The 71,830-nt window shown below is 43.7% G+C and overlaps 4 protein-coding genes and 1 long non-coding RNA gene across 9 annotated transcripts in view; 3 read left to right on the top strand and 2 right to left on the bottom strand.

The window, feature by feature from the left end:
* inhbab (inhibin subunit beta Ab) overlaps positions 1–1,313 on the top strand; it is a 4,341-nt gene extending 3,028 nt beyond the window's left edge. Inside the window, exon 2 of the mRNA XM_022218945.2 lies at positions 1–1,313. This exon is cut by the window's left edge and continues 81 nt beyond it. Within this exon, the coding sequence (XP_022074637.1) occupies positions 1–707 (707 nt within the window). The 3' untranslated portion in view covers positions 708–1,313.
* A 12,797-nt stretch (positions 1,314–14,110) lies between these two features.
* On the bottom strand, positions 14,111–67,826 carry si:dkey-181m9.8 (E3 ubiquitin-protein ligase RNF31). Of its 5 annotated transcripts, XR_007944354.1 has the most exons (23): positions 67,426–67,826; positions 67,153–67,243; positions 66,561–66,626; positions 64,003–64,169; positions 63,133–63,263; positions 62,983–63,050; positions 56,758–56,889; positions 51,281–51,492; positions 50,998–51,180; positions 49,982–50,164; positions 49,264–49,362; positions 46,723–46,812; positions 46,507–46,609; positions 46,293–46,411; positions 28,678–28,791; positions 28,500–28,566; positions 28,332–28,425; positions 27,259–27,430; positions 25,743–26,033; positions 25,486–25,659; positions 25,041–25,101; positions 22,842–22,889; positions 14,111–16,393 (listed from the first exon to the last, which is right to left on the bottom strand). XR_007944354.1 is itself a non-coding variant. In XM_051953782.1 (19 exons), exons 1-19 carry the CDS (start codon positions 67,468–67,470, stop codon positions 26,531–26,533), a joined length of 2,259 nt encoding a protein of 752 aa, XP_051809742.1. In that variant the 5' UTR covers positions 67,471–67,821; the 3' UTR covers positions 26,160–26,530. The 5 variants fall into 5 exon arrangements, 4 of the variants coding, with proteins under 4 accessions (XP_051809742.1, XP_051809740.1, XP_051809743.1 ...); XM_051953782.1 differs by lacking the exons at positions 14,111–16,393; positions 22,842–22,889; positions 25,041–25,101; positions 25,486–25,659; positions 25,743–26,033 and adding an exon at positions 26,160–26,656 and having other exon boundaries at positions 28,332–28,422; positions 67,426–67,821; XM_051953780.1 differs by lacking the exons at positions 14,111–16,393; positions 22,842–22,889; positions 25,041–25,101; positions 25,486–25,659; positions 25,743–26,033 and adding an exon at positions 26,160–26,656 and having other exon boundaries at positions 67,426–67,815.
* mplkip (M-phase specific PLK1 interacting protein) lies at positions 20,618–22,733 on the top strand. The gene is made up of 2 exons (XM_022218946.2): positions 20,618–21,074; positions 22,326–22,733. Exons 1-2 carry the CDS (start codon positions 20,754–20,756, stop codon positions 22,428–22,430), a joined length of 426 nt encoding a protein of 141 aa, XP_022074638.1. The 5' UTR covers positions 20,618–20,753; the 3' UTR covers positions 22,431–22,733.
* LOC127535606 (uncharacterized) lies at positions 34,363–35,223 on the top strand. The gene is made up of 2 exons (XR_007944485.1): positions 34,363–34,560; positions 34,858–35,223. It is a non-coding gene; the product is annotated as an uncharacterized LOC127535606 (long non-coding RNA).
* A 583-nt stretch (positions 67,827–68,409) lies between the features above and the next one.
* c9h7orf25 (chromosome 9 C7orf25 homolog) lies at positions 68,410–70,378 on the bottom strand. The gene is made up of 2 exons (XM_022221570.2): positions 70,235–70,378; positions 68,410–69,775 (listed from the first exon to the last, which is right to left on the bottom strand). The coding sequence occupies exon 2, from the start codon at positions 69,766–69,768 to the stop codon at positions 68,539–68,541; it is 1,230 nt and encodes a 409-aa protein (XP_022077262.2). The 5' UTR covers positions 69,769–69,775; positions 70,235–70,378; the 3' UTR covers positions 68,410–68,538.
* Positions 70,379–71,830: the final 1,452 nt, after the last annotated feature.

Raw genomic sequence — 71,830 nt, 5'->3', positions numbered from 1 at the left:
TCCTGAAGATGTTGAAGGTTAACAGAGTGAAAGGCAAAGTGATGCTGCGGCTGCTGCAGCTTCATCATCGTCGGGACGGGAACGAAGAAGAAGAGTGTGTTTCAGAGAAGATGGTGGACACCCGTCGTAGTGGCTGGCACACCCTCGCAGTTCCTCGCAGTGTTCAGAGTCTGGTGGACAACGGCGGCAGCTCGCTCAGCCTGCGGGTTTCCTGTCCGCTGTGCGCCGAAGCCGGAGCTTCACCCGTCCTGATGCCGGCCGACAGCGAAATGATCACAGGACGAGATCAGTCTCACCGGCCGTTCCTCATGGTGGTGCTACGAGCTCAAGAGGAGGCTCAGCGGAGAGTCAAACGAGGTCTGGAGTGTGACGGGAAAATCCACATCTGTTGCAAACGGCAGTTTTACGTGAACTTTAAAGACATCGGCTGGGGCGACTGGATAATTGCGCCGTCTGGTTACCATGCCAACTACTGCGAGGGCGACTGTCCGAATCACATGGCGAGCATCGGCAGCTCCTCTCTGTCCTTCCACTCTACCGTCATCAATCATTACCGCATGAGAGGCTACAGCCCGTTCCAAAACATCAAGTCATGCTGCGTGCCGACGAGGCTGCGAGCCATGTCCATGCTCTACTACAACGAGGAGCAGAAGATCATCAAGAAGGACATCCAGAACATGATCGTAGAGGAATGTGGCTGCTCATAAGCTGCCAGCCTCTAGAGACGCTCAAACACTTTGACAACCTGCTTCGTGCAGGAAAAACATCCGATTAGCACTTTCCCAGCAAGGACAAGTATTATGTTTGTGACAAAGCACGGGCTTTGTTTTAGGGAGACTCTTTTCCACATTGGAACGAGCTGAGAACACTATGCAACAATACCACTAAGTCCAACTTCATCCATCTTCATTCATAAATGTGTTTTTTATTGTTTTCTATCATTATGGGAAAACATGACTCAGTTATTAATATGGTCCACTGAAGTGTAAAGAAAGGAGTTCATCCTGGAGCCAAACGAGGTCCTTAGAGTTGTTATTAATGAGGAGAACGGAGATGTTTGCACAGTGAATTAAACTCCTTTATTCCACAGCCCAACTCTGGAGCTGAGAAGATTCAGATGAAAGCCAAAGACAACACTGATTCGAGTTTTGTTTATTTTCCTAAAATCTTGCTGAGCTGTGAGATACTGAAGTTAAGTTATTAACAGACTGAAAACAGTTTTCATCAGCTTGGTCCCTGTTGTTGCCAACTTTCTATAATTTATTTGAATTTTTTGTCTTTTTTGTTTCATCATTAAACAAACTGTGAGTCAACTCTTTGGTACTTAGTGTCTTTCTTTTGAATTCAGTCCTCAGATAGATCTCTAAACTCCACATCAGAGCGATGCTTCTTTGCAGTTTAATGACTCCATGAGCTCTAGTGCCACCCTCAGGTCTAACCTTACATTGTCAGATCCACTGCAAAGCTTACAGCCCATAAATCATCAGATGCTGATAATTATGTTATAGGATGAGTTCATGTTGAACATCTTGTTCAGAATTTAGCAAAACTACAACAGGATGAAGGCTGCACAGCGGTGTAGTGGTTAGCACTTTGGCCTTGCAGCAAGAAGATCCCCGGTTCAAATCCCGGCCTGGGATCTTTCTGCATGGAGTTTGCATGTTCTCCCTGTGCATGCGTGGGTTTTCTCCGGGTACTCCGGCTTCCTCCCACAGTCCAAAAACATGCTGAGGTTAATTGATGACTCTAAATTGTCCGTAGGTGTGAATGTGAGTGTGATTGTGTGTCTGTATATGTAGCCCTGTGACAGACTGGTGACCTGTCCAGGGTGTCCCCTGCCTTCACCCGAGTCAGCTGGGATAGACTCCAGCACCCCCCATGACCCTAGTGAGGATATAGAGGATGGATGGACAACAGGATGAGATTTTAAAGTAAACTCGGAGCAGAAAGAGTTTTCATTTATACCACTAGGAAGTCGCTCATCTGAGATGATCTTCACTAACTTGTGGAGTGTTTGTCGTCAGAGATCAGGATCAAGTTATTTTTGTTGTTTTATTTGTGACTGTATTCGTGTGCGGATGGTCAGTCAGAGGTCTCCATCTCTGTTTGATGATGTTCATGATGCAGACATTTTGGCCAAGACCGACTCACAGACCATCATCATCGTCATCACCATCATCTTCATTATCATTTTTATCATCATCGTCATGCATCAACTACTGCAGTTCCATCCTGGCTTCCAGTCGCTGCCGGCAGAAAATTCAGAACTCTGACACTTACATTCAAAACTCCAATGAAAACATCTTCTCCTACCTGAACTCTCTCCTCCAGGTCTACACTTCCTCCCTCCAACCACAGCTCCACAACAGGCTGGTCCAAAGCTGGACTCTCCTCCTCTTCATCACCTGGGTGGTGAACGAAGGTGAACCGTATGTGATCAGCTACAGGTCACTGTAGGTCTGACATCAGTTTTTTTCAGAGATAATCAGTCATTGGAAGACACTGAACAAACAGTCAGAGTTCATTCACCTGCAGCCGGAAACATCCTGAACCTGACGCAACGTTGGAGGTACACAAACCTCAGAGTTCCACTGGAGGACAGATGCTCACTGCACTGGTTCCACTGGTTCTACTGGTTCCACTGGAGCACTCAGTCTGAACCAGCACTTCCAGTAAAATCAGTTTTTTGTCTGTGGTTTTGCAGCAGACCTCAGGAACTGAGATAAGTTCTGATGGTCAGACCTACAAAACCTCAACAGGCAGTTTGTCAATTTTAGCAGATTAAACACTTTCAATAAAAAAGGTCACAAAATGGATTTACTCTTCATGCGTGTGTTGATCTAATAACTGGCTTCTTGTCTTCACTGCTGAGTGCTGATGGAGTGAATCAGTGGTTTCCTGCAGAGTGAAGCTGGTTTTATGCTTGACGTGTCAACGAGGTGCAGGTTAGGGTTAGGTGTTAGGATTAGTAACCTAAGCCTCATGTAAACTACCACATGTATGTATAATACCACATACATGTAAACTACCACAGGTATGTAAACTATTACATGTATGTAAACTATTACATGCATGTAAACTACCACAAGTATGTAAAATACCACATGTATGTAAACTACCACATGTATGTAAACTACCACATGTATGTAAACTATTGCATGTATGTAAACTATCACATATATGCAAACTATTACATGTGTGTAAACTACCACATGTATGTAAACTATTGCATGTATGTAAACTATCACATATATGTAAACTATTGCATGTATGTAAACTATCACATATATGTAAACTATTGCATGTATGTAAACTATCACATATATGCAAACTGTTACATGCATGTAAACTACCACATGTATAAACTATCACATGTATGTAAATTATCACATGTATGTAAACTATTACATGCATGTAAACTACCACGTATGTAAACTATCACATGCATGTATACTATCACATGTATGCAAATTACCACATATATGTATACCACCACATGCATGTAAGCTACCACATATATGAATTCTACCACATGTATGTATACTATCACATGTATGAATGCCACCACATGTATGTATGCTACCACATGTATCTATACTACCACATAAATGTATATAAACAGCCACCTTAATTTTCTAATGGACAACAGAGAAATCCTCATCCAAGACCGTTTATCTACGTCCAACCTCCATCTCAGCCTTATTACTTCTCCTCTTACCACCACATGTATGTATGCTATCACATATATACTATCACATGTATGTAAACTATCACATTTATGAATGCCACCACACGTATGTATGCTACCACATGTATGTATACTATCACATGTATGTAAACTATAACTTTTTTGATACGTAGATTTTCTTTGTGCTTTTTTATAAAATAGAACAGAAAGCAAAACATAACACTTAACAAAACAAACTTACAGTACAACAAACAAAATTGCCAAGCACTATGCTATGCATACATTTCAGTCCCAGTTGGTAGATGTGTACAGAGGCATATTTATACAATCATATCAAAACATGTGTCTAATTTGTATGACTGATAAAAACATGCAAAAGGTGGACGGTGAATGACATTTACAGAGAAGTTTCATAACCATGAAGAGGGGGCCATCAACCACACTCCCTATCCTGACAAATATTTGATCCATTTTGTCCATCTTGCAGTGCATACATCCTTTCTCAGTCTCAGAAGGAAGGTCAGTCTTTCCATCTCATGAATCTCCTTAACAATTTCCTTTCAATCATCTACTGTAGGTGGGATGGCTTGTAACCATTTACGCGTGATCGTTGTTTTTTTTTTTTTTTGCTGTTATGGAAAACATTTTCAAGAGGTATTTATTGTTTCCTGATATTCCTTCTGGTAGATCACCCAAATAAAGTGACATGCATGTCATTGGAATCTGTTGACCAAAGATCTGCTGCATAATTCTCCAGATGTGTTACCAAAGTATTTGTATTTTAGGGCAGCTCCAGTAAATGTGCTGATGACCCACCCCTTCCTCCCCACAATCTCTCCCACATGTACATCTTGTTGATATTTAGTGTGCTTTCATTTTAGGGGTGACAAAAAAATGAATAAGATTCTTCCAGCCAAACATAGAACAGGATGTAGAAAAACAATTTCACACATATTCTCCCATTGCTGACTGAATATTTTATCATTTAATTCTTTCTCCTATCTCTGCTTGATGTATGTTGTGGTAGTTCCTCTGCATTTTGTGATGTTTTGAATACTACAGATTTAGGCCCAGCATTGTATGCCTGTACCACCAACTGTATAATGCCACTGAGTTAATAGTACTGGCGTAGCTGCAAGTATCTGTAAAAGTCATAATTTTGTAAATTGTATTTTCCCTTGAGCATCTGGAAGTTATGCGAAGTGTTTTTTTCCATCGTAGTACAATAAGCAGTAATACCCTGATTTGTCCAATATCCAAATCTAGAATCTATGCTGTTTGGTTTAAATTCTGTATCATATCTTAGCCATCTGAGTGCTTTTAACTGGGTCCACAAATTTAATTGTTTTATAACCTCGAACCACGTATGTAAGGTAAGTAAGGGTATGGAATTCAGATGGTGTTGATAATTTGGCATGAATTTAAAATCTTGTATTGGGACACCCTTACAATCACTCTCCTTCTCCTTCCATTTAGTCTCATATCCACAATCACACCAACCAATTATTATTCTTAATTGGGCAGAATAGTAATAATCTCTCAGGTTAGGGAGAGACATACCCCCTCCTTCCTTACAGATCGTCAGTGTACTGTATTTAATTCTTGGTTTCTTTCCATTCCAAATAAATCTGGAAATTTGTTTATCCCATTCTTGAAACTGACTGGTTGGCACTTTAACTGGTAGTGACACAAATAAATACAGTAATCTAGGTAAAATTGACATCTTTACAATGTCAATTCTTGCACTAATGGACAGTAGGGATGTTGACCAATTACAGAGATCCTCTTTAATTTTCTTATTCACGCTTTCGTAATTTTTTTTATACAATGCATTAGGACAGATTGTTAACCAAACTCCAAGGTATTTGATTGCTTCTTGAGACCATTTGATTGGTAGTCTTTGTTTTACCGCAGGTGCTGGGTTGTAATTAAATGTTAATACTAGCGTTTTTGTATATTTAACTTGTATCCTGAATATGTACCGAATATGTGCAGGAGATCTAAAAGGGGAGGAAGGCTGAGATCTGGATTTTGGATATATAATAAACATCGTCGGCATATAATGCTATTTTATGTTCCTTATTATTCATCCAAACTCCCTGTATATTACATGCATTCTCTATCCACCGCTTTATCCTCACTAGGGTCATGGGGGGTGCTGGAGTCTATTCCAGCTGACTCGGTGAAGGCAGGGGACACCCTGGACAGGTCACCAGTCTGTCACAGGGCTACATATACAGACACACAATCACACTCACATTCACACCTACGGGCAATTTAGAGTAACCAATTAACCTCAGCATGTTTTTGGACTGTGGGAGGAAGCCGGAGTACCCGGAGAAAACCCACGCATGCACAGGGAGAACATGCAAACTCCTGTATATTACAGTCCTCTCTTATTACTTGTGCCAAGGGTTCTATGTAGAGTGCAAAAACGGCTGGTGAGAGAGGGCATCCCTGACAAGTAGATCTTTCCAATTTTATGTGGTCAGTAAGTTGTCCATTTATCCTGATTCTGGCTGTAGGAGCTGAATATAGGGTTTTTTAAAATATTAACAAACTTTTCAGCAAAACCGAGTCATTCCAAGACCAAAAACAAATATTCCCAATTCACACGATCAAAAGCTTTTTCAGCATCTAGGCTGATTAACACAGCATTTCATTTTGTTTTTCTGATATTTTCAACTATATGAAGAGAACATCTAATATTATCTTGTGTTTGGTGTCCCGGGACAAAACCAGTTTGGTCACCGTCAATTAGATCCGGGATAAAATCTCCTGGACATGATGGACGCATACAATTTGTAGTCCTGATTTAAGACTGAATGAGCTACACAGAGTTTTGTTCTTGCACTCTTTTGGGATGATAGAGATGACAGCCTCTCTCCACAAGGGAGGGGCTGACATTTCATTAAGAGTCCAATTAAAAACATTCAAAAGTACTGGAGTCAGCTCTTCTCTAATAATCTTATACCATTCAGCTGGTGGACCGTCGCTTCCTAGTTTCTTATTGCTTTTTAATTTACTCAATGCAGTCTCCAGTTCCTTTCTTGTAATTTGTGATATCAGGTTTTCATTCTGATGTTCTCCAATTGAGGGCAAGTCCAGCGAACTTGGAAAAGATTTTATATTCTCTTTACTTTCTTTCACTGATTTTGTATATAAGGCCATATAGTATGTCTGAAATGCAGTATCAATTCTATCTAGATTGTTTACTCTTTGTCCAGATTCAGGGTCTAATATTTTGCATACTGATTGTGAAATCTGTTTTTTTTTCGTATTTTTGTGGCTAATAATGTTGTAGCCCTCTAGGATCTGATTCCTAATCGCTTTCATTTTAGTCAGTATCTGGGAGTCCGAATTCTCACTGTGTTGTCGTTACAATTCCTTTAGGTTGATTTCAAGCTGTTTGAGTTTACTTTCTTTTGCTTTCTTGAGTGCTGTGCTAAACGATATTAATTTACCCCTGATAACAGCTTTTAAGGTATTCCATAGTATACTTGGATTCACATCCCCATTGTCATTAAGATCAAGAAAGGTCCTAATTTCAGACTTTATTTTTTCATTTCTAACTGTTTTATTGTTGAGCAAGCTTGTGTTTAGTCTCCAAATTGTGTTTTTTGGTCTACTATCTAATTGTACTTTTAAATACATTTTAAATACTCTAGTTCCTGTATCACATTCTAAAGCCCTGTACCTATCATTTTAAAACATAAAATATAGTCTATTCTTAAGGATACAACACGTGGAGCAGAATAGTAAGTATAGTGTTTGTCAGACGGATGTAATTCCCTCCAAATATCAAGTAAGCCCATTTCATCCAAACCCTTTCTCAGCAATTTAGTCAGAGGGGACGTATTTCTCTTGTTATTAGATGTATCCCATTTACCATTTACTGCTGTATTATAAGATCCTAGTGACGATAAAGCGGTGTATAGAGGGAGGATGGATGGATGGATGGATGGATGGATGGATGGATGGATGGATGGATGGATGGATGGATGGATGGATGGATGGATGGATGGATGGATGCTGTATTAAAATCTCCGGCACATATTAATGTGCCTTGTGATTGTGAGGAAAGTACTTTTTTCATAATTTTGTGATCACTTTGTGGGGGTAAATGTACACAGAACAGGGTTAGTCAGATTGTTTTCTATCTTGCCTTGCACCAGTACACATCTGCTCTCACTATCCCTGATCTCCCCAGTTAATTCAAAATTAACAGAGTTATGTAATAATATTGCAACTCCTCTTCTATGACCAGATTTAAAAGTGCTGTAAAATGTATTCTTGTACCCAATTTTTTTCAATTTTTCATGTTCATTTTGAGATAAGTGTGTTTCCTGGAGAAATATGATTTGGTGGTTTTCCCTTCTCATTTCTGACATTACTCTGCTCCTCTTAACTGGGTTATTTAAGCCATTCACATTCCAACAAGCTACTTTTAAGTTACAGAACCCCATCACAACAGGTAAATCTGCATGTGTAGGCAAAATAAACATATGTACAACAAGAACAAACTGTACTAACAAAAACATTAAAGAACAACATAAAGAGGACTTCCAAACTCAGGGTCTTACACTGCCCTGTCATCTTCACAATACCTTTTAATCTCTAGTGGAGAATCAGTCCTACCTCAGATAGGGGCTCCGTCTTTGCAGTGCAAAGTCTCTCCTTCTCGAGCCAAACAGTCATTTAGTTTCTTCCTGGTCAATGTGTTATTGTCCTTCAATTGTACAATCAGGAAAAAGGTGAAGGGGAAAAAGGAAAAATAAAAGAAGAGCGGCGAACTCGATGGTTTGTGTGCACACATGTAAGGTTACATGTGTGCATGCATTTACTTCTGTGGGTATGTTAATAGTCTAGGTACCATTTGTAGAACAAGAAGTTGGACCAATAATACCTGCTGATTCCCGTTAACGATGTTTATACTTGTTGTCGTTGGAAATCCTTGAGTCTCCCTAGGACTTGGTCGGAGCGGTCTACATCCTTCTTATTCCATGTGCACCTTGTGTTCGCTTCTGCTCCCATGTGGTGTGAGACCTTTTCGGGAAATCCAAGGTGTAGCCTCTGTTCCTCATGTCATTGGCTGCTTCTGTAGTGCTGTTGTACAGACGGGGCCCGTTTTCCCAGTGAATTTTCATCCTAGCAGGATATGGCGTCTGGAAATGTATCTGTTTCTCCTTAAGGATTTTCTTTATGTCTTTATAGTCTCTAAACTTATTGTTCGCTTCAGTAGGCAGGTCATGTGCAAACGCCACCAACTTTCCCTCGCAAGTGATTTTCTTTGCCAAGGCTGTTTTCATTATTTTGTCTTTAATGTCATATCTCTGGAAGTTCACCAGAATAGATCTCGAAATGGCATCATCCTGAGGTTTAGGGTCGACTGACCAGTGTGCTCGCTGAATTTGCAAATCCGCGTTCCTGTTGAGCCCCAGCTCCGCCTTCAAAACGTTATCAATGAACGTTAGCATTAATCTCCCCTCTGTGCCTTCCTTAATGCGAATGTTATTACGGTGTGATCTTCCTTCAAGGTCGGTTACCTTGGCCTGTAGGAGTCTTTGCTGTTTGAGGGAATGAAGCAGGGTGTCTCGTAGCTCGGTATTAGCGGACAGCGTCCTCCACTCGCTACTCTGCTTCAGTTAGCTGCACACCGTGGTTACGAACGTCCCCAACAACATTTTGTAGCTTTTGGTTTATCTCCATCTTGAAACTGCCAAATTCTTGTTTGATGTCACTTCTGAAGTCATTTTTGAAGTCCGTTAGTTCCTGTTTAAGTTTCGTTTTCAGGCTTTGTGTATCTCTGCCTAGGTTTGGAATAGCTTTAGCGGTGGTAATGTCCCCCTCCTCGGCGTCATGCTCCATGTTCCCCAAGAAGGTTGTGTTGTCGGTCGCCACTCTTTTTCTTTAGCCTCACTGTCTTTGCTTCTTCCTGAAACAGTTTTCTTGTTTCTAACTCCTCTCATTCCAAGTAATTTGGTATCCTGTAAGTACAGCTCACGTGTCTCACGTGGAGGAGTTTTCTTAATAAGTTGACCAGGAGAGTTTTGACTTACGTCGCCATCTTCAACCGCTCACCCGGAAGTCGGGACTGATTATGTATGTAAACTATAACATGCATGTATACTACTGTCACATGTATGAATGCTATGTTTGCAAAGTATCACAAGTATGTAAACTACCACATTTATGTAAACTACCACATCACCTGTACACTGGCAGTTCTTCATTCAAAAACCTCGAGCAGAACCCGGCCCCCTATATAGAGCCGGGTTCTGCTCGAGGTTTCTTCCCTGTTAAAAGGGTGTTTTCCTGCCACTGTCTCCTTTGGGCTGCTCTGGGGGTCAGGCATATGGGTTCTGTAAAGCGTCTTGAGACAATTTGACTGTAATTGACGCTATATAAATAAAATTGAATTGAATTGAATTGAAAACATGATGTCATCCTTAACCAGATGAGCTCCGCCCCTTCTCCCAGGTCTGTTGGTAAAGGTGTCTGTCAGTGAGGACGTTTTATTTCTACAGGTAACATCTGAAGTGAACACAGTCTGACAAAGGCAGTGATGGCGTGAACGTGCAGACGGACTGCGAGGAGGGAAGGCGTCCAGAGAAACGTGATGAGAGGTGGAGGATCGTCATGTGAGTCAAACTGAAGGATCTATTTTTTGTGTGTGGGCAGGCTGCACGTCAGTGCTGTTAGCTGAGGGACGGCCTGATAACCTCGACACCACCTCCACTACAAACTGCTGCTCCATCACTGAGCTCAGACTCACTGCTGCTATTCAGAGACACTCACCCCCACAGCTTCACTCTGCTGCTGCTAAATCAGACCAGAGTTCAGTCGTCAGGACACAGACTCATCTGCCAAAACTCAGCTTATTAGTCTGATTTCGTTTATTTACATCCCAAAACTGTGTGTGACTGAGCAAAAAACTCACAGTTTCAACATGTTTCACTAAAAAGAGTGGACTGAAAATTCAAACAGGCTTTCACAATACCAATGCAAAGCAAGTCCGACTTGTACATTTCTGAGTTTTTGTTGATAAAAGATGGAAAAGACTGGGACTTTGCTGCAGCAAAGAGGCCAAGTGTGGAAATCCAACACGCTTAAATCTTCATCCTGGGTCAAAGCAGCATTCTCCTCAGGCACCATAAACTCCTTTAAAGGTAAATCACCGTTTTTTATTGATACTATCGACATGCACAAAACAGGGACTTACTGGGGTGGAAAACTAACTTTAATGAAGATAATTCTCATGTTGCTGCAGTGTTTCCTCATCTTTAGTAGTACTACACAGGACAAAAACATGTTGTCCAGGTGGGACAGGAGGAGACACTAAATCAGTGGAACTCCAGATTAACCAGAAGGTTTTTTATTCTTCCATCATCAGATCCACACAAACACAAACTATCCAGGATTTAATTGTTGCTTCGCCAGACTGACTCTGAAACCCTGATTTCTATGATGATGAAGGACTGTGAGGTTCATAGACACACTACAGACTAACTACAAACTACAGACACACTAAAGATACACTACAAACTACAGACCAACTACAGACACACTAAAGATACATAAAAGTCTAACTACAAACTGCAGACTAACTACAAACTACAGACACACTAAAGACACACTACAAACTACAGACCAACTACAGACACACTACAGACAAACTACAGATGGAAACAACACACAAACCAAAGACTAGTTAGAGGAGACCAGTCAGAGGACAGGGCCTGTAGACGTGTTCTTCATTCATTGCTGCATGGGTTCTCCGTTCTTCCATTCCATTCCGTGTTCCATTCAGATGGTCAGAATGTTTTTTCTCACCTTCTCTTGGCTCCAGCAGAGAGTCAGTTTGTTCAAACGCCCACAGAGCAGAACCACACATGACTCATGTTCAGGAGGAGGACAGTCTGACTGCAGCTTTCAGCCTTTAAATACACAATGCTCCTTTAATCAGATGGGCGGAGCCTGGGGTCGGTCGGTCCGTCAGTCTGCACGCGTGCAGTGGGTTCAGCTCTTTGATCAGCTGATCTGGGTGAGGTGAAGGAGACCCAGAGGTTCACACCAGAACCTGAAATGGACCCAGATGGTACCTGAGAAAGAATAGTCATCAAAGAAAAGAATTGTGGAGAGGGTTAGTTATCCAGGTCTAGGTCCATCAGAGGGTTAGTTATCCAGGTCTAGGTCCATCAGAGGGTTAGTTATCCAGGTCTAGGTCCATCAGAGGGTTAGTTATCCAGGTCTAGGTCCATTAGAGGGTGAGTTAAGCAGGTCTAGGTCCATCAGAGGGTGAGTTAAGCAGGTCTAGGTCCATTAGAGGGTTAGTTATCCAGGTCTAGGTCCATCACAGGGTTAGTTATCCAGGTCTACGTCCATCACAGGGTTAGTTATCCAGGTCTAGGTCCATCAGAGGGTTAGTTATCCAGGTCTAGGTCCATCAGAGGGTTAGTTATCCAGGTCTACGTCCATCAGAGGGTTAGTTAACCAGGTCTAGGTCCATTAGAGGGTGAGTTAAGCAGGTCTAGGTCCATCAGAGGGTGAGTTAAGCAGGTCTAGGTCCATTAGAGGGTTAGTTATCCAGGTCTAGGTCCATCACAGGGTTAGTTATCCAGGTCTACGTCCATCACAGGGTTAGTTATCCAGGTCTAGGTCCATCAGAGGGTTAGTTATCCAGGTCTAGGTCCATCAGAGGGTTAGTTATCCAGGTCTACGTCCATCAGAGGGTTAGTTAACCAGGTCTAGGTCCATTAGAGGGTTAGTTAACCAGGTCTAGGTCCATTAGAGGGTTAGTTATCCAGGTCTAGGTCCATCAGAGGGTTAGTTAACCAGGTCTAGGTCCATCAGAGGGTTAGTTAACCAGGTCTACGTCCATCACAGGGTTAGTTATCTAGGTCTAGGTCCATCAGAGGGTTAGTTATCCAGGTCTACGTCCATCACAGGGTTAGTTATCCAGATCTAGGTCCATCAGAGGGTTAGTTATCCAGGTCTACGTCCATCACAGGGTTAGTTATCCAGGTCTACGTCCATCAGAGGGTTAGTTATCCAGGTCTACGTCCATCAGAGGGTTAGTTAACCAGGTCTAGGTCCATTAGAGGGTTAGTTAACCAGGTCTAGGTCCATCAGAGGGTTAGTTAACCAGGTCTAGGTCCATTAGAGGGTTAGTTATCCAGGTCTAGGTCCATCAGAGGGTTAGTTAACCAGGTCTAGGTCCATTAGAGGGTTAGTTATCCAGGTCTACGTCCATCACAGGGTTAGTTATCTAGGTCTAGGTCCATCAGAGGGTTAGTTATCCAGGTCTAGGTCCATTAGAGGGTTAGTTATCCAGGTCTAGGTCCATCAGAGGGTTAGTTAACCAGGTCTAGGTCCATTAGAGGGTTAGTTATCCAGGTCTAGGTCCATCAGAGGGTTAGTTATCCAGGTCTAGGTCCATTAGAGGGTTAGTTATCCAGGTCTACGTCCATCACAGGGTTAGTTATCCAGGTCTACGTCCATCAGAGGGTTAGTTATCCGGGTCTACGTCCATCAGAGGGTTAGTTATCCGGGTCTACGTCCATCAGAGGGTTAGTTATCCAGGTCTAAGTCCATTAGAGGGTGAGTTAACCAGGTCTAGGTCCATCAGAGGGTTAGTTACCCAGGTATAGGTCTACGGGGTCATTAGAGGGGAGGGTTAAGACCTGGTTAACTTCATGCAAGAACAAACACTGCAGCTACGAGGTTTACTTTTACACACACATTCCACCTACTTATATGCAATAATTGATACCTCATCCCCTTGTATTTTGTCGTGTACATAGTATTTAAAAATAATCATTCGTACACAGTGTTAGTTTTCGTACTTTGTTTTTTTTTCATATTTATTCTGGCACTGCCTTTATACTTTTTTACTTTTTCTTTTGGAGCTGCTGTAATGGTGAATTTTCCTCACGGTTATCAGTAAAGTTTATCCTTAATCCCTGTGGATTATAATTTGGAGGTTAGCGAGAAAAGTGAAAGAAATTTGACTGACTTCAGTGAAAATATTAAAGAATCATCACCTGCTCTGTCTGATTAGCACACCTGCATTAATACCTGGATTTGAGTCCTCAGGTAGAGTTCTGAGGTCAGTCTGTATACATGACCACCATCAGTTAAGGAGCTCTTCAGGTTCCCTGCAGGTCATCGTGAGAAACGTCATGAGGAACGTCCAGCGTCAGGTTTAGGATTGCTGGATGCTGATGAACTTCGGTTACCTGAGCTCCTCCCACTACCTCACCCATCACCTCTTCTTCACTTGTTTCTCAGTTCACATGCAGGGGGTGGAGCTGGCACCAGTCAACCAATCACAAACAAGGACAGGTGCAGGAGAACCAAGATGAGTTTGAACTAAAACACAGTGACAGTAAACTGTGTGGAATAATGGATTTATCAGCATCATTATTTTACATGATTTATTTGAATTATTGTGACAGAACACCAAATAGTTTAATAAAAATGACAGCTGTCATCCTCTAAGCTACTGACTAAAGGACTAATGATTTAAAGAATCAATAATCAAGCAAAAAGGTTCCTGGTGATGAGAACGAAGCTGTCATCAGTGCCATTGCTAAGGTGCATAAAATGGTTCTATTCTTTCAGCTGGTGGTGAGGAACAATCTAAGACCGCAAAAGAACACATTCTAACAAATAAATAAACGTACTGCAAATATGACAAAGTGAAGAGCTTCAGGGTTGAAGAGTCTGAATCAGTGTCACACAGCTGGAACAATGAAATGTTTCTGAAATCTCTCACAGATGTACAAGTCTGACCTTCTCACTGAGGAAGTGTTTGGTCAACAGGAGGTTCATTAATATGTGTTGATCTGTTTTCTGCACCAACACCTACAAACATCTTCTACATTCATTATTCCATCTTAATATCATGTTACAGCCTCAGTGTACCAAGAAGAACATGAAGGAAACAAAAGAATTGCTGTCTCCAGATGATCCTGGTTTCTTCTTCTTCCATCGTCTCTAATATTTCTGATCAACTTCCTACCAACATTGAAGTTTATCCACAATCACCTTTTTAAAGTTTTCTCTGGTGGATTATCAGAAACAGAAACACATCCAGGGAAACAATGATTGTTTCTAGGACTCCAAATAGTTCACACTAGAATACATCCCATAATACTGATGATGTCTAGGATACATCCCATAATACTGATGATCACAGCTGGTTAGACAGAAAATGAATAGAAACCAGATTGTTGAAGACCAAGTCAGTGTCTCCTGAAAAAAGCCTTCAGCTCTAAATGAACCTTCTTCCATGTGTTAAAGAGAAACAATGATCAGTGCAAACAGTCCATCACCGACTCCACAACTAAAACCCCGAATGTCACAAATGAAGAACAGAGCTGTGATCAAGTATTTACACAAATCTTCTATTTTTTTTACATGTTTCTCATATTTAAATGTTCCAGATCATCAGACATTAATATTTATTTATTAGACGGAGATAAACCACAAAACATTAAATGTAGTTTTTGAGGGTTTATTTATTGAGAACCTCTATCCCTCTGTGTAAAAGTAATCACCTCCTGAACCTGATGACTGGTTCGGCAGCAGCAGGTAGATGTTTGTTCCAGCTGTGATTATCTTCTACATCCATGGAGGAACATTGGTCCGCTCTTCTCTGTAGAACAGTTTAGATTCAGTCACTTCAGATGGTTTTAGATCATCAGCTGATCTTCTCAGGTCTTATCACAGCATCAATAATATTAAAGTCTGGACTTCATGGATAACGTCTCTCACTGAGGTTCTCTGGAATCCCAGAACATCAGCAGTGGCTTTGGAACCTCCAGACTGATGGATGTCAACGACTTCATCTGTTCTTGGATCTCTGTAGAACTTGGCATCATGTTCTGCTTTCTGAGACCCTTCAGCTGCTTCACAATGAGGACGGGTTCTACTTAGAGATGTTGAGATCCAACCAGCCGGCAGGAACCATCTGAAGGTCCGGATGGATAACCTGAACCCAATAATGACTGAACCTGGTCCTTTGGTGGATTGGTAGCTCAGGGAGTGATTACTTTTTCACATAGAACGGGACAGACTGGATAAAATTTTACCTCCAATAAATTAAATCAGCACTTTAAAACCAGTACTTTTTTTCACAGCACTGTATAGAAATGTGGTTCTGGTTCTATGAAAGTCTGTTTTTATCCGTTTAGAGATTTATTTTCCAGTTTGGGTCAGTCAGCCCAGGTTCTGTTGGATTCTGTCGTCCAGATGTCCTGATGGCTCGTTTTCCTCCATGCAGGTGGGAAGCATGACGACTGCTTCAGTGCTCTCAGGTGAACCATGTTCTATTTAGTATTCTACTGTGAGCTCCCAGCAGAACATCAGCTGGAACATGTAGAACGTCCTCATCCCAGTCCCACAGTCGCTAGATTTTGTTTCTATTAATACCACAAAAGGTCCACATCAAAATCTCAGATGTTCCTGAACTGTTTCTCTGACTGCAGCACCAACGATCCTTCCAGAACAGTCGACAGAGAACTTAGAACTTCACTGTGTTTAAATGAAAATATGTAGAAATCAAAATGTTTCAGTTCCAGCTCTGCTGATGAACTCCCAGGTGATGATGGACAACCTCCTCACGGTATATTCAGTCAGCACACTTTAAATTCATGGAGAATTCTGTTGGAAACTCAGCACACTTCATAGTTGCAGCAGGTTCTGGGAATAAAACAAACACTTTAATGAAGAATTCAAGGACTGTGCAAAAACATTAACAACAGGGCAAACTGTTCCTGAGAAACTTAAATCAGCCGTCAGAAGAACAAGGATCATCTGTAAAAGACTATTGAAACACAAGAAGCTGTACAGGAAATCTCACATCAATTAAACACAAAACAAAGTGCAACACACCAGACCATGGGTTACTGTCGGCTGTAAACACTTCATTGTTGGTAGCAGATTATTATGTGATGAACCGTTTTTCTGACTGTCTGCTGTAGCGAAACCAACAAGTTTTATATTCTGCAGACAAAAATCCAATGCTACTGTGATTCATTAAATCTTAGTTTTATCTGTTCCTTGAAATAGAGGTTTTTAAAAGACATTTAATGCAGACTTGATCAGGTAGTGCCTCCTGGAGGACAAATGGACTCATTACAGTCCAGACAACAAGCAGAAGAGATTAGTTTGGATCTAGAAACACCAGGAATGGACATTAGACCAGTGGAGATCTGGGATTTGGTCTGATGAGTCCAAATGTGAGATCTTTGGTTCCACCCACCATGTCTTTGTGAGATCAGAAAAGGTGAAGGGCTGGTTTCTACATGCATGGTTCCACTGTGAAGCATGGAGGAGGAGGTGTGATGGTCTCTACATGCATGGTTCCACCGTGAAGCATGGAGGAGGAGGTGTGATGGTCTCTACATGCATGGTTCCACCGTGAAGCATGGAGGAGGAGGTGTGATGGTCTCTACATGCATGGTTCCACCATGAAGCATGGAGGAGGTGTGATGGTCACCGTTGGGGATTTATTCCAAACTGAAGGAACCCTGAACCAGCATGGCTACCACAGCATCCTGCAGCGACATGACATCCCATCCAGTTTGGTTTAGGTGGACCATCATTTATTCTCCAACAGGACAATGAGTCCAAACACACCTCCAGGCTGTGGAAGGACTATCTGACCAAGGAGATGATGGAGATGACCTGGACTCCACAGTCACCTGACCTAAACCCAATCCAGATGTTTGTGATGAGATGGACCTCAGAGTGAAGACAGAAGGACCGACAAGTGCTCAGCATCTCTGGAATTCCTTCAAGACTGTTGGAGAACCATTTCAGGTGACTACTGATGAAGAAAATGGCACACCTTTGGCTAGATAGTTTCAAGTGTCACGTGTCCCTCCTTCATTCAATTTCAGAATCATAAAGCCTTTATTGTCGAGTGAGTACAACAAGGAATCTGACGTGTAGTATACAGAGCAGCGCCTAGCAACAACATAGTATCATCCTCTTGATTCAATCACCTTTGCTTCTTTGTTACCTTTCCTCTGTCACTCATCAGCAGCCATTTGCAAGTTAACAGCTATTCTCTTTTGCATTTAAATACAGCCCCTGCCCTACCTTCTGACCATCCCTATAATTGGTGAACTGTTCTGGGTCAGCTTACCTTCACAGACTCACGTGTGTACATACATACACACACACACACACACACACACACACATACAGTCACCTCCAAAAGTATTGGAACAGCAAGTTCAATTCCTTTGTTTTTGTTGTGTACTGAAGACATTTGGGTTTCAGATAAAAAGATGAATATGACACAAAAGTTCAGAATTCCAGCTTTTATTTCGTGGTTTTTACATCTAGATGTGTTAAACAACCCAGGAAAGATTACCTTATCTTTGAGCTCACCCACTTTTCAAGTCAGCAAAAGTATTGGAACAGACATTATTAAATTAACTTAAAGTGAATAAAATTTAATATTTGGTGGCATAACCCTTACTTGCAATAACTGCATAGAGCCTGCGACCCGTTGACTTCACCAGGCTGTTGCATTCTTCATTAGAAAGGCTGTTCCAGGCCTTTACTGCAGCCTCTTTCAGTTCTTGTTTGTTTCTGGGGGTTTCTCCCTTCAGTCTCCTCTTCAGGAGGTAAAATGCATGTTCTATTGGGTTAAGGTAAGGTGACTGACTTGGCCAGTCCAAGACCTTCCACTTTTTCCCCCTGATGAAGTCCTTTGTTGTGTTGGCAGTGTGCTTTGGGTCATTGTCTTGTTGCAAGATGAAGCTTCTCCCGGATGCATTTTTCTGTAAATCGGCAGACAAAATGGTTTTGTAGACATCAGAATTTATTCTGCTGCTACCATCATGAGTTACATCATCTAGTGAGCCCGTTCCAGAAGCAGCCATACAAGCCCCAGCCATGACACTACCTCCACCATGTGTCACAGATGAGCTTGTATGTTTTGGATCTTAAGCAGATCCTTTCTTTCGCCATACTTTGGCCTTTCCGTCACTTTGGTAGAGGTTAATCTTGGTCTCATCAGTCCATAAAACTTTGTTCCAAAACTTTTGTGGCTGATCTCTGTACTTCTTTGCAAAATCCAATCTGGCCTTCCGATTCTTTTTGCTGATGAGTGGTTTGCATCTTGTGGTATGGCCTCTATCTTCCTTCTCTCAAAGTCTTCTTCTTTTTTCTTTTTTTTTCAAGATGTTTTTATTGTTTTTAGGCTCCAAGTCTTCTTCTAACAGTAGATAGTGACTCTTTCACCCCTGTCCTGTGGAGGTTGGCAGTGATGTCAGTGACTGTTGTTTTTGGGTTTTTCCTCACAGCTCTCATAATGTTTCTGTCATCAACTGCTGTTGTTACCCTGGGCCGACCTGTTCCATGTTTGTTGCTCAGTACACCAGGAGTTTCTTTCTTTTTCAGAACATTCCAAACTGTTGTAGTGGCTAGCCCATTGTTTGTGCAATAGCTCTGATGGATTTTCCCTCTTCTTTCAGCTTCAAAATGGTTTGCTTTTCTCCCATAGACGGCTCTCTGGTCTTCATGTTTGCTTAACAGAAAATGCAGTTTTCACAGGTGAAACCCAAAGCCAAAAACAAGAACTATTTAATGTCTCTGCAATCGATCTAAAAGGCAACACCTGGACAACTAGAAACACCCATCAGTCACATGTTCCAATACTTTTGCTCACTTGAAAAGTGGGTGGGTTCAAAGAAAAGGTCATCTTTCCTGGGTTGTTTAACACATCTTGATGTAAAAACCACAAAATAAAAGCTGGAATTTTGAACTTTTGTGTCATATTCATCTTTTTATCTGAAACCCAAATGTCTTCAGTACACAACAAAAACAAAGGAATTGAACTTGCTGTTCCAATACTTTTGGAGGTGACTGTGTGTGTGTGTGTGTGTGTGTGTGTGTGTGTGTGTGTGTGTGTGTGTGTCTATATATATATATATATATATATATATATATATATATACACACACACACACACACACACACACACACACACAGATACATACACACTGACAGTCAATAGAAACTTTGAGACCATATTTTTCAACATAATTTTTATTCTGAAGCCCCAAACTGGATTTCCTTCATATGAATCATTTGTTTAGCATATTGGCATACAGAAACAAAAATCTAAAGTTTCAAGAATGATTTCAAAATAAAGAATTTCACAAAAGAAAACGGCACCTGCCAAACACAAAGTCACAGCAGTCAATACCGAGTATGGCCTCCATCTGCTTGGATGCAGGCAGCAATCCGTCGGCGCATGCTTTGGACCAGGCTTCTGATTGTGGGTTGGGAACAGCCCATACGCCTGGATACATCACTGTAGCTCAAAGCGGCCTCCACCATACCCAGTGCCCGGAGACGTCGTTCATGTGATAGACGCGGCATGATGCTGTTCACTGGACTAACAATGGTGGCCTTTTTTGGGCCTTTATATAGGCCTTCAAACCCATTCTCACATTGTGCAGATACTCACTGAGTATTGCTTGGTGTGTATTTGGTTCACTTTTGCAAAGTGACCAACCCATGTGCAATGAATCATGACAAAATGACAACTCATCATTATCTCAACTACCAGGGCACTAGATCATCAGTAAATCCACAATGAATCATTACAACCCCCCTACAAGTAGAATTATGCCTACATTTCTACCTCAAAGTTTCTATTGACTGTCATATATATATATATATATATATATATATGCACACACACAAAGTTTAATGATCAGAAATATATTTGTTTCAGGGTTAATATTTAAATCAACTGTTATTGATCCTCAGGATCCAAATGAAGCTGCGATGTTCAGGCAGACCCAGAAACCCAGGACCAGAACTACGGAACAAAATCACACTAAACCCAGCTGGACCTCCTGCAGTTCCACCTGATGCCCGCTGAGCGGCGCTGCAGTTTGCTGACCCGGAAGAAGGACTCAGTCTTTCCGTCTGGATCTGTGCTTTGTTTCCGTCTGTGCGGTCCGGTTCTCCAGCAGCAGAAGCCTCCGCTCCATTAGAACCAGAACCAGAAGCAAGCTCCGCTATTCCTGCTCGGATGTATCGAGCTCCGATCAGACCTCAGCGGAGCCCCGCAGCTCCGCAGGAAAGGTATCCTTCCCCGGGTCCCTGCTGGGGCTTTCCCGGAGCTCGCTCACCGTACGGAGGCTCCGGACACCGCGGAGGTTCCCCCCGGGGCTACCCGCCCTGCTCTCCCGGTTCTTCCGTGTACTCCCCGGACTCCCACCGAGGGTACATGGGCGTTTCTCCGGGCGGATTCGGCGGGGAGTCGCGGGGCTTCGACGGTCAGAGGCGGCGCAGAGGAGACGGTTTCAGGCGGCCTCAGTCCTTCTCTCCCTCAGGAGCTCCGAAGTCCCAGGTACCTGAAATACAGCTGATGGTTCAGAACCGGACCGAGTTTCTCTGTCTGGATCATTTGGATCAGCAGAAAGCTAATGAAAATTGATCAAAATCCGTAATCAATACTAAGAACTCGGTATTTTCTGCAGTATAACCGGGTATTAAATGTAGTATAACTGGGTATTAAATGCAGTATAACTGGGTATTAAATGCAGTATAACCGGGTATTAAATGTAGTATAACCGGGTATTAAATGTAGTATAACTGGGTATTAAATGCAGTATAACTGGGTATTAAATGCAGTATAACCGGGTATTAAATGTAGTATAACTGGGTATTAAATGCAGTATAACCGGGTATTAAATGTAGTATAACCGGGTATTAAATGTAGTATAACCGGGTATTAAATGCAGTATAACCGGGTATTAAATGCAGTATAACCGGGTATTAAATGTAGTATAACCGGGTATTAAATGTAGTATAATTGGGTATTAAATGTAGTATAATTGGGTATTAAATGTAGTATAACCGGGTATTAAATGTAGTATAACCGGGTATTAAATGTAGTATAACTGGGTATTAAATGTAGTATAACTGGGTATTAAATGCAGTATAACCGGGTATTAAATGCAGTATAACCGGGTATTAAATGTAGTATAACCGGGTATTAAATGTAGTATAACCGGGTATTAAATGCAGTATAACCGGGTATTAAATGCAGTATAACCGGGTATTAAATGTAGTATAACCGGGTATTAAATGTAGTATAACCGGGTATTAAATGCAGTATAACCGGGTATTAAATGCAGTATAACCGGGTATTAAATGTAGTATAACCGGGTATTAAATGTAGTATAACCGGGTATTAAATGCAGTATAACCGGGTATTAAATGCAGTATAACCGGGTATTAAATGTAGTATAACCGGGTATTAAATGTAGTATAACCGGGTATTAAATGTAGTATAACCGGGTATTAAATGCAGTATAACCGGGTATTAAATGTAGTATAACCGGGTATTAAATGTAGTATAACCGGGTATTAAATGCAGTATAACCGGGTATTAAATGCAGTATAACCGGGTATTAAATGTAGTATAACCGGGTATTAAATGTAGTATAACCGGGTATTAAATGCAGTATAACCGGGTATTATATGTAGAATAATTAGGTATTATATGCAGTGTAACTGCGTATTATCTGCAGTATTATCTTTGGCCAGTTTACTTTATTGTCACTAAATGATCAGATCGAACATTCTGTGTTGTCAGTCTTCAGACGCTTCAGTGGAGAAATATTTCAGTCCATCAATGATGCAGGATCCCTGGAAAAGTCTGCAGCCAATCACAGCCACCGCTCTCAGGAGGACAACGTGATGTCAGCAACAATCGACGGAAACAACAACAGACGGAAACAGCAACTGACCGAAATAACAGACGTAAACAACAACCGACGGAAACAACAGATAGACGTGACGATGAAGTGAAAGTCTTCAGCAGGAAACTGATCTGAGGTCTGAGTCACCAGCAGCTTCAGGGATCAATCGCTTTGATTTGACTGTTTCTGTTGATCAACTGATGTGTGAACACTTTTAACCAATCATTTTGTTTGTAAAAACAAAAAATGAAATAGTTTTTTGTTTTGTTTTTCAATTAAAAGAGCAAATATTGTGCTTTAAATTGTTGTTTCTTGAATTTAATTGTAATTTCAAAGGATTTGAAGTGATGGCATCAGTGATTGATGGAGCTGTTAGTGGTTCTGTCAGTGCGATTATTTAAAAAACTCACCTGACCTGAACCGTAAAGGGATTTACAACAGCTAACGCAGTACTGGAGCTGCAAAATTAAATGAATATTAATCACAATACTGCTATAAGAACACTTATCAACTTCAAGAAGAAGAAGATCAACTGCATTAATATATGTTGTATGTTTAAAATTCACAAGGATCGATAAAATCACAGTTTCATGACTAGGGCTGACACACTGTCACCTTACAGCATCTACCTGCACTGGGAGGCGTTCAGGGAACATCCGTAAATGTTACTTGTACTGATAAGAAGGGCTTCAACTAGAACATTAAGGGAACTTTGATCAAACATTAAGGGAACGCTGATCAAACATTAAGGGAACGCTGATCAAACATTAAGGGAACGCTGATCAAACATTAAGGGAACGCTGATCAAACATTAAGGGAACTTTGATCAAACATTAAGGGAACGCTGATCAAACATTAAGGGAACGCTGATCAAACATTAAGGGAACGCTGATCAAACATTAAGGGAACGCTGATCAAACATTAAGGGAACGTTGATCAAACATTAAGGGAACGTTGATCAAACATTAAGGGAACGCTGATCAAACATTAAGGGAACGCTGATCAAACATTAAGGGAACGTTGATCAAACATTAAGGGAACGCTGATCAAACATTAAGGGAACGTTGATCAAACATTAAGGGAACGCTGATCAAACATTAAGGGAACTTTGATCAAACATTAAGGGAACGCTGATCAAACATTAAGGGAACGCTGATCAAACATTAAGGGAACGCTGATCAAACATTAAGGGAACGCTGATCAAACATTAAGGGAACGTTGATCAAACATTAAGGGAACGCTGATCAAACATTAAAGGAACGCTGATCAAACATTAAGGGAACTTTGATCAAACATTAAGGGAACGCTGATCAAACATTAAGGGAACGCTGATCAAACATTAAGGGAACGTTGATCAAACATTAAGGGAACGCTGATCAAACATTAAGGGAACGCTGATCAAACATTAAGGGAACGTTGATCAAACATTAAGGGAACGCTGATCAAACATTAAGGGAACGTTGATCAAACATTAAGGGAACGCTGATCAAACATTAAGGGAACTTTGATCAAACATTAAGGGAACGCTGATCAAACATTAAGGGAACGCTGATCAAACATTAAGGGAACGCTGATCAAACATTAAGGGAACGCTGATCAAACATTAAGGGAACGCTGATCAAACATTAAGGGAACGCTGATCAAACATTAAGGGAACGTTGATCAAACATTAAGGGAACGCTGATCAAACATTAAGGGAACGCTGATCAAACATTAAGGGAACGCTGATCAAACATTAAGGGAACGTTGATCAAACATTAAGGGAACGCTGATCAAACATTAAGGGAACGCTGATCAAACATTAAGGGAACGCTGATCAAACATTAAGGGAACTTTGATCAAACATTAAGGGAACGCTGATCAAACATTAAGGGAACGCTGATCAAACATTAAGGGAACGCTGATCAAACATTAAGGGAACGCTGATCAAACATTAAGGGAACGCTGATCAAACATTAAGGGAACGCTGATCAAACATTAAGGGAACGTTGATCAAACATTAAGGGAACGCTGATCAAACATTAAAGGAACGCTGATCAAACATTAAGGGAACTTTGATCAAACATTAAGGGAACGCTGATCAAACATTAAGGGAACGCTGATCAAACATTAAGGGAACGCTGATCAAACATTAAGGGAACGCTGATCAAACATTAAGGGAACGCTGATCAAACATTAAGGGAACGCTGATCAAACATTAAGGGAACGTTGATCAAACATTAAGGGAACGCTGATCAAACATTAAAGGAACGCTGATCAAACATTAAGGGAACTTTGATCAAACATTAAGGGAACGCTGATCAAACATTAAGGGAACGCTGATCAAACATTAAGGGAACGTTGATCAAACATTAAGGGAACGCTGATCAAACATTAAGGGAACGCTGATCAAACATTAAGGGAACGTTGATCAAACATTAAGGGAACGCTGATCAAACATTAAGGGAACGTTGATCAAACATTAAGGGAACGCTGATCAAACATTAAGGGAACTTTGATCAAACATTAAGGGAACGCTGATCAAACATTAAGGGAACTTTGATCAAACATTAAGGGAACGCTGATCAAACATTAAGGAGACATTTATCAAACAGTAAAGGAACGTTTACCTAATATTGACTCTTGCCCAGGTCGTTATTGTAGATGAGAACTGGTTCTCAGTTGACCTACCTGGGAAAATAAAGGTTCAGCAAAAAAAAAAAAAAAATACAGATTACAAACATTCTTTGGTCAGATGAAGACCAATGAGTTGGGCTCAGATGGAGTCCAAATGTTGGTGAGAACCTGACCAAGACTACTACAGTGGATGCATGGTCCTGACAGTGAAGCACAGAGGTGGAAGTGTGATGATCTGGGGCTGCATGAGGTCAGAAGATGCTGAAGACATTTCTAGATGAAGTTCTGAGGATGAACCACAACACTGGCTGACCAGATGAAGAAGAGGAACATTCCAGCAGGAGAACATCCAAAGTTTAGAATCCTCTGACATTTAAGTGATTTTACACAGCAGTGTATTCATTACTGCTGTAGACTGTAGGTTCTCTTCTATTATACCTGTAATCTCTAACTCTAGGATTCATTATGCTGGTCCTGCTCCAGTCTGAGCTGCTTCCACCTTCCTGCTCCTTCAGGTAGAGTTTGGTGTCGTCTACAGCTGTCTGGAAGACAAGATGTTCACCGCCAGGAGGGGGAAGGGAGCGTTCTGCAACGGACAACCGCTGGAGGTTTCTGAGCAGAAAGGTCCATAATCAGTAACTTATTTACCGATCACTAATGCATCAGGAAGGGTTCAGCTGAGTTCAGGGTCTCACCTGTTTGAAGACAGTTCAGATGATTAGACAGGTCTGGAGATCAGATGCTGTTCTGAGAACAAGAAGCGTTCTCCTGAAGAACCTGCTGTTGTTCTCCGCAGACATCCAGCAGTCCATCGTGGCCACAGAGTTCGGATCCAGCAGAGCCCCCGAAGCCATGGACAGAATCTTCTGCAGCCTGAAGAACGTCCTGAGCATTCCGGTTCACGGGTAACAGCGGGCGGCTACACACCTGCTGCCAGGTGAAGGTGTTTCCTGTCATCATGTGTTTCTCTGCAGCCATCAACATGTCTGTGTTCAGGAGGAGATGGTTAGATCAAAACGTTTGCTTGTTAAAGTGTTTAGAGTTATGATGTCCTGCAATACTCAGAAACAACAACTGGTTGCTATGGAAACATCAGAGGAAGCTGATGTATGTTAAGGTATAAATAAAGACAACATTTATTAGCTAAAATTGTTCCAACTATTAAAGTGCAGAAAACTAAAACAGCAACTTCACACTTCAAACACTGTAACCTGTTAACACGTGCTAACACGTGCTAACATGTGCTAACTGCTGCTCACGCTGGCTGAAACAGAAATGATCCCTGAACACTGAAAAAAGGCTTGGTGGCATCATTAGCGTTGTTAGCGGTCTCTGAGGGTTCATTAACATTCAGATCAATAAGGGCAGCGTAAGCTCTGCACTCCGATTGGCTGCTCGCTCTGTCTTTGGTCCTGTCTGTCTGTAGCTGCTCTCCTTGGCAATCAGAGAGCCAATCAGATCTGTTCCACAAACAGGGGCAGAGTCAGTCACTCAGCAGGTGAGGGGGCGGGGCTCTGGTAACGACAGCTGCAGGCTGAGGGCAAAGGTTGTCGTCGAGTTTGAGTGAGGAGCGGCGCTGCTTCCTGAGAGGAACGCTATTGGTCAGCATCTGCAGAGAGAGAATTCTGCACTGTGATTGGTCATTGTCAGTTTAACTCCTTAAATATATCTGAATCATTAATCCGTGAGCAAACTGGAAACGTCTCAGTTTATCTCGTGGTTCTTGGTTCGAGTTAGCGGGTTAGCAGGTTAGCCGAACCCAATCCTCAGAGTTTTGTAACACTGCTGTTCTAACGAGAACATAGAAGATAAAAGCAGCAGATGCTTGGATTATATTTAATTAACTGATACTGACTACAGCGTGGTCGCGAGTTGGTTCTGTTCTGCTGTTCTGATCCAGACTGACGGTTATTAAACATTTATAACCCTGACGCCCCCTACAGGCAGTACAATGTCATCTATGGCTGGACCCAAGAATGATTCTTCAATAATCAGTCTAAAAGTTGCTTTCATCAATGACCTCTACATCAATTATGGGGAAGATTAATTTCTTAAAATTTCACTGTTTGATCCAATCATCTATCATCATTGGATTTTCCCATGACAGATGTGTTACGATGATTAATGAAGTTGTTGTCTTGTTTACATGAAGTTGTGCTCTTGTTTACATGAAGTTGTTGATTGGACACCAGTGTCTGTGATGTCACTAACCAGGCGGAGTCGGTGTGCGTACAGTTCCTCCGGTTCATCAGGTTTCCTGGTCGGCACGGCAACCTGCCAGCGTTGCAGCTCCGCCGTCATCTCAGCCAGACTGAGCAGGACTGCAGGGTCGGCACGGCAACGGTTGATCAACTCCACCAAACGCTCCTTATAGTGCAACCTGCTGGAGCAGACACACCTGAAACTCCTGCACCTGGACAGGTATGCAGTAGGCTGCTACCTTATTGGGTTCAGACCAGAGTCAAACTGGGTCACACTGGGAGCAGACTGGTAGTCGGTACTGGTAGTCGGTACCGGGAGCTGACTGGTAGTCGGTACTGGGAGCTGACTGGTAGTCGGTACTGGTAGTCGGTACCGGGAGCTGACTGGTAGTCGGTACTGGTAGTTGGTACTGGGAGCTGACTGGTAGTCGGTACTGGTAGTTGGTACTGGGAGCTGACTGGTAGTCGGTACTGGTAGTCGGTACTGGGAGCTGACTGGTAGTCGGTACTGGGAGCTGACTGGTAGTCGGTACTGGGAGCTGACTGGTAGTCGGTACTGGGAGCTGACTGGTAGTCGGTACTGGGAGCTGACTGGTAGTCGGTACTGGGAGCTGACTGGTAGTCGGTACTGGGAGCTGACTGGTAGTCGGTACTGGGAGCTGACAGGTAGTCGGTACTGGGAGCTGACTGGTAGTCGGTACTGGTAGTCGGTACTGGGAGCTGACTGGTAGTCGGTACTGGGAGCTGACTGGTAGTCGGTACTGGTAGTCGGTACTGGGAGCTGACTGGTAGTCGGTACTGGGAGCTGACTGGTAGTCGGTACTGGGAGCTGACTGGTAGTCGGTACCGGGAGCTGACTGGTAGTCGGTACCGGGAGCTGACTGGTAGTCGGTACCGGGAGCTGACTGGTAGTTGGTACTGGGAGCTGACTGGTAGTCGGTACTGGGAGCTGACTGGTAGTCGGTACTGGTAGTCGGTACTGGGAGCTGACTGGTAGTCGGTACTGGGAGCTGACTGGTAGTCGGTACTGGGAGCTGACTGGTAGTCGGTACTGGTAGTTGGTACTGGGAGCTGTGGGCTTACTGGCAGTATCCTCTGTATTCAGGTAGAGCAGGTCGACCACAGGGCTCCTCCTGTCTGTTGCCGTCGTGTCTCAGCTCCAAAACCAAACACACTGCTGGAATATGATCACACCAGTCAATCAAACTGGGAGCAACGAGTTAGGATCAGCTAAACAGATGGGGACCTCACCTGCCAGACCGATGTCAGGTGGGCTACCATTGGCTGCTTCCAACCAGGAGGGAGACACTCTGTAATGCTGAGAGACAGGAAACAGTCCACCCCATCAATACTGACCACACAGCACCTGGGCACACCTGGGCTCTCATCTTTAGTGGGTAGGTTGGTGCATCTCTCAGGCGATTCTTACCTGTAGCAACAGGTGAAGGCGGGTGATACTCCAGTCTCTCAGGTGGTAAAGGCAGTCTCTGGGGTGGTGAGCATGAAGACCTTTACTTCCACAGTCAACAGAGAAACCGCAGGCCTGAAGACAAAGTACAACAGCTGTAAAGTCTTTAGTCACATGTATGAGACACCTGAGGTCTGGACCAGGAGGTCTGGACCAGGAGGTCTGGACCAGGAGGTCAGACATTTGTATTCCAGGTGAGAATTCAGACCCACTTCCTTCTGGATAAGATGGTCTGATCCATCATGTTGTCATATTTCGGCTGTGTTTTTTTAGTTGTTGCGAATAAAGCTAGCCAAATGCTAAAGCTGATTGCTTGTTTCTGTTGCGTGCTTCATGTTGGTGGAGCGATGCTAGCATTCCATTTTAACAGGATGGTCGTTTATTCTGGTTTATCTACTTATAGTCAAACACAGCAGCTTTTAAACTGTGTGCTGAAAAATCTTCTGTCCTCGTGACGAACTCTGTTGTCCTGCCAGCGGGTACAATTATAGGACCACCTTGATTAGAACATGACCCCCTTCTGTTTCCAGCATGCGTCTGTCATAAAGTCTTTTGGAGGAAACGGCCTGACATTCATCCTGTTGATACAGTTTCTCTGGGATCTCATTAATTCATACAGAAGAGGATCATCAGGGCCCAGTATTTCAAAAAATTAAATCCAAATTAAATTGATCTAGATTTCCAAATCCCACTTTTCTGATCCATGGATCAGGATCTTCTATCCCGGTATTTCAAAACTTTGCTGGATTGGATCAGAATAATCCTGATCCTCTCGGATTGAGATTTTCAAATCCATCCCGCCCCTAGGATCAACCCGCCCTCAGGGTCACAGACAGGAGACAGAATGTGTGTTGTGTAGATCTTAAGGCTACAGAGATCTTTGATAAATTAATATACCAAAAGCAAAAGTATTATATAGTCATTCAAAATATTTTCTGTTGCATGGAGTCAATGTTTACTTCAATTCTCTGTTTAAACAATTGCCTTGTCACTGACCATTCATATTTAGAGATGCATTTTATAAAAGGACATCACAGACTAGTGTAATAAAATAAAAATATAAGACAAATGTGAGATATCCAGTAGCTTTACTGAACATCAACAAAGGGAAAACAAAAGTATTCCTAGAACTTTTAGGAAAAATACAAATCAACCAAAGCACTTCTGACCGCTCTTCCTGCTGGTTCATCAGGAAGATGTGGTAAAGGTGGTGGAAGATCTGGACCTTCTGGGGCTACTGGTGCATCGGCCTCATCTTCACAAAGTGGAACTCTTCATGCTTGAGCCATATTGTGCAGCACGATACAGGCACAAATGATCTTGCGTGCTTTTTTGGGTTCAACCCTGAGATAACTCAAACGGGCAAATCTACGTTTAAGAATGCCATTGATACGCTCAGTGGTTCCTCTTGTTGAGCTGTGGGCAATATTATACTGTAGTTGAGAGGCATTGGTCACATTTGAAAATGGTGTCATTAGCCAAAGGAGTAGAGGGTAGCCACTATCACCAAGAAGTATGCCATCTGGTGGAGTATTCTGGAATCTCTGGTGTATGTTACTTTCAGAATCCGAGCATCGCGTACAGATCCTGGCCATCTAACGACACAGTTGGTGATTTTGAGATCTGCATCGCCAATGAGCTGCACATTAATACTGTGACGCCCCTTCCTGTTGACATATTCCCACTCTCTCTCATGTGGGGCCTGAATGTGAATGTGTGTGCAGTCAATCACACCAATAACATTAGGCATTGAGGCCATAGAGAAGAACCTTGGTTTGATGTCTGATATTTCACTGTTGCTTTCTGGGAATATGACGTAAGTGTTCAGCATACTAGAAAGTGCTGATGCCACTGAATGCAACACATATTCCACTGTGGCTTTTGTTACTGCTATTCCATCTGCAATGACTTCATAAAATGAGTCACACACAAAGAAACGCAGAGCAATCAGCACCTGTTCCTCCACTGTCAAGGCATGACTCCTCATGGTCCGTCTTTTCAGATAAGGACGAAGAACACTGCACAAGTATGAAATGTCATCCCTCCTGAATCGATACCTTGCATACAGTTCTTCATTGGAGTACTGCTGAAGTAGATTTGGACGTTCAACATGTTGCCTTGGCCTGTATGATCTCCTGCGATGCCGAAGCTCATGCACAATTGAAGCCATGTTGCCAATTAGGTCACACAGAGGGAAATTTACAAAACCTGTGATCTCTGCTGTCACACCTGTTTTTATCTTGCCTTCATCACAGAGAAGGCCTATAAAGAGTTCATCTTCATCAGTGAGTTTCAAACATCATGGAGACCAGAACGAAATGGTGCAATTTTTCAACAGCCGAAACCAACATTCTTCCAGAACCGGGGTCCTCAATTATTGGACCGTGGTCCAGTTGTGGACCACGGCACACCTCGCTGCAGACCCGGGCAAATGGCACTTTTCAACATTAAAAAAATGGAAAAAAGAAAACTTTTTTTAACATATATTATTTGTATTAATCGCCGATCTGTCGCTATGCGCTACTATTCTATCGCTAAATTCTGTTTCATTTTTAGTCAAATATCTCTCATGTTCCCACTTCTGTTGTATCCAATCACTGCATGCGCTCTGCGCGCTGTCTGTGTGTGTGCCTGCGTGTGTGCGTGCATGTGTGTGTGTGAGAGAAAGTGTGTGCTTCGGGAGACAGCGCTGATTGGCTGTTGCCTGGGTGACAGGATATTATGGGCTGTCATCTCTATGACAACGATGCGCTGATTGGCTGAGAGAGCGTGCATGCTGCTAGCTCGACTGGACGGACAGCAGCAGTGTGAAACACGAGTCGTACCCGGCACTCTGTTTACATGCCACCAGTAGAAGACCGAATCTAACAAAATGGCATGCTCAAAGTTGACCAAGAGAAGAAAAGTGGACAATGAAAATCGCCGTTTCAATGAGGAATGGACTGACAAATATGCGTCCATTTTACCACCTGCAAGTACCAAACCTATGTGCTTAATATGCTTAAAGACAGTTGCTCTGATAAAAAGTGAAAATGTGAAACGCCATTATGTTAAAGAGCACAGCTCTTTTGAAGAGAAGTTTCCTCCTAAATCAGAACTGAGAAGGCGAGAAATTAACAGGTTGAAGTAGTCATATCAAGAGTCAAGCAAGGTTATTGTTAAATCTATGACACAACAACAAATTGCAACGGAGTGCTCACTCAGAGTGTCGTGGGTGTTGGCCAAACATAATGAACATTGAGGAAAAACAAGTACTACAGTAGACTTACCAATGAACACTTGCATCAGTGTCTCCACATGGCCATCACACCATTTGTGCCAAAGTTCAAAGCCATGGCTTCAAACCCCAAATGCCATTTCTCTCATTGAGCAGTGTTTTACAGTTACAAAATGTACTGTCAATAGTTGTTTGCACCTTAATGACATCTTGTCAATTATTTAGTGTACATGTGTAAACATTGTACTTGCACGTTTTTTTGTGTATTTTTATTTTAAGTCAAGAAAATGTTTTGTTAATTTATTTTTATTTAATCAGAATGTGCATTGTATTTTTGTTTGGACAAAAGAAAACCACCTTTACAACCTTCGACCTGCCTTGTACTTGACCGACATTAATAAATGGACCCATGCTTGTATGGAAAAAAACAATTGTGGACCTTCAAGATTTGTATTTGAGGACCCCTGTTCTAGAAGGTTTTCGAGCCAATTACAAAACACTTTTTGGGAATTTCAGCGGGCATGGACAAAGTTCTCTGACCACAAGAGCAAAAAATGCTATTTAGTAGCCCAGCAGGTAAAACCATTTACACTCATTCCTTGAGCCTTTTTGCATGCAAAATGACCATCTTATTTTTATTTGTTGTTATAGTAATAGGTCACTTTCCTCATTATTTTTTTTTCTGTGATACACTTCAAAGAGTATCCTAAAAATATGTACAATTTTCTTCAAGTAAGCTGATTTATCGTAAAGGGGAGACACTGCAGCCAAAACTCATTTTTATTATGGGCCAGTTTGCTCTATGAACATGTAAACTTTCACCTGAAAACAAATAAACTGCCTAATCTAATTGCAGCACTGCTTCAACGTTTCTCCATATGTGTTTTTTCTGGTATTGTAGAAACTTTCACTGTAGCAGCTCCTACAGGCACAAAACTTTCCAGTCTTGGACTGAACATATTGAAGCTTTACTAAGAAGTTAACATTCTAAATTTGCCTTATCTTGTGGGGTTAGATCTTATTCAATAAATCAGGCTAGAAATTACATATTAAGAAAACCAGATTTTTTTCTCTTAAAACTAGTTTATTAAAAAGTTTAAGACATCCAAAATCCCCTATGAGCAAATCTATGTACGTAATATCAACAAAATAAAACCATCATTTAAACCAGGCTCCACCCACCATTAAAATTTGGATCTAAATTTTGGTTTAAAATATAGACAATTTGGACCATTTTGGGCAATAGTTTTTTTTTGTTTTTTCTCACATTTGCTGTAGATCACATCAGTGATCTAACTCAGATTGATATCTATAAATGCATTTTTTTCATCACCTGCAGTGTCTCACTTCAATAAGAGCAATTTATTTTAAGACATCGGTCCTTTGGATTTGTTTTATACTTTAAATTGGTAAAAAACTTCAAACTTGGAACACTTATTTGTAGTGTCTTTTATTGGTGTTAATCTAAACTAACATTTCTTTACAGGTAAATGCCACTGGGAGTGGTGAGCGAAGGACTGGACCAAGTAAAGTTAAGATGGAAAAACTTGAAACAGAAGGCGACAAAGGACCTTACTGAATCTAAAAACCCAGAAACAGGGAACAAACAATGTGTGTACTTGATATCATTGGTGGTGAGAGCTCACATGCTTTGCACGGCATTGTGTCAGCTGATGCAGGCGAATCTGCGGGGTCACAACCTCTTGATCTCTCCACAGCAGAGACCATACTCACTCTTGTTCCCATAGAACCAGAAGGGGAGCCAAGCACAAGTCAGAGCTGTGGGGGGGTTCCCCCTCTACAGAGCTGTGGGGGGGTTCCCCTTCTACAGAGCTGTGGGGAGGTTCCACCTCTGCAGAGCTGTGGGGGGGTTCCACCTCTGCAGAGCTGTGGGGGGGTTCCCCCTCTGCAGAGCTGTGGGGGGGTTCCACCTCTACAGAGCTGTGGGGAGGTTCCCCCTCTACAGAGCTGTGGGGGGGGTTCCACCTCTACAGAGCTGTGGGGAGGTTCCACCTCTACAGAGCTGTGGGGGGGTTCCCCCTCTACAGAGCTGTGGGGAAGTTCCACCTCTACAGAGCAGTGGGGGGGTTCCCCCTCTACAGAGCTGTGGGGAGGTTCCACCTCTACAGAGCTGTGGGGAGGTTCCCCCTCTACAGAGCTGTGGGGAGGTTCCCCCTCTACAGAGCTGTGGGGGGGTTCCACCTCTACAGAGCTGTGGGGGGGTTCCCCCTCTACAGAGCTGTGGGGGGGTTCCACCTCTACAGAGCTGTGGGGGGGTTCCCCCTCTACAGAGCTGTGGGGGGGTTCCACCTCTACAGAGCTGTGGGGGGGTTCCCCCTCTACAGAGCTGTGGGGGGGTTCCACCTCTACAGAGCTGTGGGGAGGTTCCACCTCTACAGAGCTGTGGGGGGTTCCCCCTCTACAGAGCTGTGGGGAGGTTCCCCCTCTACAGAGCTGTGGGGGGGTTCCACCTCTACAGAGCTGTGGGGAGGTTCCCCCTCTACAGAGCTGTGGGGGGGGTTCCACCTCTACAGAGCTGTGGGGAGGTTCCCCCTCTACAGAGCTGTGGGGAGGTTCCACCTCTACAGAGCTGTGGGGGGGTTCCCCCTCTACAGAGCTGTGGGGAGGTTCCACCTCTACAGAGCTGTGGGGGGGTTCCCCCTCTACAGAGCTGTGGGGAGGTTCCCCCTCTACAGAGCTGTGGGGGGGTTCCCCCTCTACAGAGCTGTGGGGAAGTTCCCCCTCTACAGAGCTGTGGGGAAGTTCCCCCTCTACAGAGCTGTGGGGGGGTTCCCCCTCTACAGAGCTGTGGGGGGGTTCCACCTCTACAGAGCTGTGGGGGGGTTCCCCCTCTACAGAGCTGTGGGGGGGTTCCACCTCTACAGAGCTGTGGGGGGGTTCCCCCTCTACAGAGCTGTGGGGAGGTTCCCCCTGTACCTCCACCAAGACATCACCGGAAGAGGCATCATGATGAGGATCATGCCTACCAAAAACTCCTCAAGATGGACACTGAGCGAGCACACCAGCAAATTCTACTTGCTAAGGAACAAATAAAACTCACCATGCTTCAGCAAGAACACATCAAGTTAACAATACAATTACTGGAAAAGCAAATGGAAAAGTAGTGTGAAAACTTTAGGTTTAGGTGTTACAATTTTGGGTTGAGGAAATTTTTATTGTTGTTTGAATTATTACTTTTCTGACAATTGTGAAATTTGGATTTTTTCTGTTCAATTAAAAAAACTGTACATGAAGAGGTTTAATTTATTAAAAATATCTTTTTATACTAATGATTGCGAGAAATGCAAGTAAGAGCTGTCTATTGATGAGTATATGCGGAACTAATGCATGGGATCACACTCTGATCCTACCCTGAGGTGGGATTAATTTAATGCTGTTTTTCAGGATAAAACTGATCCAGATTTGGGACTGAAGTTTTGAAATACCCAACACAGGCTCAAATCTGGATTAAAGGCAGGATTGGATTTCCAAATCTGGATTTAAATTATCAAGATTAAATGCTGTTTGAAATACCCAATTTTGGATCAGATCTGGGTTTAATCCAAACTACCTGGATTAATCCTGGTGGATTATGTTTGAAATACTGGGCCCTGAGCATCATACTCTCTGGATCAGGTTTAGTGAACTCCATTTCACTAATTTAGCAGCCTTTAGAGACTCCTGCATGTCAAACTGGAATACACCCACTGCAACTGCTGGCTGAAAGAACAACTAGAAACACAAATAAACAACCCATAATGCACCACGACTCTGCTCATCTCTCCATTTAGACACCATCAACGCTGAACTGTCTCTGGAATATGTTTCCTTGAGTTATAACTTTTTTTCCAAAATCTTTGATTTTTTTTCCAAAATCAAAGTTTTTTTGGTTTTCTTTTTGGTATAATTGAAGAAACCAAACTCCATTTTCAACCCTCTTTTAAAAAAGTCTCCCCGGCAAGGTGGTCTTGTGACCCAGAGCAAGATGGACGCTTGAGGCTTTGCTCCTCTCCAGGTTCTACATAAACTTGAATTTTTCTCCTAATAATCCTGACATTGAAGGTGTAACTTTTACACAGAGATGCAGAGGCAGCTATGGGACAAAGATTTTTCTATTTTCTCGTCGTCTGCAAAGAAAACAGGGTCTGAACAGACACCCATGAGGGCGGCTAATGCTAAGGCGAATCAGTCCAAAGCTAGCATGCCACCGTCCGGTGACTCGGCCACTATGGAGCAGATTTTGGCGGAGGTAAAATCTATCGCCTCTCGAGTAAACGGCATGGACTTAACTATTGGGGCCCGCCTTGATGTTACAGAAGGAAGCCTGACTGAAATTAAAGCATCTGTCTCTTCGGTTGAGCGCTCTCTCACTAACCTTTCTGGCCAGGTATCTGACTTAGAAAAACGTATGGAAGAAGCCGAGAACAGAGTCTCCTCTACAGAGGATGACTGTGAAATGCACAGCACCAAACTGTCTGCGTTGGAAAAAACGATGGAGCAGATACAGTCTAAAATCGATGATCTGGAAAATCGAAGAAGATTGTTAACCTGCCGGAGAAGGCGGAGGGAAACGCACCTCTCACTGACTTTCTCCGAGCTTTACTGCCGACCACGCTCGGTCTGCCACCGGATTATCCACAGCTGGAAATCGAACGGGCCCACCAAGCCTTGGCTCCCACACCTGCTCCAAATAAAGCTCCGAGAAGCATCCTGGTTCGATTTCTGCGTTACCCCCAACGAGAGGCCGTCCTGAAAGCAGCGTTAAAGAAACGAGATATTCTGTACAACGGCTCCAAGCTACGTTTCTACCCCGATCTGACGGCAGAGACTCTCCGGAGACGATGCGAGTTTGATGCGGTGGGGAAGGAGATGGCCCGCCGCAACATGTACCGGGGCTTCGCCTATCCTGCTCGCCTGCGGTGCCTTCACGGGGGACGGATTCTCTTCTTTGACACACCTTTGGCTGCTTCTGCATTTCTGGACAACCTGAAATGAGGTATTCGCTGACTATTTATCATTCACGACAGAGAAAAACAGACCTACTCCACTGAACCCCCGACGAAACATTGTGTATTTTTGCATACAGTGCCTTTTAGTTATAAGTGAACATTATTTACATGATAAAAGGGTAAACTAAGAGAGATTATGTGCCTGATTACATAAGCTGTTACTCCAACTACTTAATGTATTGGAGACACTTCATTTCTTTATTATTATTTTTATTTTTTAACAATCTCTCTCTCAAAGGCACATTAGGGGTTGAATCAGTGTTATTCATTCACCCTGGAGTTTGGTCGTTGTCCCGGGTCTCTGAGCTACAGCTGTGGTCTGTTTTCTAAGTTACAGCTTGGTAATGCTTAACATACAGGGTGACTTCATTTGGGATGCTTTTGTTCTGTCGTTTGGGGACAGGATAGGGGGATATGCGCTGGTAACTGGTGTTTTTTGTGCACTTTATTTTGAGTTCTACAACAGACGGATGTTGAATAGGCTGTTTTTCTGACACTGTAATCAATGTTTTGTTATTTAGTATTTTTTACTGTTGTTCTTTGTACTAATTAAACAATGTCAGGGTCATTGAAACTGATTTCATGGAACGTCCAAGGAATAGGTAATGTCGTTAAAAGGAAAAAACTTAACTTATCTTCAAAAACAAAAAAGCGATATCGCATTACTTCAAGAAACAAAATAATCTGATGTAGAGCACTTAAAGTGAGAGATTGGGTTGGTCACATTTATTTTTCTTCCTACTGTCAAAGTAAGAGGGGTACAGCAATTCTCATTAATAAAAATCTACCTTTTATTTTGGAGTATGAGGAAAAGGATCCAGAAGGTAGATTTATTCTAATTTCAGGGTCGATTCTAAAACAACATATAACTATTTTAAATATTTATGTCCCAAATTCTGACTCGCCTAGCTTTGTCTCTGAAATTATTTTAATGTTTAACTATCACTGTAAGGGCCTTGGCTTTCAGCAGGTGACTTTAATTGCATAATAAATCCTTATTTGGACAGATCTTCCTCCACAGCAGTTCCAAACCCGAGTTCATCCTCTGTCCTTAAAAATTGAGTACAGACTCAGGTTTGATAGATGTTTGGCGTCAGTTAAACCCTAATGTCACAGATTACACATTTTACTCTCATCCCCATGATTCATATTCAAGACTTGATTACTTTTTCATTCCAAAACAATTTTTACATGCAGTCGCTGCTTGTCGTACAGATTCTATTGTTCTGTCAGATCATGCCCCTGTTCATTTGCATATTAACCCAGAGTTTAGTATCCCTAGATCTCCATCATGGAGATTCAATACCTCTTTGTTAAATAGCGATCCGTGTATCGATTTCATACAGAAAAACCTATCTCAATATTGGCTCGATAACAAAGATTCCCCAGTCTTTCCCGCTATGATCTGGGATGCAGCTAAGGCCACTTTATGTGGACTTTTAATTTCTTATGCATCTTATCAAAAGAAAACTCAAGAGGGTAATAGGGTCATTCCATACTAAATACACAAAAATCCAGAAAAGTGGTTGCACCCACCACCTCAGAATTGCTTCATATTGTTTTGTACCATTCTTTGGTACAGTTCATTGGGAAAGCCAAAATTTAGAGGTCCTAAACCCAATCCTCATGGTTCTACAAGGGTCGTTTTTAAGTTTTCGTCTGTAATTTTTTCAGTTTTCACAACTTTATATCTCAGGAACCTCTCAAGATATCTGCTTGAATTTTTCAGGACTAAAAATATGTATATAGTACATAATATTTTGAGCTTCAAGCAAGGTATATGTCTCATATATTTTGTATACCAGACCTCTCAATATGTGAAAAAATTCTTCAGACGAGCTTTTCATATTGGCATTTCCTGGTCAAGAGAGATCATTTGGTCCTCAAAAATGGTTCAGTTTGGTAGGATACAACATAAAGTAAGTATCGAAGCATGACCAGTACTGAAAATGTTTTTCACAACCTTGCAATAATGTCTCAAACATTGGTCATTAGCAGAAAATGACTATTTTTGAACTAAAATTTCAGATTGTGGACAAGGTTGTACAAGTTTCATACTTGGCAAAATTTCTAATCTTTATCTTAACTTTAAAAAAAACTACAAAAGAACTTTGGTTCTGCTTGTCAACATCTTGAAAATGAGGCACAAAGTGTACAGGGGTAGGCGTTTTTAACTAGCTGGTGGTTTCTTACAAATTACAACCTAAACAAACTAGACGATCAAATGTCACTAAATTAAACAGATTAGAGACATGGAAGTTATTCAGACAACATTTTTTGACTTTGATCTCCACAAGTCCTCAACTCTCTTCAAAATGCTTGCATCAGGAAACCTTAACGCCTCCCTAAACCAACTGCATCAGGCACTGGGACAACACACAGGACATGTTCTTTGGGCACCCAGCACTCATCCGTATGTTTTGGCCAGTAAAAGGACTTGGCTGGTCCATAAATTGTACTTCAAAATCATCATCCTCTGAGGAATGTGACTTGACATTGCCAAGCCACCACTGGCCATCATATAGACGTGCTACGTACTGCCCAGAGGATATGTCTTCTGACTCAGCTGTGGATTCTGTAGTGTCACCTGGTTCACTCACTGTGGTGGAATGTTCAGTCTCCACCTGGCTGTTTTACCTGAACTGAGAAGACGGCATCATCTTCTGAAACACGCCTTACCAACAAATGGCTATTTTAAGAAGCTTCCCTATCTGACATATAGATGACGTCTTTATTGTTTGTGATGCACTACCACCACCAGCTACTCTACATGCTCTACCCAACCACCACGAGTTTCAGCTAAAGCACCGGCTTTCTCTGAAGTTAGCATGCAAAGCAAACTAGTCTTCTAGCACATGCACATTCACAACCACCACCTGAAAAAAGAGAATTTTAAACATTTCAAAATCTGATGGGATATAAGCAAAACATAAGAACAGATATGATTTGTTCACTATGTTTCCAGCACTATCTGAAAGAGAAAAACGTCCTTATTGGTATAGGCTGTGGAGAATGAATACAGCAAGAACCAAAGTTCATTTTAAGTTTTTCTACAAGGTTTCATGGGTGTCTTCAAATCTACATTTCATTTTGGAGCTTATTTTAATCTTATGCACTTTTTACATGGTGGTGCCTCAACAGATTTTCATCATAACACTTGTCTGATCACTTTATTTTATGCATCTATATACATTTATAAGATAAATTGAGTACTTCCTGAGTTATTAGGGTTTGAAATCATCAAACAATGACAGACGGATTTTAAAAATTAAGGACCCCCCTCCTTCAACAGGCTGTAAAATGAAAACCAGTGGGCCTGTGAGGCTGTAACTTTGGGTTTCTCAATCATTTTTACCTTTCTGCAGAATTACAAAAAATGAAGACAATCTGAGACGGTGGTGCAACCGTCTTTTGTCTACAGCCATGGCCATAAGTTTGGACACAAGTACCATGACGCTTGTGAATCTTAGAAAATACCACAAAATTGTCACTTACAATACAGTACACAACTCCTGAGAACTATATTAAGTTTCATATTTAAAAAAAACATCAAAAGAGTTTGGTGTCATTTTGTTATTCTTACCAAATTCGGTTGTGAAAGTACTGCTTTTTTTGTTATTTTCTTCTAATATTATGTTTTGGGAACAAAGTTGTTCCAATTGTTGGAATTTATTGATAATATTATATCCCTTGTTGATTTGTTGACTAATTAAACTGGTGCTGTCAAAAAATATTAGTTATGTTCTGTAATAGACATCAAAACAGACATAAGTCATGCTGTGTCCAAACTTATGGCCATGGCTGTATATGATATTGAATGACCCAATAGGAAAACCTCAGAAAAAGAGGTGCACAATTTAGAGCAACTACATAAACAATCATCCACGACTGCAAATTTAAAACTGTTGTCCACTGCAAAGATGAAACTTAATTTGGACTATACTCGTCATATCCAGAAATTACTGTTGTACACTAAACAAAAATACTATGAATTTGGACACAAAGCCAATCTATTTGCTCAGCAATTAAAATCTCAATGCACCGACCGTTTGATGAACCAGATAAAGACCCCTTGTGGCTCAGTTACATGTGATCCTGTAAAAATCAACTCTACATTTAAAGACTTCTACAAATCACTTTATAGTTCAGATAATACTGACTCAGGCATTACCGGTTACTTAAATAGTTAGTCTCTTCCTTCAGCCACGGATGAGGATTGTTCCCTTTAAAATGCTGCTTTTACACCAGAGGAGGTCTGGTCCGCTATCAAGGCAGTGCCCAGCGGGAAATGTTCTGGTCCGGACGGCTTCCCATTAGAGTTCTACAAGAGATTCTGGCAGGAGATTCATCCCATTCTTATGCCTGCCTTTAATAATATTCTAAACGGTGAGGTTCCCCCCTCCTGGAGCCAGGCTTCTATTAGTTTACTTCTAAAAAAGGATAAAAATCCACTTGAATGTTCTTCTTACAGACCCATTAGTCTTCTTAATGTCGATTATAAAATTATAGCAAAAGTACTGGCTCGTAGACTTGAAAGAGTGCTCCCTAAAATTATTAAACCAGACCAGACAGGATTTGTGAAGTCTAGATATGGTTCTGAGAATGTAAGACGTGCTTTAAATATTGTTCATCTCATCAATACCAACAAAGATCCAGCGTTGATTGTTTCCTTAGAAAAGGCCTTTGACCGAGGAGAATGGTCTTTTCTTTTTTCTGTGTTGAATAAATCTGTCCAGGCTCTAAATTCATTAACATAATAAAAATTCTTTACTCAGACCCAGTTGCGAGAGTTAACACTAGCGGGCTCATGTCGGATAGTGTTCCTGTGCAGAGGTTGTAGGCAGGGCTGCCCCCCGTCCCCTCTCCTGTTCACGCTCTTCATTGAACCCCTGGCTGAGGCCATTAGATCTAATTCTAACATAACTGGAGTCATGGTGGGTGGAGATAAACGTTATTTCTCTGTTTGCGGACGACGTTTTATTGTATCTTATGAAACCTCATGAATCCATTCCTGCAGTCCTGAATTCTATATCTACCTTCAGTGTTCTGTCTGGTTATAAAATCAACCTAAGCAAATCTAATGCCTTACCTTTTAATATCCCCTCAGACAACCCTGTCCAGTCACCTTTCCTGTTATCAGAGAGAGGTTTTAAGTATTTGGGCATTTTAGTTCTCCAGACTTGAATTATTTATTTGAAAATAACTTCTCCCCTCTGATTAAAAAACTTAAAAATGATTTGAAAAGGTGGATCTCCATGCCAATCTCTCTTCTTGGAAGAATAAATATTATAAAAATGAATATTCTCCCTCGGCTTATGTATCTCTTTCAAAATTTGCCATGTTACCTTACACAATCATTTTTCAACTCTATTAGGACTCATCTCTCTAAATTCATACGGAGCAATAAACATCAGCGAGTCACTTTCTCTAAACTTACTATGCCAAAAGATTTGGGAGGTTTATCCCTCCCAAACCTACAATTATATTACTGGTCCTCTCTGCTTAAAACATTGACAAACTGGTGCTTAGTTAGACACGACTCTCTATGGGTAGGACTGGAATCCTTCTCCTGCCACCCCAGACAATTAAAATCACTTCTGTTTATCAATAATATAGACCAACTGAATGTGCTTCACAATAATTCTATTGTTTTTAACACTCTGTTGGTCTGGAGAGATATTAGAAGATATTTGAAAATCCCTTCAGTTATATCTGCTTGGTCACCTTTATCATTAAATCCTGATTTTCTTTGTCAGATCAGAGCTATTGGTCTACTAGAATGGTCCTCTATGGACTCTCACATTTTACTGGCCTGCTGATCTCTCACTCCTTTTTGAGCAACTTAAAAATGACTTTGATATTCCCCAGAAAGACTTTTTCAGGTCTCTTCAAATCCTCCATTTCACTGTCTTCACTGGAGAAACATTTAATCAGACTGAAACTATCAGATCTGGAGAGTGTCATGGTTTCAGCCAAGTCATTTAAAGGAATTATCTCCAAGTTTTACACTTTATGACTGCATTCTGGTTCTTTGGCTGGTGAATCCCTGAAGCCGGTGTGGGACCATGATCTGGGGGTGACATTTAGTGCTGAAGATCGGGAACAAATTTGTTGTGGAATTTTTCCAGAATGTACTTCAGTTTCTATACATGAACAAAATTTAAAGTTTTTTCACAGAACTTACTTTACCCCGGTTCGCCTCCAGAAAATGTTTCCCGGTACTTCAGATCTGTGTTTTAAATGCAAGACCCATACATGAGTTTTGGTCATGTAATCTTATCCAAACACTGGGGAAAGATGTTCATTCTGTGACTCAGGAGATTACTGGCATACATTTCCCACTTTCTTCTTCACTTTATTTGTTGAATCATACTCCTGTCAATCTTTTTGATAGTGATGTCAAATCTTTGTTAAATATTCTCTTATTTCTGACCAGTTCTGGAGACTATGGAAGCCCCTGGACACATACCTTCAAAAGCTCTAAGGATGATTTAACATTCTTATTTGTGTTTTATTTTGTTCATCTATTTACATGGCCTGTGGACTCCGTCTGTTCTGTATTTGTAGAGTTTATGCACAGCAATATTATACCTAGATATTCCATGTGTGCGTGTTAAAATGTATTGAGTACTCATGATTACATTGACTTTTGATGTATTTCATGTAGCGTACTTATTTGTAATTGCTTGTACAGCGCTTGATACTTTATTGGGATGGGTTTACTTTGTTCTGTTTGTTCTTTGTTTGTCTCTGTTAAGACGATTCTTGTTTTTTTTTGTTTGCATTGTAAAAACATAAAAAAAACTCAAAAAAATTTTTTTTGAAAAAGTCCCCCCGAAACAAAAAGTATTAAATACACATTACAGCCAATGATATGAAATGCGAAACCGTGCTAAGTTATCACAAGGGCCATTACAACTCAATATGACTGATAATGGATCAATGATAAGTTGTACTGCCATCATAATATAATGGAGTATCAGTTTCTACTCTTGCTTTCACTTTATAAGCCATGTAAATTTGGGGAAATCTCTCTTGTTTAGTAGTGATATATTGTAGCCTACAGCTTTCCCAGAATCCTGGAGTTTCAGTTTCACTGTATAAGCCATGTAGACTGTAGAGTTGGGGAAATCTGTTTTGTTCAACTCGTGATATGTTTTAGGCCAAAAGCCATCCCAGAATTCTGGAGTTTCAGTTTCTGTTCTCACTTTCATACATGCACTACCATGTCGAATTGGTGAAGTTTGTGTTATTCAAGCTGTTCCATAGTGAATGGCTGGCTCAGAATGTCACACCGAAAGAGTTACAGCGAAGTTGAGAGGAAGAAGAAGATTTGGAAAAAGAATGTGATTGATTTCAAGAAATCCACAATGGTGAGAGGGCCTATCCCATTAGTGCAAACTCCATTAATGGACAGAACAAGAATGCCACTAAAGAGAGACATAACTGGCCGCTTTAAACACATGGCACCAGACATCAAAGGCCGGAAAGATAGACTGAAGAAAATTTCCAAGGAGGTGAAGCTTTTATGGACTGAACAACTGAACTTTCCAATAATCTCTGATCAAGCAGTAAGTGCAAAGTTGGAGAGCTGTTTGTGTATTCTTCAGGTTTGAACCTAACAACCAGACAGGGAGATTATGGATGTTTAGATGATGTATTTGATGTCACATAGTTGGATGGGGAATGGCTGAATGCTGAGGACAAAGAACTGTACAAGGTACAACAGGAGAGTGGGGGACGTGGGCTACTCCACTAGGAAATGTGCTGACATTAAAACAATACATCCATCCAAAAGACTGAAAGTCAGCACACCTGCTAGCATGTCGGCTCCTTCATTTGACGCTGTGCAGGAGACCGACACTGAATCAGAACCAGAAGACTTGAGAGATAAGAGCTACCAGCCCCATGATGCTCACTCCTCCACAAGGAAACACCACAAAACTGAGATTGCCCTGAACCTTGTCACTGGCACAAAAACTTCGACCAGCACTAAGCTGCTAAGATCTACCAGAAGCTGTCAGATGAAGGCGTCAACATCCCCACACCATCCCAACCAGCAGTATACAAGGCACTTTTCAGGAGAGCAACCCAGGTCAAAGAAGAAATGAAGGAGAGTCAACAACACAAAGACAGATGGCAAACATCTTGAGGAATGAGAGTATCAGGCAGTTGTATTGAAGAATCCTGACTCCAAGATCAAGCTAGCAGCGCTGGATCTGAATGACGGCAAGGCCGAAAGCATTGCAAATGGCATCTCTGATGTGATCGACGAATACAAGCTTTGGGGTTCAATCAATATGATCGTAGCTGACACCACCACCGTCAATACTGGGAAGCAATCTGGAGTTGTGGTGAGGCTTCAAAGAATGTTCACCAGCAGAGGCCATCAGGCACCAAAATTCATCAGCTGCCAACACCACGTCCTGGACAGAATACTACGCTTAGTGATGGACCAGGAGCTCGGAGCCAATACAAGGTCCCCAAACATTGAGTACTTTTTTGTACGCAATCTGATTAACATGGAACTGATGAGATTACTGATCAGTCAGGGTGGAGAGATGATACGCGATTTCTCTACCACCTGACAAGAGTTATGCGCTTCCATAATGAACATGGCCGATTCCCACTGGTGGAATTTTTAAAAAATCCCCAGCATCAGCAATGCTCGCTGGAATTCAAGAGCCATCCTTGCAATTCTTGCCTTCATACTCATGCCACATGCAAGGACAAGAGCAATGTTCCACTTCGATTCATCGTTGCTAACCAACACTGACAATCATCATTTTTTGACCTTTAGTGGCCTATTTTATATTATCTTTACCCTGATTATGTGTTTTGTTCCTGTGTTAATAAAGAGAAAATTAACCTTCTAACGGCATTATTCTGATTGTTGGTAGGATTTACGAAAACTTCATTTTGAGTCCGGGGGGACTTTTTTCAAAGATATCACCAAATGAAGGTCAATTCCTTTCATTACTAGCAAAAGTTCATCAAAATATGATACTGGGTATAGAGGTTGTAACAAAGTTATAACCCTAATGTTTCCACACTAATTATCTTCTCATGTTCCAGGTGATCACTGCTGAACATTTATCAGATTTATCTGATCTGGTCTTTTTACATGTCCTTGCTGCTATGTTGGTGAACGGTGGAACACTGAGCACTTCTGTGTTGTTTTATTCGATTAAGTCCCTGTCTGTCAGGTTCACTGTGTGCAGTCACTTTTCTGCTACATAAATCTCCCCACGGCATAAACAACATAACCCTGATCCTTCAACTGACCACAGATCCCAGAGAGAAGCACTGCAGCTGAGTGACTGCAGTAGAAACTGAGGAGGTGAACTCACAGATCCCAGAGAGAAGCGCTGACTGCATCCACCGCAGAACTGATGTTGACACTGACTGCAGATGAAGTGAAGACATCCTCCTTTAGACAGACTGAAGACCAGCTGGCAGTTTGGACACTCTGTGGACACAACACCACATGAGAGCAGATCAGACCACATGAGACCAGATCAAACCACATGAGACCAGATCAGAGTGGTAGTTGTGGTGTTCTACCAATGCTGCTGTACAGCAGGGGACTGCTGTGATGATCTGGTTGGTTCTTCTGTTTCCAAACTCTGAACTGCTCACAGGAGAGACTCTGATGCTGAGGAAACCACTGAAGAACAGAAACAGAGACCGAGTCTGTGGGAGCCTCCTACAGGTGATCTGCACCAAGAGCACATTGTGTTCTTGTGTTCTGCTGTGTTCTTGTGTTTTGTTGTGTCTTACAGGTGATCTGCATTTAGAGCAGGTGCTCTTCTTACAGCTGGGACAGTCCATCCTCAAGCTGTCAGCCTCATGGAGCATCCCAAAGGAACACTGAAACACACAACATCCATCAGCTGAAACACAGCATCCATCAGCTGAAACACAGCATCCATCAGCTGAAACACAGCATCCATCAGCTGAAACACAACATCCATCAGCTGAAACACAACATCCATCAGCTGAAACACAACATCCATCAGCTGAAACACAGCATCCATCAGCTGAAACACAACATCCATCAGCTGAAACACAACATCCATCAGCTGAAACACAACATCCATCAGCTGAAACACAACATCCATCAGCTGAAACACAGCATCCATCAGCTGAAACACAACATCCATCAGCTGAAACACAACATCCATCAGCTGAAACACAACATCCATCAGCTGAAACACAACATCCATCAGCTGAAACACAGCATCCATCAGCTGAAACACAACATCCATCAGCTGAAACACAACATCCATCAGCTGAAACACAGCATCCATCAGCTGAAACACAACATCCATCAGCTGAAACACAGCATCCATCAGCTGAAACACAGCATCCATCAGCTGAAACACAGCATCCATCAGCTGAAACACAGCATCCATCAGCTGAAACACAGCATCCATCAGCTGAAACACAGCATCCATCAGCTGAAACACAACATCCATCAGCTGAAACACAACATCCATCAGCTGAAACACAGCATCCATCAGCTGAAACACAACATCCATCAGCTGAAACACAGCATCCATCAGCTGAAACACAACATCCATCAGCTGAAACACAACATCCATCAGCTGAAACACAGCATCCATCAGCTGAAACACAGCATCCATCAGCTGAAACACAACATCCATCAGCTGAAACACAACATCCATCAGCTGAAACACAACATCCATCAGCTGAAACACAGCATCCATCAGCTGAAACACAGCATCCATCAGCTGAAACACAACATCCATCAGCTGAAACACAACATCCATCAGCTGAAACACAACATCCATCAGCTGAAACACAACATCCATCAGCTGAAACACAGCATCCATCAGCTGAAACACAGCATCCATCAGCTGAAACACAACATCCATCAGCTGAAACACAGCATCCATCAGCTGAAACACAACATCCATCAGCTGAAACACAACATCCATCAGCTGAAACACAACATCCATCAGCTGAAACACAACATCCATCAGCTGAAACACAGCATCCATCAGCTGAAACACAACATCCATCAGCTGAAACACAGCATCCATCAGCTGAAACACAGCATCCATCAGCTGAAACACAACATCCATCAGCTGAAACACAACATCCATCAGCTGAAACACAGCATCCATCAGCTGAAACACAGCATCCATCAGCTGAAACACAGCATCCATCAGCTGAAACACAACATCCATCAGAAGAACAACACTTTAGTGTCACGGAACATTTTTGTACTGAAAGTTGTCGGTTGGGTTCTTGTGTTCAGAACAGATGCAGAACCTGCAGAACCTTTTTGTGTGTCAGAACTGTAACAGCTTTACTTGTTAGTTGTGAAGAACTTGGGCCCACCAGTACCTGAAGACCTTCCACATAGCTGTATGCTGCTGCTGGCATTTCCTCAGTCCGGGTCGAAGCCATCAGCCTCTACAGGTGTTTCTGTAGCACAGGGGTGTCGAGATCCGTTCCTGGGGGGCCACTTTCCTGCATGTTTTAGATGTTTCCCTCTTCCAACACACCTGATTCAAATGATCAGGCTCATTATCAGACTTCTGCTGAGCTTGATGATGAGCTGATCATTTGAATCAGGTGTGTTGAAGAGGGAAACATCTAAAACATGCAGGATAGTGGCCCTCCAGGAACCGAGTTTGACACCCCTGCTGTAGCAGCAGGTACGTACCTGGACTCTACTGAACACCTGAACCAATCGACTGATCCCTGCTGCCGTCCAAAACCAGAACATTTTAATCCCTTTATTTTCTGAATACTGCATCTTAATTCTTTTTCATATATTTCAGAACGTTTATCTTCATCTACTTTGGAACTTTTGAAGATTTTAGAAAGTGTTCTCAGGTTACCGTTGTGATATTCTAAAAATGGATGGAAGTGAAGGGAACTTTTAAAAACTGACCTCTTCTGTTCAGGAAATATGGTCATTAATTCAGGAATAGAAAAACCAGCAGCTTAAAGTCTAGTGGGTTTTTCTCACTATACAGAAACCGTGACGTAAGAAACGATCGATGTACAGAACCCTGATTTTGTTTCATTACACCCTGAACGGAAACGCTAGCGGAGAACACAAGGTTCAATCAGCAGCAACAAGACAGAGGATTTGGTGGTGGTCTGAGAGGCCCTGATCTGGGTCTGTGAGGTCCTGATCTGGGTCTGTGAGGTCCTGGTCTGGGTCTGTGAGGTCCTGGTCTGGGTCTGTGAGGCCCTGATCTGGGTCTGTGAGGTCCTGGTCTGGGTCTGTGAGGTCCTGGTCTGGGTCTGTGAGGTCCTGGTCTGGGTCTCAGCGGGTCTTACGTGAGCACACCAGCAGAAGTTGGGCATCTCCTGCAGGGCTCGGTCTCTGAGCTTCCTCTGGAAGAGCTCATGGATCTCAAGAGGCAGAAAGTGACGAATCTGAAAAACAATCAGAACCAGGATTAGGGTTAGAACCAACAGAACTAGTAGGGTACAGGGTTAGAACCAACAGAACTAGTAGGGTACAGGGTCAGAACCAACAGAACTAGTTGGGTACAGGGTCAGAACCAACAGAATTAGTTGGGTACGCGGTCAGAACCAACAGAACTATTAGGGTACAGGGTCAGAACCAACAGAACTAGTTGGGTACGCGGTCAGAACCAACAGAACTATTAGGGTACAAGGTTAAAACCAACAGAACTAGTTGGGTACAGGGTTAAAACCAACAGAAGTAGTAAGGTACAAGGTTAAAACCAACAGAACTAGTAGGGTACGCGGTCAGAACCAACAGAACTAGTTGGGTACAGGGTCAGAACCAACAGAACTAGTAGGGTACGCGGTCAGAACCAACAGAACTATTAGGGTACAGGGTTAGAACCAACAGAACTAGTTGGGTACAGGGTCAGAACCAACAGAACTAGTTGGGTACAGGGTCAGAACCAACAGAACTAGTTGGGTACAAGGTTAAAACCAACAGAACTTGTAGGGTACGCGGTCAGAACCAACAGAACTAGTTGGGTACAGGGTCAGAACCAACAGAACCAGGGGCGTGTCTCACCTGTGTGTCCAGCAGATTGAAGTAGTCCATAGACCCCTCCAGCCCTCCCGGTCCTCGGACCTCCGGTTGTCCACACTGAGGACAAACCAGCTGATCCACGCTGCGCTCTTTAATGGCCGCCAAGAAAAACAACTTGAAACACGACTGACACAGGAAGCAGGAGCAGTGAGTCATCATGATGATCTGAGGAAAGATCAGGAAATACAGGCAGAGAATAAGAAGGAGCAGGAAATACAGGCAGAGAATAAGAAGGAGCAGGAAATACAGGCACAGAAGAAGAAGGAGCAGGAAATACAGGCAGAGAATAAGAAGGAGCAGGAAATACAGGTACAGAAGAAGAAGGAGTAGGAAATACAGGCACAGAAGAAGAAGGAGCAGGAAATACAGGCAGAGAATAAGAAGGAGCAGGAAATACAGGCACAGAAGAAGAAGGAGTAGGAAATACAGGCAGAGAATAAGAAGGAGCAGGAAATACAGGTACAGAAGAAGAAGGAGCAGGAAATACAGGTACAGAAGAAGAAGGAGCAGGAAATACAGGCAGAGAATAAGAAGGAGCAGGAAATACAGGTACAGAAGAAGAAGGAGCAGGAAATACAGGTACAGAAGAAGAAGGAGCAGGAAATACAGGCAGAGAAGAAGAAGGAGCAGGAAATACAGGTACAGAAGAAGAAGGAGTAGGAAATACAGGCACAGAAGAAGAAGGAGCAGGAAATACAGGCAGAGAATAAGAAGGAGCAGGAAATACAGGTACAGAAAAAGAAGGAGTAGGAAATACAGGCAGAGAATAAGAAGGAGCAGGAAATACAGGTACAGAAGAAGAAGGAGCAGGAAATACAGGTACAGAAGAAGAAGGAGCAGGAAATACAGGCAGAGAATAAGAAGGAGCAGGAAATACAGGCAGAGAAGAAGAATGGACTGTCTCAGGTGATGCATCTCACCTTTTTATTTATTTATTCACCTGTATTTAACCTAAAGTCTCACCTGTTTATTTATGTATTTACCTGTATTCATCTCACCTTGCTGAAGGACACCTGTTCCTGGCAGATGGGGCAGCTGTGACTCAGAAACCTCAGAGCTGACTGGAAGTCTCTGTTGAGCTGGACTGCCTCTATGACATCAGTCGGGATGAAGCTCCGCCCCTCCATCGCCATTAGAGACAGAAACACCGCTGCCTGGTCCGGAGGGAGCCGGGACGCCATCTGAGGACAGACACAAAGGTTGGGACCATATGAGACCTACTGACACCTGCTGAGACCACCTGGGACTGACTGAGACATGCTGAGAACCAGGACTTCTCACCTTGATAAGGTCTGCTCCTGGTCTGGATGAAGGTTTGAGTGGATAGAGGTCCTGACCCTGTCCAGGTCCTGGACCAGAATCATCAGTGTGTCTGTCTCTGGCTGTTTCTGATTGGATGATGTGGACAGGTGCCTCAGCCTGGTCTCTGCTGGACTCTCCATCCAGCCTCAGATCTCCCATTTGCCTGGTGAGAAGATCTTCAAGGGGGGCACCTGCAGGGACAGCACCAGCACCAAGACAAAGATCAGAACTAGGACCTAGACCAAGACAAGGATTAGATCCTGGATATGGATCAAGATCACGATCAGAACGAGGACCAGGACAAGAACTAAGATCAAGATTAGTAACCAGGATCAGAATCAGAACCAAGATTAAGATTAAGATCTGAAAAAGGATTAGGACACAGACCAAAATCGAGATAAGATAAGATAGACTTTATTAATCTCACAAAGGATAAATTTAACATTACAGGGCTCTTAGAAACAAAAAAAAGAGGAGTGCAAAAGTCACGAAAGTGCAAGAACAAGATAATAAATCTTGCACATAATAACAACTCCACAGTAGTGTTCTACAGTCTGATGGCAGTGGGGATGAAGGACCTGCGGTAGCGCTCCTTCTTGCACTGAGGGTGTCTGAGTCTCGTGCTAAAGGAGCTGTTCAGCTCCACTACAGTCCGGTGCAGTGGGTGGGAGCTGTTGTCCATGATGGATGAGAGCTTGGTCAACATCCTCCTCTCACCCACATCCATCACAGAGTCCAGTGGGCAGCCCAGGACAGAGCTGGCCCTCTTGGTCAGCTTGTTCAGTCTCTTCATGTCCCGCTCTGTGCTGCCCGGGGCCCAGCAGACGACAGCGTAGAGGAAAGCAGAGGCTACCACAGTGTCGTAGAAAGTCCTTAGTAGAGGTCTGCACACTCCGAAGGACCTCAGCCTCCTCAGAAGGTGGAGGCGACTCTGGCCCTTCTTGTCCAGAGCATCGGTGTTGTGGGACCAGTCCAGTTTATTGTTGAGGTGAACACCCAGGTACTTGAAACTGTCCACTGTTTCAATGTCCTGCCCCTGGATGTTCACTGGTGGATGTGGGAGTGTCCTTCTCCTGAAGTCGACCACCATCTCCTTCGTCTTACTGGTGTTGAGGCACAGATGGTTGCGCTCACACCAGTCCACAAAGTCCATGATGACCGACCGATACTCCAGCTCGTTCCCCTCAGACACACGGCCCACAATGGCGGAGTCATCGGAGAACTTCTGGAGATGGCAGCTGTCCGTGTTGTAGGTGAAGTCCGAGGTGTAGATGGTGAAGAGGAAGGGCGAGAGGACGGTGCCCTGGGGCGCCCCCGTGCTGCAGACTACCACCTCTGACTCACAGCCGCGCAGCCGCACGTACTGTGGACGGTCAGTGAGGTAGTCAGTGGTCCAGGCAGCGAGATGTCCATCCACTCCCGCGTCCACCAGCTTCCCCCGCAGCAGCGCCGGCCTGATGGTGTTGAAGGCGCTGGAGAAGTCAAAGAACATGACTCTCACAGCGCTGCCGGCGCTCTCCAGGTGAGTGAGCGCTCGCTGCAGCAGGTAGATGACGGCGTCTTCTACCCCCATGTTGGGTCTGTAGGCAAACTGCAGCGGGTCCAGGTCGGAGCTCACCACTGAGCGGAGGTAGTGGAGGAGGAGCCTCTCCATGGTCTTCATGAGGTGGGAGGTGAGGGCGACAGGTCTGTAGAGGGCCAGTTCCTTGGCGTGAGCTGTTTTAGGGACTGGGACCACGCAGGAGGTTTTCCACAGGACGGGGACCCGCTCCAGGCTGAGGCTCAGGTTGTAGAGGTGGCAGAGGACCTCACAGAGCTGGTCTGCGCAGGTCCTCAGCAGCCTGGGACTGATGCCGTCTGGTCCTGCAGATTTCCTCTGCTTCAGTCGCCTCAGCTCTCTCCTCACTTGGTCCGGTGTGAAGGAGAGGGGGGAGTGAGGGGGGGAGTGAGGTGGGCTGCAGGGGGTGGGAGTAGTCCGTGTGGGTGAGTTGGGGGCCGGTGAAGGTGTCGCAGGAAGGGGAGGGTCTGCTGGGCTGGGGATGTGTGAAGAGGGGGGAGCAGGAAAGGGGGCAGAGGGGGTGGGGGGAGAGTCAAATCTGTTAAAGTAACAGTTCAGCTCGTCCGCCCTGCGCTGGTCCCCATCAGCTGTCCCTCTGGCACTCTGTCCATGTCCAGAAATGTTCTTAAGTCCTCTCCACACGTCCCGCGCGTTGTTCTGAACCAGCGTCTCCTCCAGCCTCTTCCCATAGTCCTTCTTGGCCCTTCTGATCCGCCACTGGAGCTCTCGTTGCACTCTCTTCTGCTCCTCTCTGTCCCCTGAGATGAAAGCCCGTTTCTTCTGGTTCAGGAGGGCTTTGAGCTCAGGGGTGACCCAGGGGTGGTTGTTGGAGAAGCACCGTACCGTCCGAGTTGGCACAGTGCTGTCCACGCAGAAGTTGATGTAATCTGTGATGCAGTGCGTGAGGCCATCGATGTCGTCTCCATGAGGACTGTAGAGCACGCTCCAGTCTGTGGTCTGGAAACAGTCTCTGAGTCTCTCACTGGCCTCATCTGTCCATGCCTTCACAGTCCTCTTCTGCACAGGTCCTCTTCTCACCTTGGGTGTGTAGTGGGGGAGCAGATGAACCAGGTTGTGGTCCGAGCGGCCCAGTGGGGGGAGGGGGGCAGCGGTGTAGGCGCCTTTCACATTCACATACAGTAAGTCCAGTGTCTTATCACCCTGTGTGTGACACGTGACATACTGTGTGAAAGTAGGGAGAAAGGCAGAGAGGGAGGCGTGGTTGAAGTCTCCACTGATCAGCACTAGAGCCCGGGGATGGCGGCTCTGGGCTTCGCTCACGGCGCTGTGGAGTCTTTCACACGCTGTCCCTGCATGAGCTGATGGTGGGATGTACACGCAAAACACAATCACGTGCGAGAACTCCCTCGGTAGATAATACGGCCGCAGCGCCACCGTAAGCATCTCCAAGTCCCGCGTGCACAGCTGTTCCTTCACGTGCACGTTTGCTGGGTTACACCACCGCTCATTCACGTACACAGCCAGTCCTCCCCCAGACTTTTTGCCGCTTCCCACCGCGTTCCGGTCCGCGCGCGCGAGTGTAAAACCGTTCAGGGAAACCACAGAGTCCGGTGTATGTCCATTCAGCCACGTCTCCGTGAAACACATGAGGCTACACTCACGATGCTCCTTCAGCCGCGTCAGCGTGGCCAGCTCCTCTACCTTGTTGGTGATGGAGAGGACGTTCCCCATGATGATAGAGGGAAAGTAAGTCCTGCGCTTTCGCCGTCCTCCTCTGCAGCCTCTTCTTTTCCTCCGTATCTCCGCTGGGACATGGGGCCTCTTCGTGTAGAGAAAGGATGAGCTGTGGAGGCCGAGAAGGGTCTCACATGTGTAGCGTCTTTGTTCCTCAGAGCGGCCGCCGCTGTGTCCAGAGGGCTCACCTGAAGCAAGTCCAAAAAGTACAAAAAACAGCACAGCTCCGAATAAAAGTGTGATAAAAGTGGGTTTCCTATATGCACGATTGCACAAAGCTTCACCCACATTAACCCTTTAAGCTTCAGTCAATTCCAGCCGTTTTCAGTACAAAAAAATCGCTAATATTCTATTTTTAAATAAAAAAAATTACGAAAATACGGGGAATATTGGACGCGCATCGGGAGGTGCATTTCCTTGAAAACGACCGATTCGTGGATTTTATACCGACTTCAGGACATGTTTTGGACAAAATAGTTTACTGGCTTGTGTCATCTGATGTAAAAGGTTGGATTATGGCCGTTTTTTGTGGAATCTTTTTTTTTGTGTGTAATAATGAACCCAGAAATGTGAGTCACGCTGTGTGCGTTGAAGCCGTGTATAGAGAACGGATGGATGAATATTTGTTTTTGTCGGACAAATGTGTTTTTCTCACCCGCTGTGGTAATCACATCTGAAAGTGGTTTATACCGGCGGATTACTGAGAATCTAAGCTTTCCATCGGTGTATAGTGTTTGTATAATCGCGTTTGCACCCGTCGGACATTCTTGAAATTCCTATGCAAATTAGTAGGTGTACCGCCGGCAGTACACTGAAGCTTAAAGGGTTAAGGAAAAATAGGAAAAAGTGCCTATTTACAATAGAAAAAACGAAAAGTAAGAAAAAAGGGTTGAGAGCTCCCGTAACCAGCTGCTGCTCGCACAGCGCCATCTTAGCTAGATCAGAAGTAAGACCAGGACATAGACATGGACCAGGAAAAGGATCAGTACCAGGACATGGACCAAGATCTGGATCACTAACCAGTATCAGAATCAGGACCAGAACCAGGATCAGGACTAAGACCAGGATCACAATCAAGACCAGGAAAAGTAAGAATTACTTCTTCAGTCCCTGATCACAGAGACATACAGACTGCAGTACTACAGTCTGTATACAGGTTGTTGTACTGCAGTACTGTATACAGTACTACAGTCTGTATACAGTACTGCAGTACTTAATCCTAACCCTATCATCATGGATCCAGCAGCTGGTCTGGTGGTTCTACTGGGACCAGGACAGGTTCTACTGGCACCAGGTCAGGTTCTGTTGATCTTGTGGATCCCGATGACCAACATCAGGCTGTTGTTGATGTTTTCAGGTTTTCAATCCTGATCTTACTAACAGGAATTAATGCAAGTCAAAGTGCTTTTCAAACATCTGTTTCATCTGACCAGGGATAGAGGTGAGCTTTAATGACAGGATTTAGACCACGCCCTCAGATGTTAGCTGTCCTGACAGGTTTTAGACCACGCCCTCAGATGTAACCTGTCCTGACAGGATTTAGACCACGCCCTCAGATGTAACCTGTCCTGACAGGATTTAGACCACGCCCTCAGATGTAACCTGTCCTGACAGGATTTAGACCACGCCCTCAGATGTTAGCTGTCCTGACAGGATTTAGACCACGCCCTCAGATGTAACCTGTCCTGACAGGATTTAGACCACGCCCTCAGATGTTAGCTGTCCTGACAGGATTTAGACCACGCCCTCAGATGTTAGCTGTCCTGACAGGATTTAGACCACGCCCTCAGATGTAACCTGTCCTGACAGGATTTAGACCACGCCCTCAGATGTAACCTGTCCTGACAGGATTTAGACCACGCCCTCAGATGTAACCTGTCCTGACAGGATTTAGACCACGCCCTCAGATGTTAGCTGTCCTGACAGGATTTAGACCACGCCCTCAGATGTAACCTGTCCTGACAGGATTTAGACCACGCCCTCAGATGTTAGCTGTCCTGACAGGATTTAGACCACGCCCTCAGATGTTAGCTGTCCTGACAGGATTTAGACCACGCCCCCCAGATGCTACCTGTCCTGACAGGCTTTAGACCACGCCCCCCAGATGCTACCTGTCCTGACTGGCTTTAGGCCACGACTCCAGATGCTACCTGTCCTGATAGGATTTAGATTATGCCCTCAGACATTACCTGTCCTGACTCACCTGAAAGGGAGGTGCTAATGAAGGGGTTGTTGTCGGAGGGTGATGGAGGAGGAGCGCTGAAGTCGATGCCCAGCAGGTCCTCGGTGTATGAACGCCCCACCCTTACAGTCCTGCACAGCTCCAATTGGCTGGCTGCAAAACATGGGGGAGGGGCTTAGTCAGGTCAAACATGCAACAGTTAGCATGCTAAGGAGCTAACATACAGGTTCTAAATGTTCTAAATGTTTATATTTTCCTCTGAACCTGCAGTCAGACTAAACGTCGACCTCCAAAGTGTCATCTTTAAGGGTCATAAAGTTAACCTGAGTTAAAATGTAAAAACAATCTCATGGTGCTGGTTTAGTTGAAAAGTTTTTGAAGACTTTGCACAGGCGCTGAGTGGTAGCTGAAGTAGCCTCAGCCTAAATTCTATTTAAATGAGAAGCATGTAACACAACGGCATCTCTGTGAGACGGTTTCATGTCAGATTTCTACAAAGTTCTGCTGTTCAAAAATGTAAAATAAATGACTTCATGAGTATTCCTCCTCTTTAAAGTTCCTAACTCAACACAGCTACAGACAGTTGGTTCTAGAAGTCCTTAATTGATTATCTGAGGTCAGTGATAGGGGGATAAAGACTCTTGGATCCGGAAGGTATAGTCTCTGGTGGATAAGAACTCCTGGATAGAACTACACCATGAAGACTGAAGAACCAAGAAACTGAGGAAAGGTTGCTGAAAAGCATCAGGACGATACAAGAACATTTAAGGTTCCTGAAGATCTCCTGGAGTCCAGTTAAATCCATCATTAGGAAATGGAAGTTAGATGGAACATGAATAAATCTGACTAGAGCAGGACGTCCTCAGGACCTGAGAGACTAGAGAGGGAGGCCACCAAGACTCTATGACTCCTCTGAAGGAGTTCCAGCTTCAGACTGTTCATCCAACAACTGCTGTCTGTTCTTCACCAATCAAAGCTTCATGGAGACAAAGAGAAAGACTCTGATTGAAAAAGCTCCAATTAAATCTGGACTAGAGTTCACCAGAAGACATGTGGAGACTCTGAAGACACCTGGAAGAAGGTTCTTTGGTCTGAGGAGACCAGGATGGAGCTTTATGTCCATCAGACTGGATGATACGTTTGATGGACACCAAACACTGAATATCATCACAAACACATCATCCCCACTGTGAAACACGGTGGTGGCAGCATCATTATGGGTTGACGCTTCTCAGTGGAAGGTCCTGGAAGGCTGTCAGGGTAGAAGGTAAAATAAATGAAGGTATCAGAAGATCCAAGAGGACTGCTAGTTAGAAGATTTGTTTTCTAGAACTTTCCATCAGTTTTATAGAGAATGAGGTAGAACTGCAGCATCCAGATGTTTAGACTGATTGCTCAACAGGATCAGTTTGATAACTGCAGCCAAAGGCTCCTCAGCTGAGGACTGAAAGAGAAGAACATTTATGCAGTCATTTTTTAATTACGATAGTGTTGCTTATTTAAACCAACAATTCAGAAAAGTTGTATTACCTTCGCTGACATGTTTCAACAGCTTCTGCTGTCTTCCTCAGAGTGTCATCTGACATTGGGTGACGTGTCCTTTTTATCTCGTGGTCAGTTTGACAGATCTGTCAGAATCTGTCAAACCAACCAGGCCTATTTAATCTCTGGTGCAGAGACGAGGACATAACACCCACAAGCCTCAACATTAGGAACCCCATCCCCACCAAAAACATGGATAACATCATCAACAGAGCAAAGAAGGCTCTCATCAAAGAGAGGATGAGGACAACCACGGACAAATTGGAAAAAATCAATACATCAATACAGGAAGAGTCAAACGAACTCAAAGAACACCTCACTTTGGAGCCAGACATACAAAAACAGATAAGTTTGCACTTAAAACATACACATGAAGCAGACTTCATTATAACAAAAAATCGCCATGTCCAAAAATTGATGAAGTTAAGAGAAAGAAAGAACAGAAACAAGCACGCACATACAAAATTCAACAATAAATGGGTATGAAACCTTTCCCACTGTACCCTCACAGAACCAGAACAAACAGTTTTAACCAGTGGTCTTGATTTCGCCATCACACCCACCAAAATACCACACGAAGAATTCATATTAGCCACAGAATTAGCATGCCAAAAATTACAAGACCAGGGACACAAATCGGAACTCCGTAATGCAGTAGCAGGTATTTTAAAATCGGCAAAACTTCCACAAAGCAACATTACAAAGCAGGAATCAATAGCAATAAAATCACTCAGACAGGACAACAGCATCACCATCCTCCTGGCCGACAAAGGACGCACCACAGTCATCATGGACACGGACACATGAAAAACAGCTCATGTACATGCTAGAGGACAGGAACACTTATGAAATACTCCAAAAAGATCCCATAGAAGAAAAGAAAAGAACACTAAAAACTCTGTTAAAACCATTGCAGGAAGATAACACTGGAAGCATAAAACCACCTTATTCCCACAGCTAACGTTACCCCCCCGATATATGGAACACCAAAAATACATAAAAAAGACACAGCACTACTCCCCATAGTTGACAGCATCAGATCAGTCACTTACAACCTCTCAAAAGCATTAGTCGAAATCATTAAACCCCTCCTTGGTACATCAAAACACCACTGCAAGAACTCAAAACAACTGGCACAAGAACTCCACAATATCACAGTACAAAAAGACGAAATTCTCATATCACATGATGTCCTCATCTCCTCCGACATCTCCTGGACGGACAACACCACGGCGATCATTAAGAAGGCGCAGCAGCGGCTACACCTCCTGAGGGTTCTCAAGAAACACAACTTGGACCCCACCCTGCTGACGACCTTCTATCGCTCGTCCATTGAGAGCCTGCTGACTTATTGCATCACAGTGTGGTACGGCAGCTGCACCATGGCAGACAGGAAGGGGCTTCAGAGGATTGTTAAGACAGCACAGAAAATCATCGGCTGCCCCCTCCCCTCCCTGATGGACATTTACACCTCCCGCTGCCTTAAAAGGGCAGGAAACATCATCAAGGACAACTTCCACCCTGGTTCCGACCTGTTTGTCCCGTTGCCCTCAGGAAGGCGCTACAGGTGCATCAGAACCAAAACAAACAGACTCAAAAACAGTTTCTCTCCAAAAGCCATCACCACTCTGAACTCAAACATGCACTGACATCCCCCCCCCCCCCCCCCCCCAGACTACCTCAAAACCGTCTACTGTGAAATACGGACTATTCTAATGTGCAATATCACACTGACCATGCACTTTTATTCTTTTTAACTGTTTTAACTTATCCTTTTTTGTGATTTTTATTACATGTATCTTGCACTGATGGAGATGCTCTAAATCTCATTGTACTTGTGTATAGTGACAATAAAAGGCATTCTATTCACAAAAACACCCGTTGACATCACATTACACATTGTACAGGAACGACTCTCTAAGGCAGTGGTCCCCAAACTACGGCCCGCCTCCACATTTGGCCTGGCCCCCTGAACAACACCAGAGACACATTATGATTGTTTTTTTTTTTCAGCCAGGCCACGCGATCGAGACTAAAACACGCATAGAACATGACATTCTACTGGAACCTACAAAAGGATTCAGTGTTTCCTATAGGATTATTTTCTGTAGGCGGCAGGCTCCCCCCCCCTCCAACCTTTAAAAAAATTTAAGGAGCAGCGCTGGAATTTTAGTAGCACCGGGCTGCCGCTGCAGAATGAATGTAGCGGAAAACCTGGGATTAAAAGGAAGGAACACAAGACCTTTGAGACACTGCTCATAGGAGTCATTTAAGTCAGAGATTCTGCTCTGACAACTAAGCGGAACTTTTCCTGTAAAGATCGTGCACGGCACAACAGAAAATTAATGTTCCACGGACTTTTTTTCTGTGAAGAACCCAGAGAGGGTAATTTGGTTATTATTTATTTCATAAATGGTGTTATTTATGCCATTAGTAGTGTAATTTATTTCCTAACTTTTTTTTCTGTGAAGATCCTGGAAAGGGTTAGTTATGTGTGGCTTTCTGGAAAACAATGTTTAGCACTAGAAACCTCAGGTTATTTTTTTTACTCCCAGAACTGTGCCAGATGGCTCTGGCTACTGTCTAGTCATTTTGAAATGCGGACCATTTCTGAGGAATGTGAGCATTGTCCCTGATAATGGCTGGTGATCAACACTTGGAATCCCAGGTTCAAGTGGTAATGCGCACACTAGTGCCTCGTTGTCATAACAAACGCGTCTGTAAACCAGGGATTAGTGCCAAGTGGCTCTTCTCTGGGTTTAATAGTGATATGTATCAACTGATCCACTCTTGGGTTTGCTAGTGTTAGGCACCCCTGCGATCGTCACACTTTTTCTGTTACAAACTGCCCCCGGCCCCCCACCAGAGAAGGGAAAAGTTATGTGGCCCTCACAGGAAAAAGTTTGGGGACCCCTGCTCTAAGGACAGGACACTGAAAAAACGCACAAACCTCACAGTAAATGACATCATCACACTACTCCGGTTCGTTGCCACATCCACCTATTTTCAGTTTAAAGGCACAATTACCGTCACAAACAAGGTTTTGCAATGGGAGATCCACTATCTGCAATAATGAGCAATTTTTTCATGGAGAACCTGGAAATTAAAGCCATCCACACACTGCAGACCCACCCTATGGAGAAGATACGTTGAGGACATCCTGGAAATAGTAAAATCTGGACACACACAAGAACTCACGAACCATCTGAACAACATAGACCACACTGGCAACATACAATTCACACAAGAAGAAATAAACCAGACCATTCCCTTTTTGGACATGAACATACACCACAGACAAGACGGCAGCATCAAAATAACAGTTTACAGAAAACCTACACACACGGAACAGAACCTCCTCTGGACCACAGAACATCCCACAGCACACAAACGATCAATTAGAACACTTTATGAACGGACCAGCACCATAACCGACGATAAGGACAGACAGGAGGAGGAAGCACACATCAAGAACGCACTCACACTGCCAATACCTGATATGGGCCATAACCAAAGGAAAACAAGCCAGAAACAAAGAGAAAAAACTAAAGGAAGCAAAATCAAAACACACAAAAATTGGACAATAAAAATAAGGACATAATCACCGTTCCATATATCCGTGGGATAACAGAACCCATACAACGCATAACGAAGAAACAACATTAACACAGCAGTAAAACCACAAACAAAGCTCTGGCAGCTATCAGTCCATCCCAAAGACAAGACAGAACCGGACAATAAATGTAATATCTACGAAATACCGTGCAAATCATGTGAAAAAACATACATTGGAGAAACAGGCGGATCATTCGGTACAAGAAGAAAGGAACACCAGACAGGATGCCAAAAGGAAACAACCGGACAACTCACAAGAGCACAAAAAGAAAAAGCCGAAAAACAAAATTTAAAAAAATCAGCCATCAGAAACCACTGGAAAGGAAATAACCCCATCATGGACTGGGACGGAGGGAGGATTATAGCCTCGGAGACAAGTAAACATAAACGATGGATCAAGGAAGCCATCGAAATCAGGAAGCAGGCGAGCTGCTCCATGAACCAGGACGAGGAGCTACACCCTCTGATACCTGGACTCCATCCTCCAGAGACCACCGGACGGTGGGGGGCGTGGCTGGTTTGACAGATTATGACAGACCGGTCACATGATAAAAAGGACACGTCAGCACATGTCAGATGACGCTCTGAGGAAGATGGCAGAAGCTGTCCAAACATGTCAGCAAGGTAACACAACTCTTTCTGAATTGTTGGTTTAAATAAGCAACACTATCATATAGTAATAACGACAAAATGAACCTAAACCAACCATTTTTAAATTAATTGATGCTACTTTGTAGGAATCTGTTTTCACATCTACGTGAGTCTTTTCTACTCTGTAAATCTGAGACGGCCCATGAGTCAGTCAGAACTGAAGAAGCCTCTTGGGTGAAGGCGGAACATTTTAAGGACCTTGAAAAACAGTCCTGTTGTCCATAGCTGAAGCTCTGAGGATTTCCATGACTGAATGAATGGACAGACAGCCTGTTGTGTGTTGTGTGTGTTCTGCAGGTTTCTTTATCAGAGCTTCAGGACTTTTCTGACCAGGCTGGATCGGTCATTAACTCTGACCCTCTGGATCACATGTAGAGGACAGTCTGGTGGTGGACATGTGGACAGGGACTGGACATGACAGACCAACAGGACATTTACCTGCAGGTCCAGACAGATGAGACGAGGACGGAGAGACATGGTGTTGGGATGAGGAGGATGAGAGGACGCTGTAGGAGGACAAAACACAGGTCCATCAGGTCCATCAGACCGTCTGTCTGTCTCTAACAGGACAGTCCAACAGGAACCTACCTGTCAGCTGACTGGAACACCTGGACACCTGCAGGAGGTGAGGCTTGAACATGCTGCCTGGAGAAGAGAGGCGTGTCCTTCTGGAATGCCCGCCTTATCTCTGACACGAGCCGTGACAGGTTGGACATGCCCTAATAGGGGGAGACGTGTCTGGAGGTTAGAGGACTACCTGACCAGGTAACATGTCTGGAGGTTAGAGAACTAGCTGACCAGGTAACATGTCTGGAGGTTAGAGAACTAGCTGACCAGGTAACATGTCTGGAGGTTAGAGAACTAGCTGACCAGGTAACATGTCTGGAGGTTAGAGAACTACCTGACCAGGTAACATGTCTGGAGGTTAGAGAACTAGCTGACCAGGTAACATGTCTGGAGGTTAGAGAACTAGCTGACCAGGTAACATGTCTGGAGGTTAGAGGACTAGCTGACCAGGTAACATGTCTGGAGGTTAGAGAACTAGCTGACCAGGTAACATGTCTGGAGGTTAGAGAACTACCTGACCAGGTAACATGTCTGGAGGTTAGAGAACTAGCTGACCAGGTAACATGTCTGGAGGTTAGAGAACTACCTGACCAGGTAACATGTCTGGAGGTTAGAGAACTAGCTGACCAGGTAACATGTCTGGAGGTTAGAGAACTAGCTGACCAGGTAACATGTCTGGAGGTTAGAGGACTAGCTGACCAGGTAACATGTCTGGAGGTTAGAGAACTACCTGACCAGGTAACATGTCTGGAGGTTAGAGAACTAGCTGACCAGGTAACATGTCTGGAGGTTAGAGAACTACCTGACCAGGTAACATGTCTGGAGGTTAGAGAACTAGCTGACCAGGTAACACAGCTAACAGTCTGACTGAGCGTGCTCAGTGAGTCTTACCTGAGACCACTTGCTGAGTGCATCCACGCTGATGTTTCCGGAGGCGTCCACGTAGGGACAGGACGGATTGATCACCATGGCGACGGATGGACAGACATAGCAGCGAGGACGGGACACGGGGTGGGTCTCATGGAGCCAGATGCACACTGGGATGTTATACTCAGCTCCTGTCAGCAGAACCCAGCGTTACAAACATTCCTCATCCATTACTTTAATGCTGGGACTGATCAGCTGATTGATCAGAGCTCCTGATCAGGAATAAAACATGAATTATTTAACTTCACTAAGCCACAAGGTGGAAAGTTAAACTAACATGACTTAAAGTTACCCAGAACATGGAACCGACATACAATTAAATAAATCACTTAAAGAATAACAGTACGGTGAATGTGACAACAGATAATAATATATAACATATATAATATATAGGCTGAATGAGAAAGCTTGTCTGGATTTAAATTGTACTACATGGAATTTAAGTACCTTGAATTAAAGCACATGAAGCATTTGGTTAAAACTAAAGTTCTTTTTCAATCGATCCAGGTCCACGCCATTCAGCGTAGGCGATCTTTTCTCTAAAGCTCCTCTGATCTTTTGCTTTCTGAACTGTGACAGTTGTTGTTCCATGTGTAACCATGATGTCATTCCATCTATCATTTTCATTCTCTGTCTGCCTCATCCTCTCTTCCTGTTAATTTTTCCAGTTGTGATGATATATTCCAGGGTCTCCTTCCTTAAGATGTGTCCAAAAATATTGCTTGCCGTTTCCTAATTCTGTTCTCACACAGACTCACTCGCTATCCATTTTACGTCACTGTGCCACTGCAACCGCGGGTGTGACGTCAGCTCAGTAGTGTACAATTTGTGTTTAGTGTTTTTAAAACTCTTCATTAGTTATTTTGTCTGTATCAGATATACGCAGCATGTGTCTGATAAACCACGTCTCTGCAGCAGTGACTCTGTTTGACATTTTATGATTTATGTTCCCAGATTCACATCTGTACATCAGAACTGGTAGAACAGCTGAGAGTCCTCATCCCCTTTTTCCACCAGTCAACTCTGCATCGCCTTCACTATACTGTTATGCTAACTTACATACTGCTTGAATTTTACTGCTAGCTATATATGGAGTATGTTTAATGTCAGAGCCGTACATCATCAGAGTAAACTATGAGTCAGTTTTCAATGTTAGCTTATACTTTGTCTGTGTCACATATCCTGTCATACATGTATCCAAATGTGTGTTGTGTTTTCCTTGCTTTCCCACCCCTCCCTCTCCTCCCATCCCTCCCCCTTGCCCTCCTCTGTCCCTCTCTACCCCCCCGGCCAGCAGGCAGATGGGTCCCCCCTATATAGAGCCGGGTTCTGCTCGAGGTTTCTTCCCTGTTAAAAGGGTGTTTTTCCTTGCCACTGTCTCCTTTGGGCTGCTCTGGGGGTCAGGCATATGGGTTCTGTAAAGCGTCTTGAGACGATTTGACTGTAATTGACGCTATATAAATAAAATTGAATTGAATACGGATGCTAATTGCTATTTTCTTATTTATCAGTATATTTTTCTTTTTTTTTAAATGCTGTTCTTGCCATTGCTGCTCTGTTTCACATCTTCCATCTGATGTCATCCATGAACCGAGATGTCTGAAATGATGAACCTGCTTCAGTACTTCTTGGTTGACTTCTATGTTACAGGTTGGGATGATATTTTTCTTTGAAATTACCATTACTCTGTTTTCTGTTTGTTTAAAGACAGACCAGTTATTGGCTCTCTGTATTAATTATGGATACTATGGTTTGTAAGTTTTCTTCACTGCTTGCTATCAGCACTGTGTCGTCTGCATATCGTATATTATTTATGTTATAGCCTCCAATGGTTACTCACGGTAAATCCTGTATTTTCCTCATGATGTTTTCACTGTACAGGAGAATAGATCAGGTGATACATCCTGTCTGAACCGTTTAATTGGTTGTTCTTCACTGATTTCATTGTTTGATTTCACTGCTGCACTTTGAGGCCAATAGAGGTTTTTTTTTTATCAATTGTAAATTTGTAAAAGTTCTTTTTAATTTACAATAAAAAGAAGAATTCCAGGTTTTCTCTCATTTCATCTGTAATTATTTCACTTTCCTAATGTTTTAGGTTTTTATTGCAGCATTATTTCAGTATAGCCAACCCTAACTACACCAGACCGGACAGGAACAACCAGGTGATACACCATAACCTCAGGTAAATATTGATGAGAAATGATTAATCAATAATATCCCTAAACTATCCATCAATCATCTATCACAGTTTACTGGTCAGGTAACAGCCTATCACAGGGCTACACAGAGACAAACAATCACACCTACAGATAATCTAGAATAACTAACAATCCTCAGCATGGACTGTGGGAGAACCTGGAGAACCCAGCAGGGAGAACATGGAGACGCCATGCAGAAAGATCCCAGGAACCGGGGATGTTCTATCTGTGAGGTGACGGTTCTACCCACTGATCCACGGTGCAGCACTCCCTAATCCACACTAACAACAACAATCAGTTATCAGAACCAACATGGCAGACCTTCGTAGTAAACAGGAAGTGTTCCAGCCAGATAAACCAGCTTCTTCTTCTCTTTGTTTGGAAAACCTGTTAGAGACAAAGCAGCTGATCAATACTAGTCAATGTGTTCACCAATCAGCACTGATCAATACTAAATATTCAATAAAAACCCAGAGAACATAAGAACATAATGAGAACATGATGAGAACAGAGATGAAGAGGAGATAGAATAGAATAGAATGGAATGGAATAGAATGGAATAGCCACTTTATTGTCAACCAAAACATACACTAGTTGGTGCACATTATGACTGAAATTTTGTTGCAAAAAGCTCGATGTTGGATAGAAAAAGAAAACAAAACGAAAAAAAAAATTCTGGATCAAAACAATTTCATTATATACATGTAGGAAACTACACACACACACACACATATATATATATAAGATGATGAGAACATGAGAAGACAAGCAGAACACGATGAGAACATAATCACGAATCACGTTAACTGCCATTGTTATAAGATGAGAACACAAGAACATGAGCACAACATGTGGACAACATAAAGAGAACAGAATGAGAACACGAGGAGAACGTCTGACAGTTTGAACTCACAGTAAAAGTCGACGTAGAGCCGCAGGTCGGAGAACCGAGCCCGAACCTCCCGCAGGTCTGAGAGCGTCTCTGCCGGGAAGCTGTACCGGCACTGGGGAGGAGGCAGCAGGCAGCCCGCTGGTTATTAGCTTGCTGCTAACGAAGCTAACTCTTCCAACTAGTTCTGAATGGAACTTCCGCATTTGCACGTCTGCTAACCAGTTAGCAGTGACAAGTTGTCATCTGAATAAAGTTTGATTTCAAGCAAACGTGGAGAATGAAAGCTGATCTCACCTCCGCCAGAGTCCGCAGCTCCGCCTCCGGACTGACCCGTTGCATCTCACCGACAAACCCACCTCAGAGACGGCTACCGTCTCCCTGCTGCCTGGTGACGCTGCGCCGGCTAACGGCTAACAGCTAACGTCTTCTTCGGTGGTTGGCAAACAGTGTCTCATTACCGCCACCAGCAGGTTGGGATCTGGATCATAATTTGTAGAACTTACACCATTTACAGCCACAACAGCCTGAACAACTGAAATGGGATCTGATGACAGCCACTTCTTCTGTTTAGCAGAAAATCGGATTTAATCTTTAACCCTTTGGTGTAAAGACTGCATCAGGAGATGCAACTTCCCACTGGATTTGAGTCACTTTTGACCAATGTTATGCTTCAAAGGGTTAAAAAGGTGCTCTAGATGTTATGCTGAAGGTGAATGAACAGAAAAAAGCCTCTGAAATGCTTTGAACCACCTGAAATACACTGAAACATCTAAAATATACTGAGCCACCTGAGATACACTGAAATACCTGAAACACCTGAAATACAATGAAACACCTGAAATTAACTTCCAATGACTGAAAATTCACAAATCAGAACTGAAATGAACAACTTCTACTCTCGATCCTTTCCTCATCTATATTCTCTGAGGGTGTCAGGGGGGCGGAGTCTACCCAGCTATCTGAAGGTGAAGGTTCACCAGGACAGATAACAACCAGACACTCACATTCACACCTCCAGGCAGTCTAGAACCACCAGGTAACCTCAGCAGGTCTTTAACTGTGGGAGGAACTTGGGAGAACCTGGAGACTCCACACAGAAGAACCAGAACCAGGCTCTAACTAAGACCTCCTAGAACCACTGAATCACCATTTCACCCTTTTATTATCAGAAGATCAAATGTTTAGTTGATAAATTTTAAAACCTTTACAGTAAAAGGAGGTGCAGTGACCAGGTGAGGTCAGGTGACTTCCTGTGGTCAATGACAGGTGAGCCAGAAGTACCTGAGAAGCTTTATTGATCTTTGATTATTGATCATTAACAGAAACAGCAGCTGATCAGGTGACAAGCACAACTTAAAGTCCCATCAGCCCCTGCACAGCCAGTCTCTGTGAGTGGGCGCGGCCTCTTCAGACAGGTGTGGCCCTCCACTCTTTGCCCTCCGTCAGTGCTCTCGGCTGGTGGATGAACACGCTGTAGCGGACGCCCTGATTGGCCGCCGCCCTGACGAAGCGGCTGTTGGCTGTCATGGTAACGGCTTTCAGGGAGTCTCCGGTGCCGAAGATCATGAGAGAGCGGTGGTTGACCTTGGCGCTGGGCGTGAGGCGCAGTGTGCGCTCCGACGGCCGATCGTCCACCACGTGGAGGCGAGCTAGCAGCTTCTGAGCACGCTCCTTCTCGCCCGGCCCGCCCAGCGTGTCCAGGATGAGCTGGAAGTCGTCCACGGCGGCACGGCAGGCGAACAGCTCCTTTCCCGCCATGAAGGCGTCCAGCTGTGGCAGCACCTGCTGCTGGCGCTCCTGAGCCGCCTGTTCGGTCAGCACCGGCTCCCTGAAGGCCAGGTGGCAGCGGCCGTGACTCAGCGATGACACATAGGTGATGAGGGTGGTGATGTCGAGGTTGGCCCGTCGACACTCCTCCGCCTGCACGTTGGACGGGAACGCCAGGCTGGCCACCACGGTGCCGCGGTCCACCTGGGTCAGCCCCGCCGCCGCCTCTTCATCACTGCTGTCCTCGGCTGGTTCCTCCTCCTCCTCCTCCTCCTCCTCCTCCGTTACCACGGTGTTGACGGCCACGATGTCCCCGCGGACGGACACGCCCATGTCCCGCAGGCGGTCGGCCATGGGGCAAGACACGCCGTTGTAGAAGGCGAAGACGACGTGCGGGTGGCGGTAGTGGACAGGCTGCTGGCGGCTGGCCGTCAGGAAGAGCTCCGCCTGCCGGATGATGCTCTTGTCGCCGTATTGGCCCCGCCCCTGCCAGATATTGTGCAGTGCCTCGGCCTTCCTGCCCACCGCCTTCACCCAGGTGTGTCCGCCGTTGCCCACCACGTCCACCACCAGTGTGCGGCGCCGGCCAGAGGAGTCCTGGTAGGTGAAGACGTGCAGCAGCGCCACCACGTCCTCCAGGCTGTGGGCGGAGTCCACGATGGCAGTCAGGTGTGTCAGATTGGTGCTGTGCAGGTGAGACTCTTTGACCTGCAGCTCGCCCGACTCCACCCGCCGCAGGAAACGCAGCTCAGCACGCAGCTTCCCGCACAGCTTTAGGTGACCCTCCACACCTGGACACAGCTGCTCCGCCCGCTGCAGCAGCACCTGGGCGGAGCTTATCCTCTGCTGCAGCGCCTCCTGCAGGGACATGTCTCACCTGGAGACAGACATACACACCTGAGGACACCTGTTCACCACAACTTAAATGTACAAAAATCCTACAATCACTTTAACTCTGAAACGTTCCTGACAGAACCTCCGTCTGACTGATCTGTTGATCAGTTTATTGATCAGCTATATGAGGAACAGTGTGATCTGTGTAGTCTCTCAGGTGTCGCCTGTGATTTAACTCACTATCTGCTTCCTTGTACATCATTTTTGTCAAAATTGTCCATATCTTGAAATGTGAATAAACATTTATTTTTTTAAAAAAAACTATCTGCTTCCTGTCTGTGATTTTGAAACTTTATGTTTTCTGTGTGGAGTCTGGTTTGGGTCGTTAGCCTGTTAGCTCGTTAGCTCTGACGCCGCCGTGATGTCAGCTGTTAGCTTAGCCTCGGTCGGTTTCGATTTTTGGCCGTTTGAAACGAAAAGAACAAATAGTGACGTTACTTACAGTGACGTGTGGTCCACAGGTGTCTGTTACCTGCTGAAGGCGATGCTAAAGCTAACAGACAGCTTCTTCTTCTTCTGCGGCTCCTCAGCTGAAACAACAACACAATGACGTCACCATAATGAAAGGGCTTCCGGCATAGATATGCCGATTCTTCTTCTTCTTCTTCGCCTTCTACCAGCAGAGGCGTGGTGCTGCCCTCTACAGGGGGTTAGTAGGACTTTAGTTTGTTTCAGGCTGATTATTGATTTGACTGATTGATCAGTGATCAGTTTGTGTCCTGCAGGAAGCTTCTGTCTGTCTGTCAGGTTGTATGAGTTAGACCAGAACCAGAAGGTGAAGGGTTTAGTTCAGGCAACTGGAACTGGACTTATTCTTGTGATCTTGAAGGCGTTTCACCTCTCATCCGAGAGGCTTCTGCAGTTCTAAAACTAGTTTTAAACCCTTCACTTTAAGATGACCTGACAACTGAGAACCTTCACAGACACCAGAACCAGATCTACCCAGGATCCAGGGACCACAGTATCTATCTATCTATCTATCTATCTATCTATCTATTGTGGTATCTGATCTGTTACATGTATTACTTAATAAGTTAGTAGTACAGAATCTGTTTTGTTTGTTCTAGTATCTGATATGAGTTGCTTGTTATATGTACTGTCTGCTCTGGTGTCTCTGACCACAGATGGAACCTGCATTATATTCAACCCATGCCATGGGAAAGTGTTCTCCTGTTTACAGAGCCCTGTTGGAGGTGTTTTTATGAGGGTTCTTCTGTCCAAAATACTGATTTAGGGATTCTTCAGCTGTTGTAGACAAGGGGGGTTTGTTTGGGGATGCTCTCTGCTTTCCCCATATGGTAGGCAATAAAGAACCATTTGTTTTAACCCCTCCTATATGTTGAAAACCTATAAAAGTGATCGCTGGCTATTGTCCAGCAAGGAGGATTCAATTGGCCGACTCCTTCCAGGCAGGTTCTGTCTGTACTGATGCTGCTCTTTCTTTTAATAAAATACTTTTAAAGAAAGTCAGTGTCACGGACATTTTCTCCTTCACCTGCACATCATGGACACCAGAGAGAGAAACAACGACAAATTTGGCGTCACGAACAGGATCAGAGGCGGCGTTCTTCGACAGCCGGCAGCCCCTTGGTCGCTTTTCTCCGTCCTGATACGACGTCGGGTGAGCTGGTTCTCACTTTATTTGGGATGCTGATGTGCTCACGGGTGCTGTGGGGTTGTTGCTGACACGCTGCACTGTCAAGAATTCAGTGCGCTGGTGTTCTGTGGTGCATGGGTGTTTGGAGCGATGTTCGGTCTAAATTGGAGTTTATTGCGCATAAAAATGTGGGGAATAGAATAGAGTAGATAGAAAAAGTTGGGATAAGAGAATAAAAGAGAAAGAGAAATAGATGTTAGAGTGAAATGGTTAAATGTAGAATAGCAGAACAAGTAACAATGGAGCAAGCTAAAAGACCATGCAAGTGTAACAGGACAGGCCTGAATCCTGTTAACGGTAAGACATGAGGGAGTTAGACGCTTTATGTGAACGTTGGCTCAGTAGTCAAAATGGTGTTTAAAAATAAAAGAGGATAGAGTA

The sequence above is a fragment of the Acanthochromis polyacanthus genome, chromosome 9, assembly GCF_021347895.1.
Source record: "Acanthochromis polyacanthus isolate Apoly-LR-REF ecotype Palm Island chromosome 9, KAUST_Apoly_ChrSc, whole genome shotgun sequence".
Lineage (NCBI taxonomy): Eukaryota > Metazoa > Chordata > Actinopteri > Pomacentridae > Acanthochromis > Acanthochromis polyacanthus.
This window is presented reverse-complemented; position numbering and strand designations above follow the sequence as displayed.

Coding starts and splice junctions, on each gene's coding strand:
- mplkip (XM_022218946.2), top strand. CDS start 20,754: ATGTATCGAGCTCCGATCAGACCTCAGCGGAGCCCCGCAGCTCCGCAG. Junction 21,075..22,325: donor CAGGAGCTCCGAAGTCCCAG/GTACCTGAAATA, acceptor CTGTGTTGTCAG/TCTTCAGACGCTTCAGTGGA.
- si:dkey-181m9.8 (XM_051953780.1), bottom strand. CDS start 67,470: ATGCAACGGGTCAGTCCGGAGGCGGAGCTGCGGACTCTGGCGGAG. Junction 66,627..67,152: donor GCTCTACGTCGACTTTTACT/GTGAGTTCAAAC, acceptor TGTCTCTAACAG/GTTTTCCAAACAAAGAGAAG. Junction 63,264..64,002: donor CACTCAGCAAGTGGTCTCAG/GTAAGACTCACT, acceptor TCCCCCTATTAG/GGCATGTCCAACCTGTCACG.
- c9h7orf25 (XM_022221570.2), bottom strand. CDS start 69,768: ATGTCCCTGCAGGAGGCGCTGCAGCAGAGGATAAGCTCCGCCCAGGTG.